This window comes from Tachyglossus aculeatus, chromosome 19 (assembly GCF_015852505.1).
Source record: "Tachyglossus aculeatus isolate mTacAcu1 chromosome 19, mTacAcu1.pri, whole genome shotgun sequence".
In the NCBI taxonomy this organism is placed as follows: domain Eukaryota; kingdom Metazoa; phylum Chordata; class Mammalia; order Monotremata; family Tachyglossidae; genus Tachyglossus; species Tachyglossus aculeatus.
In genome coordinates this window covers 33,441,138-33,513,226 of record NC_052084.1, presented here as the reverse complement: position 1 = coordinate 33,513,226, position 72,089 = coordinate 33,441,138, and the positions used below count along the sequence as shown (strand labels likewise).

At 42.5% G+C, this 72,089-nt stretch overlaps 1 protein-coding gene across 1 annotated transcript; it reads left to right on the top strand.

Annotated features, from left to right (window-relative positions):
• The first annotated feature begins 27,502 nt into the window (after window positions 1-27,502).
• Window positions 27,503-68,713, top strand: MAP3K7 (mitogen-activated protein kinase kinase kinase 7). The gene is made up of 17 exons (XM_038760786.1): window positions 27,503-27,647; window positions 34,842-34,952; window positions 36,121-36,186; window positions 37,465-37,510; window positions 38,449-38,587; window positions 39,742-39,866; window positions 41,540-41,668; window positions 43,402-43,532; window positions 45,201-45,282; window positions 46,146-46,285; window positions 46,782-46,908; window positions 49,592-49,672; window positions 56,022-56,089; window positions 62,445-62,550; window positions 65,035-65,096; window positions 65,905-66,020; window positions 67,390-68,713. Exons 1-17 carry the CDS (start codon window positions 27,579-27,581, stop codon window positions 67,568-67,570), a joined length of 1,779 nt encoding a protein of 592 aa, XP_038616714.1. The 5' UTR covers window positions 27,503-27,578; the 3' UTR covers window positions 67,571-68,713.
• The last annotated feature ends 3,376 nt before the right edge of the window (window positions 68,714-72,089 follow it).

Sequence of the window (72,089 nt, the reverse complement as noted above, 5' to 3'; positions counted from 1 at the left end):
CTAATTCCCATTGATTTGGTCATCTTCACAGCATGAGATAACAAGCACAGAACGTTAAGTGACTTGTCCAAGGTCATACAGCAGGTACATGGGGAACCCAGGATTAGAACCCAGGTCCCTCCAATCTCAGGCTTTTTCTACTAGGCCACACTTCTCCTTTGGTCTCTTGTAGCAGACCTGATTGTACCTCACATCTAATTGGATCCTGGGAAGACACTCTTTATTGCCGTTCACAGTGTAGCACTTCAACACCAACTTTATAACACCCTAGGCCGGTATTTCACTTCACCTCCAAGGCCAAATTCTCCAAGAATTGCACAACACAACTCACATCTTGTGCCTGGGAGTGTCTCGAGACTGCACCTGGGTCTCTCCCGTCAGTCACTTAAAATGGAATTGTCAAAGAATCACAGCTGGAAAAGCAGGCCTTTCAGATGTTCAGCAAGGAGCTCCCACAGATATTGGCTCTGTGTTATACCTTTGAACTGGTACTGGGAGAATCACAAACATCAGTGAAATTCACCGTAGAGCATGATACAACAAACCTGCCGTCAAACCCAAAGGGAATTCTCCCAGAAGGGCATAGTCCGGTGCATTAAGGCGCTCAGCTCAGTAAGAGTTCTTTATCTCATTCTGTAGACAAGGTACTGAGAAATGTTCCACATCACCGGCTTTCACAGAAGAGCCCTCTACAGCACTGCAGCAAAATGTGTCCGTCTTTCCCTTTTCAATCAACCAAGATGGAATTTTCAAAGAAGCATACGGAAGAACTTACAGCTCGCTTCTGGGGTTGTGGAGCCCAGACTTCACGGAGATATTGATTCTGTATTGTTTCTAGGGAAACGGTCCTGAGAAATCTCAGACATCATTGGCTTTCAGACTATATCACACTCTACAACAAGTTTCACAAGAAACCACAGCGTATTTCCCTTTACAATCAATCAAGATGGTATTCTCAAAGAAGCACAGCTCATATCTTTGACCCTATGGATGTGTAGCAAGGCGCTCTCTCGGATATTAGTTAATCCTGGTGTTCTGGTAGCCACGGTACCAAGAATGTTCAAACATCATTGGCTTTCGCTGTGGAACGAATTCTGTCAACATGATTGATGGGTGATTATTGACCCCCCTTTTGATAGATTGGTTGACAGCTTTAGAGGAGTGAAGGGTGACTCAGAAAACCCACCAGATCGTGGCCTAATGTGGATAGAGACGGGAAGCAGTGTAAGTCAGTGGAAAGAGCACAGGCTCAGGAGTCAGAGGTCATGGGTTCTAATACCAGCTCCACCGCTTGTCAGCTTTGTGACTTTGGGCAAGTCACTTAACTTCTCTGTGCCTCAGTTACCTCATCTGTAAAATGGGGATTAAGACTGAGAGCCCCACGTGGGACAACCTGATCACCTTGTATCCTCCCCGGTGCTTAAAACAGTGCTTTGCACAAGGTAAGTGCTTAACAAATGCTATTATTATTATTATCATTATTATTATTATTGAGCATGGCCCTGGGAGGCAGTAGGACTGTGTCTAACCCCACCTCTGTCATTTGTCCTCTTTGTGACCTTATTCCTCATTTCATAGATGAGTTAACTGAGGCACAGTGAAGTGACTTGCCCAAAGTCACATAGCTGACAAGTGGTGGATGTTGCTTCATGTGGCTAGATACAAGCTAACCAGTTTGGATACAGCCCCGTGTCCCAAATGGGGTTTACTGTCTTAATCTCCGTTTTGCAGATGAGTAAACTGAGGCACAGAGAAGTCAAGTGATTCAAGGTCTCAGAGTAAGCAATGGATAGAGCTGGGAGTAGAACTCAGGTCTCGTGGTTCCGTCGGGCTAGGAACACAACTCTCCCAACTTTGGTGCACTCTACCCAACTCTATTGTATTGCACTCTCCCAAGACCTTAGTACTGTGCTCTGCACACAATGGGCACTCAAATTCATTCATTCAATTGTATTTATTGAGCGCTTACTGTGTGCACAGCACCGTACTAAGCGCTTGGGAAGTACAAATCAGCAATATATACAGTCCCAACCCAACAACGGCTCACAGTCTAGAAATACCATCGATCTATTGATTAGTTGCAATGATATAATTCAACACCCATATGCAAAACATGGCAAATTCTGGTATCTCAGACGTGCCTATGTATCATCACCCATGCACAGAGCCCTTTCACTCTCTGGACTCAGGTAGATAAAAGAGAAATTAGAGGGAATCCCAAAATTTGATGGGGGAAAAGAGGTAACTTTTTAATAAAATGTTTTAATGTTTTAAAGTGAGAAAAGAGGATTGGTATTACATTTGCATACATATCATCATCATCATCATCATCAATCGTATTTATTGAGCGCTTACTATGTGCAGAGCACTGTACTAAGCGCTGGGGAAGTACAAATTGGCAACAAATAGAGACAGTCCCTACCCGACAGTGGGCTCACAGTCTAAAAGGGGGAGACAGAGAACAAAACCAAACATACTAACAAAATAAAATAAATAGAATAGATATGTACAAATAAAATAGAGTAAAAAATATGTACAAACATATATACATATATACAGGTGCTGTGGGGAAGGGAAGGAGGTAAGATGGGGGGGATGGAAAGGGGGACGAGGGGGGGAGGAAGGAAGGGGCTCAGTCTGGGAAGGCCTCCAGGAGGAGGCATACATATATGCTTATATATGTACAATAGTACAGTGCTCTGCACATAGTAAGCGCTCAATAAATACGATTGATGACATGTACAAGATAGCACTCAGAAGGATATGTGTGATGGTGGGGTTCTTTAAGTAGAAAGGAGGTAGAAATAATCAAATTGGGCCTATTTCTAATACTTTTTTTGAAAATAGTATTAAGTGCTTACTGTCTGTCAAACTACTGTTCTAAGTACTAGAATAGGTACAACGTAATTAAGTCGGACATACAGTCTAAGTAGAAGGGAGAACAAGTATATAATCCCCATTTTACAGGTTAAGACTGCCCAAAATCACATGATGCACAACTGGCAGAGCCAGGATTAGAATCCAGGTCTTCTTAGTCCCAGGACCATGCTCTTTTCATTAGGCCATGCTGCTCTACCTGTCCTTCATTTCTTAAAAAGCTGCTCTTGGCATTTCAGAAGTGTCAAAAGTTTGTATTTATGCAATTTGTTAGTAGGAAAAATAACCGGATGGCGACTCCAGACCAAAAACAAACAAAAGTCAAACTTTAACCACTCTTAGTGAACAAAATGTTCTGCTTTGCCTAAAACAGAGCGGTCATTTTCACCCTTTAAAGGAATTTTCACTGTGTGAATTTGAATGATGGATAAGATAGGCTTTGGGAAATGTCTTTTGTTTTTAATGAAGGCAGAGAGAAGGAGATTTGTGAAATGGATTTTGTTTCATTGTTTCTTCTTCTGAAGAATATTTATTAGTTAAACCTTTCTTTGACTAAAACAGCATGGCACTAATTGCCACATAAAGAGTGACCCCTCTCAGAGATGACTTTGCTTGAAGACCTGTCTATGAGATTCATGGCTTTGCAGCCATTCTTGGAGGTTGTAAAAGTTAGCAGGGTATAAAAATCCTTTTTTCCCCCCCCACTATTTCATACTTGAATGCTCAGTTTCAAGGAAGAAATGCTTTCCAAATGTGCCAACTCAGGAAGCGAGACGGCTCTTTTCCTTAATGGGAAGAGAGAAGGAGAGACATTTGAGAATTGAACGTGGCTTCATTGCTTCTTTTAAAGAAGGATATTTGTAAGCAAAATTGTTTTCCTTTGCTTAATTGCTACATGGTGAGAACAGCCTCAAAAAATGCCTTTGTCAGATGACCTGTAAATTGAATTTATGAATTTGCACAGGTTCTTAAAGGTTTTTATTAGTGTATCTGAGCATACAGATCATTGAATGTTATCTTTCTAAATAGAAATGTGATTTTATAGGGCTCACCTTCTAAATTAAAATGTGCTCATTTTGTAGTTTTCCTACTTATCTACATGGAAAGATATTTCCCATGTGTTTTATCCTTGTCAAATGAATGCGATATCTTGAAATTCTTTTTCAAGGTCTTGAAGATTTTGATACTAGAGAAACCACTCTAAATAAAGATGATGATGTTTTGGGGGCAACAGATGTACTGTGAAGATTCAGAAGATTTTGAGATTGACTGTGTGCAGGCCTGATGCTGGCTCTGTGGACAATTTATACTACATTATACAAATATCTTAATTTTAAATTGAATTATTAAATATTTCCACCAAGTGCTATTTATTTCTAATTCTTCATAAAGCCATTTTTAGTTTCATTTTTCTCCTTGAAGAGCCAAGGTGCAAAAGCAACACAATGAGAATCTCCATCTATACAAAGTTAGGTGAGTGATCTGTTTCGAACTGTGCATAACTGAGGATGTCTGAATAATAAAGGCTTTACATTACTTGAATGTATAACTTATTTTCTCTCCACCTCTGAATATTCATAGTTAAGCATTTCTTAGCCTTTGTTTCATTTTTTTCCCCTCAATAAAAGACCATCGTGTAAAAAAATATACATATAAAAATGTGAGGAGAATTTGAGCAAGAAGAAAGGCCTGAGATTTGTTCAAAACAAGGGGAATTGGCTAATTAAAGGGCATTTGTGTGCTAGTTGCTGTTTAAGTTACAGGAAGAGAGACCTCCAAAATGTCTCTCACCAGCCCTGCTATGTAAGGAACTGATACTTATACACATCTGCAGTACATATATGGCCATATATGTGCGTCTATGGTGAACTTCTATATGCTTATACTGATACCTATGCACACAAAGAGCCTGAAAGATCCTGAAAGATCCAGAGTAGACACACACAAAGACCCATCCAGACACAAGAGGAGATTGTGAGAGGACTCTCCCGTTAATTTTTGAAGGTGAGATCCTGTCTAAGCATGTATGATTGAAAAAAGACTGATGAATGATCAATGAACTCCCTTTTAACAAAATGGTAGATAAGTCACCCTTGCATTGGATTTGCAACCTCTATACACCCCACCCTCAGCCCCACAGCACTTATGTGCCTCTCCATAATTTATTTGTATTAATGTCTTCTCCCCCACCCCCTAAATTGTAAGCTCATTGTGGGCAGAGAACATGTCTACCAACTCATATTGTACTCTCCCAAGTGCTTAGTACAGTACTCTGTACACAGTAGGCACTCAATAAATACAATTGATTGATTCACCTGTCCACATGTTTTGTTGTCTGTCTCCCCCCCTAGACTGTGAGCCTGTTGTTGGGTAGGGGCCGTCTCTATGTGTTGCCAACTTGTACTTCCCAGGAGCTTAGTACAGTGCTCTGCACACAGTAAGCGCTCAATAAATATGATTTAATGAATGAATGAATTACTACACCACAGGGCCTGTTCTACAGGATCTATCTTTGTTCCCAAACCTGCATCATTAATTTTTTGATAATTTGAGGCTCTGGGCAAAGGATAGGTAATGTAACCCCAAGGGAATTTTCATGGCCCTTGGTTAATTAATTCATTAATGAAGAGTCAATTGGTAGAGGCAGGATTAGGATCCAGGCCCTCTGAATCCATGCTCTTTCCAGTAGCCCCTGTTGCTTCTCACTTGCCACTAAGTCAATTCTGTGGGGTCCAATTAGTGACTGAACATCAGCAAGTAGGGCCTAAATGGAAGCTTCTGTACACCATATTACTAATGTAGTTCAGGGATTTCTCATGATCAAAATGTATCCTAGCTACTGACTTTTTACATAAGTTTCTGGGGAATGAAACCAGATTTGTTCCTGTTTAAATGAGGCTATGAGAACCCTATAAATATAATTGGTTTGAGTCTCTAAACTTTTTCATTTAAACCACCCCTAGAACAATCGTTGAAGTTAAATTGGATTATTATATGGGTAAATAGATGGTTTTCCTTCATGAGAGCACCTTAATACTTGACAGCTGATCTTCTAGAGTAAAAGCTTGTAAAAAAACCAGGACACAGAGAGGTACAGTGGAGAACAGAAACAGGCCCAGTGTGAGACAATCTAGTTAATGCAACAAGGATATGGCTTTTCTGGTAAACGGGTACAGACAGTAAGTTGATCATTCATTCAATCCTATTTACTGAGTGCTTACTGTATGCAAAGCACTGCACTAAGTGCTTGGGAGAGCACAATATAAAAGAAACATTCCTGCCCACAGCAAGCTCACAGTCTAGAGGGGGAGACAGACATTATTAATAATAATAATGATGCCAATTATTAAGCACTTACTATGTGCAAAGCACTGGGGACATTACAAGGTGATCAGGTTGTCCCACAGGGGGCTCACAGTCTTAATCCCCATTTTACAGATGAGGTAACTGAGGCCCCGAGAAGTGAAGTGACTTGCCCAAAGTCACACAGCTGAAAATTGGCAGAGCCGGGATTTGAACCCATGACCTCCGACTCCAAAGCCCAGGCTCTTCCCACTGAGCCACACTACTTCTAGCAGAGGACTTATCCCTGCATCATTCCCAACACCCTCCTGTCCATTGCAGGCCCAGGAACTAGAATAGGAATAATAATAATAATGATAATAACTATTGTATTTTTAAGCACTTACTCTGTGCCAGGCTCTGTTCTAAGGGCTGGGGTAAACACAAGGTAAAGGGGTTGAACACAGTCCCTGTCCCACATGAGGCTCCCGGTCTTAATCCCCATTTTACAGATGAGGGAACCGAGGCACAGAGAAGTGAAGTGACTTGCCCAAGGTCACACAGCAGACACGTGGCAGAGCTGGGATTCGAACCCATGACCTTTCTAACTCCCAGACCAGTGCTCTATCCACCAGGACATGCTGCTTTTCAGGACCGAGTAGTGGGGGAGACAGATCCACAACCTGAAACAATTCACCAAATCAACCAAGTTCCCACTGGGTTGCCTAGCCTGCCTCCACCACATGTCTGCTGTGTGACCTTGGGCAAGTCACTTCACTTCTCGGAGCCTCAGTTCCCTCATCTGTAAAATGGGGATGATGACTGTGAGCCCCACGTGGGACAGTCTGATCACCTTGTATCCCCCCAGCGCTTAGAACAGTAAGCGCTTAATAAATGCCATCATTATTATTATTATCAGTCTGCTCTATTTTGAGGATCCCTATACGTGCATCCCAACCAATTTCAATCCACCTCAGATCCCTCTTCACCAAACTGGTACGTCTTGGTTTGATCTCCTGGGCCGACGGGGTTGGGTGTGAGATCTGTTGGAGAGGTGGTGTGTAAAAGCAGGAGGAGAGAAGAGGAGAGCCTCCGTCTCTCCCCTGAAAACACCTGCTGATTTCTCCTTTCTGCTCCACTCCCTCAGGGGCCACTCTCATCCCCACCCAGTGTTTCTGGGGCTTCAACGCATTCAATCAATCAATCGTATTTATTGAGCATTTACTGTGTGCAGAGCACTGTACTAAGCACTTGGGAAGTACAAGTTGGCAACATATAGAGACAGTCCCTACCCAACAGTGGGCTCACAGTCTAGAAGGGGGAGACAGAGAACAAAACCAAACATACCAACAAAATAAAATAAATAGAATAGACATGTACAAGTAAAATCAATCAATCAATAAATAGAGTAATAAATATGTACAAATATATACAGGTGCTGTGGGGAAGGGAAGGAGGTAAGATGGGGGGGGGATGGAGAGGGGGACGAGGGGGAGAGGAATTGGACACAACTGGAAAGCCCAACTTCATTGCCCGCTACTTAATTCAAGAGGGCAAGAACGACCCCGTGAGTAACTCGTGGTGCTGACGGCTGCGAGCCAGGGTTCCCCTCGACCGCTTTCATCCCAATAATCAAAAGCACTTATCAAACACCCACTTTACATCGGGGTGGCTAGGTTGGGTGCTGTATAACGCTGTAGGTCCTGGCCTTCAAACTTACAGTCCTCCCAGCCTGAGGAATCTGGGATACTTCATTCACAATGTGCTGGGAGCTTGTGGAAAAAAGGGACTATTGAAATAGTGAGCCTCCTCTCTAGACACCACACAAGTTCTCTGTGACACTGTAAGCTTCTCCTGCAGAGTTTTAAATCCTTTTCAGGAGTTTTTTGTAGTCTCTTTAAATGTGGGACAGTTTCATACCCGTCAGACACCCGAAGCCCAGAAAGATCAAGTTCCATCTTCTGTCCGAGGTATTTAGACACTAACTTGAAGCTAATGATAAGGAAATGAACTTGGCAAATGTAAATGGATAAATAAATTAATTACAGATAAATACAGAGATGTACTTGTGTGCTTTGGGATGCGAGGGAGGATGAATGAAGGAGCAAATAAGGGTGCCGCGGAAGGGAGCGGGAGGAGAGGAGAGGAGGGCAGTCAGGGAAGGCTTCTTGGAGGAGATGTGCCTTCAGTATGGTTCTTCAAGTGGGGGAGAGCAATTATCTATCTGATATGAGGAGGAAGTCTGTTCTGGGCCAGAGGTAGGATTTGGGCAAGAGATCAGCAGCAAGATAGATGAGATCGAAGTACAGTGAGATTGAACCTGCATTAATCCCTTCAGCCAATTCATATTCTTCACTAGGTGCAGTCCACTCAATAAATACACAGATTGACAAAAATAAAATAAAATAAAACCTCACTAACACTAGCATTCTCTTCTAATACAGAGAACAGTTATACCTACTTACGATGGCATAATAAATCGCATTTATCATTGGGTGTTGTGGCTTCTATTAAATTTTAGTATTTTTCTGGGATAAGGCCAAAGTTTTAATCAATAATCCATCTTTAAGGATAAAGATTGATTACTTAAAGGTAAAAAAAAAAAGGTATAGGGATGCTTATACACAACTGCGGATAAGTAGACTTTGGCTTTAAAAATAAAGCACACTATAATGGCATGGTTTTTTAGAATGAACTACAGAAAGAAAAAAGGAAAAAGAAAAAAAAATAACAGGGGTCCTGCAGAGAACCAGAAATTGTATAAGCTATAATAGGGAGAAAATAATTGTTACATTTATGATTATTTCAATTATGGATTATAGAGATGATTGCACTGCATCGCACTCTTCAGTTTAAAGACAGCATGATGTGTTTTATAAAGCTTTAGGATAACACAACCATTATCAATAGCGCCGGGGATATAATTGGCTACCTCTAAAGTTAAAGAGGCATTTTACAATCCAAACTCTGAGTCCTGGCTGTAGTTACGGAAAAATCAGCCCTTTGTTCGTCCACCGGTTACGCTTTTAAAATTTTCCAGAATACTTTGTATAGAGCTTCCAACTAGAACAAAGAGACAGTCCCACCAGGAAAGTAAAAGGACCAGAAGGTTTCGAGGAAAATATTAAGGCTGCGAGCCTCAAGTGGGACAGGGACTGTGTCCAGCCTAATTTGCTTGTATCCACCCCAGCACTTAGAACAGTGCTTGGTACATAGTGAGTGCTTAACAAATACCACAATTATTATTATCCTCTGGTGGATGTTTGCATATTGATGCAAGAAATGCTACTAGATTGCACACTTCTTGTGTGCAGGGATTGTGTCTACCAACTATACTGTATTATACTCTTCCGCGTGCTTGGCACAGTCCCGAGTGCAGTACAATGTGAACACAATAAAAAGCAGCAGAGCACTTGCTGAGTGCTAGGAGTACATACAGATAAATATAAAATGTGATCTCTGCCCTCATAGAGAGAGGCAGTAGATTAATTGATGAGCAATCTTCATCTCAAAGACAGACTATATACTTAAAAGAGAATGAGCGGGGAGATAAAATAGATCCAAGAATTTTCTCCCTTAATTCATTAAGGGCTTAATTAACTTGTGGGTTTGGGGATGGAGAAAGGGAAAGGGTCGCCTGATTTTTACTTAAGAACCGAAAGAGAGAAAAGAGGAATAAAAAAAAAAAAAAAGTCTCGAAATGTGGTTCTACGGCTGTGCAACTGCATATCTGAATATCTGATTTAGTGCCTGTGCAGTCAAATGCCCTGGAGCGTAGTTATCTGAGTGACTCCTGGTGTGTGCGTGTGTGTTTGTGTGTGTTTTAGCAATATACAACCATAGCTAGCGCAGCCCAGGAATATATTGAAGCGACTAAGTATCAAATTAAAGATTATTCTTATTGGTGTGGTATCCACTCCAGCAAGAAATTGAACCAGGGGATTTGATAGCCAAAAGCAGCAGGACCATTTCCTGAGACATTATTAATTATTAGCAAGCCAGATTCTCCCAGTCTCAAATCTCCCTGTAAATCCAGAGCTCCTATTGATTTAAATTATTATCATTATTTGCTAAATGCCTGCAGTGTGTCTGGGGCTGTGCAAGGAAGAGAAGATGATTCAATTCCCGCCCAAGGTCTTTCCATCTAGGTGACGGAGATATAATTTAAACCAAAAAAAACTTTTGTTTTTTCTCTTGCAAGCCACAGTCTGGTCCGAGGCTAACAGGAGGCCCTCTTCTCCCTATTCTGCTTCTATACTGGCATTTACCATAACTCCAAGAGCCTAGAAATGGTGCGGAATAACCACTCTTACCTCACCACCCAGGGGCCTGCTGGCCTCGTCAATCACGATTTCTCCAGAGGGACCACTTGACACCTGTCCACAGGAGAAGCAGCGTGGCTCAGTGGAAAGAGCCCGGGCTTTGGAGGCAGAGGTCACGGGTTCAAATCCCGGCTTCACCAATTGTCAGCTGTGTGACTTTGGGCAAGTCACTTAACTTCTCTGGGCCTCAGTTCCCTCATCTGTAAAATGGGAATTAAGACTGTGAGCCCCACGTGGGACAACTCGATCACCTTGTATCCCCCCAGCGCTTAGAACCGTGCTTTGCACATAATAATAATAATAATAATAATAATGGCATTTATTAAGCACTTACTATGTGCAAAGCACTGTTCTAAGTGCTGGGGAGGTTACAAGGTGATCAGGTTGTCCCACGTGGGGCTCCCAGTCTTAATCCCCATTTTACAGATGAGGTAACTGAGGCCCAGAGAAGTGAAGTGACTTGTCCAAAGTCACACAGCTGACAATTGGTGGAGGCAGGATTCGAACCCATGACCTCTGACTCCAAAGCCAGGGCTCTTTCCACTGAGCCACGAGTAAGCACTTAAATATCATCATTATTATTATTATTATTATGTTTTGTTGTCTGTCTCCCCCTTCTAGAGTGTGAGCCCGTTGTTGGGTAGGGACTGTCTCTATATGTTTGCAACTTGGACTTCCCAAGCGCTTAGTACAGTGCTCTGCACACAGTAAGAGCTCAATTGAATGAATGAATGAATATTGGATGGGTCTTGGCCAACATGGAAGTATAACTGTGGTATTTGTTAAGCGCTTACTATGTGTCAAGTAATAATAATGTGTTTGTCAAGCACTGTAATAAGTGCTGGGGCAGATACAAGATGATCACCTTGGATATAGTCCCTGTCCCATATGTGGCCCACAGCATTAATCCCCCTTTTACAGATGAGGTAAATGAGGCACAGAGAAGCAGTGTGGCCTAATGGATAGAGCACGGGCCCAGGAGTCAGAAGGACGTGGGTTCTAATTCCGAGCCCACTGATGCGTAGGGATTGTCTCTGTTGCTGAATTGTACTCTGCACACAGTAAGCGCTCAATAAATATGAATGAATGAATTAATGAATTACTCCATCAACTGGAGTCACATTTAGCTACCGGTGGATGTAGGAATATAGGAATTTGTATTGAAAGATGTCAGTCATGGTGAGATAATAATAGTAATGAGGGTATTTGTTAAGCGCTTACTAGTCACTTAACTTCTCTGTGCCTCAGTTGCCTCATCTGTAAAATGGGGATGAAGACTGTGAGCCCCCCGTGGGACAACCTGATTACCTTGTGACCTCCCCAGCGCTTAGAACAGTGCTTTGCACATAGTAAGCGCTTAATAAATGCCATCATTATTATTATTATTATGTGCAATGCACTGTTCTTAGCACTGGGGAGATTACAAGGTGATCAGGTTGTCCCACGGGGGGCTCACAGTTTTAGTCTCCATTTTACAGATGAGGTAACAGGCACAAAGAAGTTAAGTGACTTGCCCAAAGTCACAAAGCTGATAGTTGGTAGAGCCGGGATTTGAACCCATGACCTCTGACTTCAAAGCCCATGCTCTTTCCACTGAGCCACGCAGAGATCTACAAACCATCAATCCCCCACTTCATTAATACCCACTGAAACAATGCTTACCGCAACGTGACTTTTCTGTAACAAAAGGTTATCCCAAAACACTACTGCTACATTATTAGCCACACTATTTCAAAGGTGATTCAGTGCAGCCTAGTGGAAAGAACACAGGCCTCAGAGTCAGAGGACCTGGGTTCGAATCCCAGTTCTGCCACTTATTTTCTGTGTGACCTTGGGCAAGTCACTTCACTTCTCTGTGCCTCAGTTCCCTCATCTGCAAAATGGGGATTCAATACCTGCTCTCCCTCCAATGTAGACTGAGCACCACGCAGGATCCAATTATCTTGTATCTATCCCAGTGCTTAGCCCATAGTAAGCACTTAAATACCAGAATTATGAACTACCTTACAGTCCTCTAGCCTGTAAGCTCCTTGGGGGCAGGGAGCATGTCTACCAACTTATACTGAACTCTCTCAAGCGCTTAGTACAGTGCTCTATACTCAATAAGCACTCAAAAAATACAATTGATGGATTAGCTGAAGAGGTAAGCAGTTTGTCTCCTGACATCAGAAGATAACAGGTTATTTGACCACATGTTACTCATTAAAATACTGAGGTATTCAGGCCGGTTGTTTGAATAAAATACGTTCAAGGGGAACTATGTATACAAAGGTCTCTCTATAAAGCGTTAAGAATACAAACTGCTCCATTGAATCTCATAATTAAAAGCAATCTTAAAAAAAAAAAGGAAAAGGCACTGAGAAGGATTAATTGGAAGAGGTTAAAAAGAACATTTTAAGTTCCCTGCAAGTTACTTCTGGGCTGAAAGAATCTGGTTCATTTTAAATGGTTTATTCTTTTCTCAACTAGAATTGGGACAAAAACAGCTAAAAGTAAGCGTTTTATAAGAAGAACCATAGTGCCATCTTAAGGAGAAAAAAGTTTTTACTTTTCCCCCTAACCACCCAGAGTGAATGACAGGGTTATTTCCCTCGGTAGAGTTGGCTAGGAAGCAAGAAAAATAAATAAAAACACCGGTGCAGAGGACAAAAAAAAATGTTGATCTGGGTGAATCATCTTATTAATGCACTTTATCCTTCCCTTCTCCTTCCCCCCACCTAAGTAGTATTTAATTGCCTTTTAAACAACCTAATATATGCATATCAAAATCTCAGGGAAGACCGCTTTTAGACCTTGAGCACCGCAGTGTGTCTTTTTGAGAAATTATGTTTTTAATTTTGTAAATGAGTCCAGAGGTCAGGCAGTGAAAACACACTAATATGTGTAGAACTAAGTGACCTTACGAAAATATAGGTTTCCTTGCAGACTTTCCTAATAAGTGCTGTGAATGCTTGCTTCTTTTGTTTGAGCGGCTGAACCAGAGAAAAATTCAGTCGGCATGAAAAACGCAATACAGATTTTATTTCTTGGGAATTGTTAGAGTTGGGGTCCGTCCCCCCACCCCATTATATCAGCATTTGTGCACAAACGGAATGTGCATAACCAATAATTTGTAGCATGGCAAAACCTCCCAACACTTTCTTGGCTCGGTGACAGGGCTTGGGATTCCTAAAAGCAAAAAGATAAGCAAAGTTGAGAAAGGCACACCAAAGGCTGACCTCTCTGCCGTGGCTCTGAAAATAATAAAAAAGAATACCACTGTTTGCATGTCCATAGCTGGGCAATGGGTGTGAAGGTGAGGAAGACATTGGGACATTTTATTTGGCGGGTGGCTGTTGAAAACAAATCTTCAGCTGCCAACCCTTTCCGCATCATGTGCGTGCAGAGAGATTTCCCTGTGCTGCACTGATTGTTATATGTGCTAGCTTCATTGTCCGAAGCGGTTCTCATTTCTCTCTCTCTGTACCATGATTTTCCAGAAGTCTGCTCTCAGAGACAGTCGCCCTTTTTCTGATCATTTTTTTAAATGGTATTTGTTAAGCACTAACTCTGTTAGGCACTATTCAAAGCCCTGGGATGGATACAAGCTAATCAGGTTGGACAGTCCCTGTCCCGTATGGGGTTCACAGTCTTAATCCCCATTTTACAGATGAGGTAGCAGGCACAGAGAAGTGATGTGACTTGCCCAAGGTCACACAGCAGAAGTGGCGGAACCAGGATTAGAACCTAGGTCCTTCTGACCCCCAGGCCTGTGCTGTATCCACTAGCCTGGCCTGCTTGCTTCTTCCATCGCTGTCATGATCCATCACCTGTGGGCTCCCTTCCTCTTACCTCTAGGACTCCTGTTTCTTCTAAATCTCTCCCTCTTCTTTCCCTGTTTACTCTCTTCTGCAATTACCCATTCCCCTCTGTGTCCCAAACCCTGTGCCTCTATTCCTTTCTCTTCCCATCATCAATCGCATTTATTTATTTATTCCCAGAGACCCACCCCCCAGTGACAACAACAAAAAGAAGATCTCGAGATCCCTGACGTATAGATCACAGCCATGTAAAACACAGCTTTTCTGCTCGTGGTAAGTACAATAATAATAGTATGTTAAGCACTTACTATGTGCTAAACACTACCCATTGGGGAGGTACAAGATAAATAGGTTAGACACAGACCCTGTCCCACAGAGGCTCCCAGTGTAAGGCAGAGGGTAAACTCCCTGTTTTACAGATGGGGAAACTGAGGCACAGAAAAAGCTAAGGTGACACTGTCAGGCAAGTGGCGGAGCCAGGAATAGAACCCAGGTCCTCCAACTCCTGGACCCACGTCTGTTCCACTAGCTCACTCAGTTGACTACAGCTGTGGGAATTTTTACCATGCCGCAGCCTCAGTAAGGTGGCATTTACATAGCTTCCAAGTTTAACATGCTAGCCACTAAATGATGTTCAATATTTGACTCTCATAATCACTGCCAACTCTCCAAGGCCTTTCTGAGAAAATGGCCTAATGCAGAAAATTTCGTACAAACCAGTCAAATTACCAGGCACGATTAAAAGGAACACAGCCAAGGATTAAATCTAGAACCCCGTTTTAGGAATCGAGAGGGGTTTGGCTTACTTGGCCTTCTTCCTCCTTTGCCATTCAAGTTTCAACTCACCCCATCCTTGGGCAATCCTTAGCATCGAACCCCAGGATGGGCAACCACTCTTCGTACCGGTCACCACACGATGCTGCCAGTGGTGTTGGGAGACCAAGGAGAAAGAGTGGATAGCTCAGTGCAGACTATTGCCACGACTGCAAAAACCAGTCAGTGGTACTTGTTGAGTGCTTACTGGTGCAAAGGACTATGCTAAGCGCTTGGAAGAGTACAGTACAACTCAAATGCCCATCCCTGCTGGAGTAGCACCTAACTTTGCCCTTTTAACCGTCCACACCTGGGCAGTCAGTGCTTACCCCAAATGGCAAGGAGTCTAGCATATCTTGCGGATTCTCAAAATAACCCCATTGGGTACGATCTCTCCGTCAGCAGCAGTCTTTGAACCCGAGAGCAGCACTACCTAATTCCAGCTTCCATCTCCGTGACAATCCTGAAATGCAACTTTCCGGTTCTCAGAAATCGTCTTGGTTGCCGCCAGGATTCTCTAATTCGTCTTGGCTTGTCGGATAAATATTATTTCGTTTTATAAAGGTGAGTTGAGGCTTTGGGAATAATATGTTCTGTTTTTTAAGGAAGATCAATCTGGGTCCTATTAAGGCCGATAATGAGCCGGTTAGATAAACAAACGAATCCATCCTGAGCAGGACAGTTGAGGTAAGCTATATTCGAATGAAATTGAAACCAACTGGGAGGAGTGGTTTTGTCAGTTTTAATAAACTTGGAGATTCTTTAATCTTCCACTGATAAGGTTTTTCGTTTACTAAAGAAATTTTGTATTGACGAATACGCTCTTGGTTTACCTGGATATTTAGGACTGTTGAGGTGAACTCTCATTTGGATCGATCAGGGATTTTTTAATAGAAATAATCTTAAAATGAGATGTGCCTTTGGGCTCTTTTATGGTATAGCTTTGGATCTCATTCTCAAAAGTAGTAGTAGTAATAGTAGTAACGTGAAATAGTGTGCACTGGGATAGCAGAACTATCAAGGGCAGGTTATTTTGGAGGCATTAAGAATGCTTAGTGTCAAAAATATCATAAACTGAATAATGATGATGTTTGCTTCTTTTCTTCTGCAAAGTGCTCATCAAGCATTAATTAATTAATGCTAATTAGCCAAGCAGTGCAATCTTCAATACAGTATCTTCACCAGTGACCCGCTGAATGTGTTTAAATTATGTTAAGACATTAATGAACCGCCTATGTCATATCCTGTAAATGACTAGATCCCTAACTTTCTACCAAAATCCCCAAGGGCTCCAGTAACCCCTCCACCTTGGGAAAAGAGGGATGACGGAAACAGGATCCCAAACGTTGGGTTGTTCCATCAATCGGCTCAATTCAGGTTCTCAGCAATTCTCCAAGGCTGGGGTCGGGTCAGGGGAGCGGAACACTGAATTAACCGCAATGGCTGGGCAAGAACAAGTTTGAAGAAGTTTGTGTTTGAAGACTCCACAGTCTCAGCATTATATCGGGAAGGAGCTGATTTCATCAATAGGCAAAGTAGAGCTGGTCGAATTCTGAATCTGAGCCGTGAAGACCAGAGAACTCACCGACTGTCATTAGTGCATTCATCACTCCAGGCTCCTTTTTTTTTTTCTTTTTAAATGACATTTGTTCAGCGCTTACTGTGTGCCGGGCACTATACTCAGTGCTGGGGTAAATATGAACTAGTCAGGTTGAACACAGTCCCTGCCCCACATGGAGCTCAAAATCTTAGTCCCCGTTCTACGGATGGGGGAACTGAGGCCCAGAGAAGTGAAGTGACTTGTCCAAAGTCACACAGCAGACAAGTAGTGGAGCTGGGATTAGAACCCAGTTCCTCTAACTCCCAGGCCTGGGCTCTAGCCACTTGGTCACACTGCTTCCCATAAGATAAGATTCCTAAATCTTATGTCTCCAAATGGCCCTATGTAATCATGATTCTGTTAATGAAGCATTTACTATGTGCTTCCAAGATGATCAGATCGGACACAGTGCCTATCCCACAAAGGGCTCATGATCTTATCCTCTAATAATAATAATAATGAAAGCATTTATTAAGCATGTACTAGGTGCAAAGCACTGTTCTAAGCATTGGGGAGGTTACAACATGATGAGGTTGCCCCACTGGGGGCTCACAGCCTTAATCCCCATTTTACAGATGAGGGAACTGAGGCCCAGAGAAGTTAAGTGACTTGCCCAAAGTCACACAGCTGACAAGTGGCGGAGCCGGGATTTGAACCCATGCCCTCTGACTCCAAAGCCCGTGCTCTTTCCACTGAGCCATGCTGCTTCCCTGCTATCCTCTGGGCGGGGAATATAGTTAACAACTCTGTCATACTGTACTCTCCCAAGTGCTTAGTACAGCCCTCTACACACAAGTGCTCAATAAATACCAGTGATTTATGGTCAAATCTCTTCCAAGAGGCCTTCCCCAATTAAGCCCTCTTTTCCCCAGTCCCCTCCCTCTCCCTTCCATGTCACTTATGCATTTGGATCCGTGACCTTTGGGCATTCGATATTCAGCTCACCCTCAACCCCACAGCACTTTTGTTCATCTCTTTAAATTATACATTTAAATGATTTTCAAGTCCCTTTCCTTATTCAAGCTGACAGCTCATTGTGGACAAGGAATATATCAGCCAGCTCTGTTGCATTGTACTCTCACAAGCGGTTAGTACAGTGCTCAATGAATACCATTGATGGATGATGATTGATTTTACAGATGAGGAGAATGAGGCACAGAGCAGTTAAGGGACTTGTCTAAGGTCACAAAAAGCAGGCAGAGTGGCAGGGTTGGGACTGAACTCAGGTTTACTGATTCCACTGTTGCACATTGCCACCAAACAACCAGTCAATGGTATTTACTGAGTGCTTACTATGAGCAGACCACTGTACTAAGCACTTGGGAGAGCACAACAGCATTAGAAGACACATTCCCTGCCAGTAACAAGCAAGCAGCATAAGCCCACTAGACAGCCCAAGGCTATAAAGGTGCCTAGGGATTTTTTTTTACGGTATTTGTTAAGCCCTTACACTTTACTAAGTGCTGGGGTAGATACAGGTTAATCAGGTTAGACATGGTCCATGTTCTACGTGGGGCTCACAGTCTAAATCCCCATTTTGGAGATGAGGTAACTGAGGCACAGTGAAATGACTTGCCCGAGGTCACACAGCAGACACGTGGCAGAGCCAGGACTAGAACCCAGGACCTTCTATGAAGCCTCTGCTCTATCCACTATGCCAAACTGCATCAAAATGTACCTTGGGAAAATGGAGGGGGCTTATTGGTTAAAGGTTTTGTTTGACACCACAGTCATGGAGGAGGAGACAAGGTTGTCCAGGGAAGCATCGCCAGAAATGGTGGTGGGGTGTGTGTGTGTGTGTGTGTAGGTTGTCTAGCCATACCCTAGACAACCTGCAGTTGGAAATGAAGTCCCTGTAGCAAATTGTAAAACCAAGAAAAGACTGCACAGAGCCAACATTAGTGGGGAGAAAGATAAAGACTCCTGACAGATGAATCCAGGCAGGACTTTATGTTAGGTTTTTGGAAGAAACTGATACCTCTGAAAATTCAGTCAGTCATATCTGAGTGCTTACTGCGTGCAAAGCACTGTACTAAGGGCTTGGGAGAGTAAAATGCAACAATAAACAAATGTATTCCCTTCCTATGAAGTTAGAAGAAAGACTGATAGTTTATCAGGCTAACAGAACACCTGCTGTTAGACCAGCTAGGACTCTAAAGTGCTTAGAACAGTGCTTGGGTCATATTAGTCACTTAAAGACCATCATTATTGGTATTATTATTAAAGCCGAAGGCCCCAGGGAAATGGGATGCAGCATGACTTGATCAGCTCTCTTCCAAATCGGGGGCAAACTCAAACATATTCTGATCCTTATAAGCTTCCTCACTGGTTGGAGACCCTTTTTCAAAGGATTAATCCGACCAAGATTACTGCACACCAGGTGCGTTAGTCTCCGAGCTTACATCAAGGTTCCAAATTGCGAAAACCATATGGCACCCACAAAAAGTGGACTGTGGGGATTAGTGGTAAAGAAACCAGAAAAACATTTGTAGTCTCAAATATCTGAAGTTCCAACATAGACATTTAAATCAACAGCCAGAGAGGAAAAAATGGAGATTAAACCAAAATCAGAATGCTTACTCCTAGATACACAAACTTCAGTACACAACCAGACTAGCATAAACACACAAACACTCCTCCTTAATCATATTGAAAAAGTTTGGAACATAACTACTCACAAGTCAACACTTAGAGCCATCCGTCCAGCAAAGCTTCTGATGTGTGATTCAACAAACAGGAAGCCTCCCTCCTCCTGGATTTAAAGACTTTGTGTTAATTGCTGATTGTCCCTCATTCCCAGAAGATTCCACCCAATTCAGGTTCCAGGCAGCAGGTGTGGCAAGAATACATTTCCTCTTTCAAATCAATCAGTGGTGGTTTAATTGAAAAACTCCAAAAACATTCTTTAAACACACATGACTAGCATTCAACCAACGCGCCTTTTTAAAAGGTAGATATTTAAGTACTGGTATCCAAAAAGTTGAGAGATGTGGCCACATATTTGCAGTGAGAAATGTAAATTTCACTCTAATCCACTTTGCTTTCCGAAGGCATGTCACTGCCTTCCCCATCAATCTAGTTTATTTATTCAATGATATTTACTGAGTGTTTACTGTGTGCAAAGCACTGTACTAAGTGCTAGTTCCTTCAGAGCCCAACCTTTGGGCATGACGGAGAAGCCTGGCTCCTTCATTAGCACCGGGGGCAAGACTTCAATGTGCTTTCAGCTGTTTGAAGGATTTTGTGAAATCAATTAGTATTCTACCGGAAAGTAACCCATCTGCCTTGAATACTTTAATTATCATAGGGCCAATTTGCCTCAAGAGCTCTTAGCCTTTCCAAGGTTGGGATTGGTATTGTGGTTTTTTTTTTGGAACGCAGTTTTGCCCTCCAAGCAGATTCATAAGCTGCTGAAGAGCTGAGACACTGAACGGGAAATTGAGTCCGAGGGAGTATAATATTATCAGGTTCAGGTGCTACAAATCCTTCATTCTGACTGAAACTTCAGGAGAGCTCTATCTATTGAAAGAGTGAAGAGTCAGTAGCACCAGTTTGTATGTCAAATTAAAATTTGTGTTTCTCTCAGGCTACATGCAATGAACCATCCTTAATTATTCTCATAAATAAAACTAATTTAACTCTGAATTTTCTCTTGAGTAAGATCACCCAGGAACATTGATTCCGTACATCGGTCAGTGTTTGAAATAGAACCACAGAATCATGGGAGATGAATGATCTCTGAGACATATCATTCATTTGTATTTATTGAACACTTACTGTGTGCACAGCACTGTACTAAGCGCTTGGGAAGTACAAGTCGGCAACCTACAGAGACGGTCCCGACCCAACAACAGGCTCACAGTCTAGAAGGGGGAGACAGACAACAAAACAAAACATGTGGACAGGTGTCAAGTCATCAGAATAAATAGAAATAAAGCTAGATGCAGCGTGGCTCAGTGGAAAAGAGCCCGGGCTTTGGAGTCAGAGGTCATGGGTTCAAATCCCGGCTCTGCCACTTGTCAGCTGTGTGACTCTGGGCAAGTCACCTAACTTCTCTGTGCCTCAGTTACCTCATCTGTAAAATGGGGATGAAGACTGTGAGCCCCCCCATGGGACAACCTGATCACCTTGTAACCTCCCCAGCGCTTAGAACAGTGCTTTGCACATAGTAAGCGCTTAATAAATGCCATCATTATTATTATTATTATTAACAAAATAAATAGAATAGTAAATATGTACAAGTAAAAAAGAGTAATAAATCTGTACAAACATATATACAGGTGTCGTGGGGAGGGGAAGGAGGTAGGGCGGGGGGATGGAGAGGAGGAGAGGAAAAAGGGGGCTCAGTCTAGGAAGGCCTCCTGGAGGAGGTGAGCTCTTCATAGCATTGTTTCTTTGCCAGAAAGAATGGGGAGGACCCTTTTGATTTCTTAAAGATAGTCGTTCTGGTTTTCTCTAGTCTGCAAGCTCCTGGCAGGAAGGATTTGTGTCCACCTACTCTATTATATTGTACTCTTCCAAGTGCTTAGTAAAGTGCTCTGCACGTCAATAAGCCCTTAATAAATATCATTGAATGATTGGGAGTCAGAGGTCGTGAGTTCTAATCCCATCTCTACCACTTGTCTGCTGTGTGACTTTGGGCAAGTCACTTAACTTCTCTTTGCCTCAGTTACCTCATCTGTAAAATGGGGATTAAAACTGTGAGCCCCACGAGGGACAAACTGATTACCTTGTATCTACCCCAGTGCTTAGAACAGTGATTGACATATAGTAGCCCGCTGTTGGGTAGGGACCGTCTCTATATGTTGCCAACTTGTACTTCCCAAGCGCTTAGTATAGTGCTCTGCACACAGTAAGCGCTCAATAAATACGATTGAGTGAATGAATGAATATAGTAAGCACTTAACAAATGCCATTATTATTATTATTAATTATTATTTTTACATACATGTTGAGTATAAATGTGCTAAATGTGCCCCGTGTCCCCTCTACACTGTAAGCTCATTGAGGGCTGGGAATGTGTCTGCTATATTGTACTCTTCCAAGCGCTTAGTACAGTGCGCTGCACACAGTAAGCACTCCGTACAACTGACTGGCCATAGGTAGCTAATGGGCTGAAATGACTAATGTGTTATGAATTAATCAATCAATCAATCAGTCATATTTATTGAGTGCTTACTGTGTGCAGAGCACTGTACTAAGTGCTTGGGAAGTACAAGTTGGCAATATATAGAGACAGTCCCTACCCAACAGTGGGCTCACAGTCTAAAAGGGGGAGACAGAGAACAAAACCATACTAATAAAATAAAATAAATAGAATAGATAAAATAGAGTAAAATAAATAAATAAATAAATAGAGTAATAAATATGTGCAAACATATATACATATATACAGGTGCTGTGGGGAAGGGAAGGAGGTAAGGTGAGGGGGATGGAGAGGGGGACGAGAGGGAGAGGAAGGAAGGGGCTCAGTCTGGGAAGGCCTCCTGGAGGAGGTGAGCTCTCAGTAGGGCCTTGAAGGAAGGAAGAGAGCGAGCTTGGCGGATGGGCAAAAGGAGGGCATTCCAGGCTCGGCGGATGACGTGGGCCGGGGGTCGATGGCGGGACAGGCGAGAACGAGGCACGGGATGGGATAATCAGGGATGGCTTCCTCAAGAACAAAGAAGTAGCATGGCCTTGTGAAAAGAGAACAGAACTGGGAGTCAGGAGACCTGGGTTCGAATTCGGGCCTGCCACTTGCCTGCTCTGTGAATTTAAGTAAGTCACTTATCCGTGCCTTGGTTTCCTCATCTGTAAATTGGGCTTCAAACTGTTCTTCCTCCTCCGAGAGCCCCAAGAGGGATAGGGTCTGTTTCTGACTGATTGATCTGCATTTAACACAGTGGTTGGCACATAGTAACTACGGTCTTTGTTAAGCATTTTCTAATAGCAATTCTGTGTCACCACAACTCACTCCCTTTGCTCTTTTCCCCCTCTCCCCTCCCACAGCACTTATATATATATATATTTCTACTTTTTTATAATGATGCTTGTTTCCTTGTATTGATGTCTGTCTTTCTCTCTCCCCCCCACCCCACCCTGCCAAGACTGTAAGCCTGTTGCGGGCAGGGATTGCTTTTCTTTATTGCTGAATTGTACTTTCCAAGTGCTTAGTACAGTGCTCTGCACACAGGACTCAATAAATATGATTGAATAAATGAATGAACAATGGCTGTGTGATTTGGGGCAAGTCGCTTGACTTCTCTCTGCCTCAGTTACATCTCTGTAAAATGGGGATGAAGACTGTGAGCCCCACGGGGGACAGGGATCGTATCTAACCCCATTAACTTGGATCCACCGCGGTGCTTAGTACAGTGCTTGGCACAGCGTAAGGGCTGAACAAATGCCACCATTATTAATAGTAATGGGAGGCGTTTTAGGACTGTTTTGAAGAAGGGCAAGCATGTGAATTAGGCATTAGAGAGGGATGCTGAAGGAAAGATGTTCCCTCCTTCTAGACTGTAACCCCTGTGTGGGCAGAGATTGTCTCTTTATTGCTGAATTGTACTTTCCAAGCGTTTAGAACAGTTCACTGCATACAGTAGGCGCTCAATAAATACGACTGAATGAATGAATAATAGCTGCATGACTCTGGGCAAGTTGCTTGACTTCTCTGGGCCTTAGTTACCTCCTCTGTAAAGTGGGGATGAAGACTGTGAGCCCCACGAGGGACAAGGACTGTGTCCAACCCCATTTACTTGGATCCACCGCAGTGCTTAGTACAGTGCTTGGCACAGAGTAAGGGCTGAACAAATGCCACTGTTATTAATAGTAATGGGAGGTGGTTTAGGACTGTTTTGAAGAAGGGCACAGGGGCAAGAATGTGAATTAGGCGTTAGAGAGGGGGGCAGTGCCCGGGGATGCTGAAGGAAAGATGCTTCCCCCTTCTAGACTGGAAACCCTGTGTGGGCAGGGATTGTCTCGTTCTTTATTCCTGAATTGTACTTTCCAAGTGTTCAGTACAGTTCACTGCATACTGTAGGTGCTCAATAAATGGGATTGAATGAATTAATGAAAGGACGGGAAGCGTTGCCGCCGGACAGAACCGCAACAGGCCCTTCTCGACTGTGAGCCCGTTGTTGGGTAGGGATTGTCTTTATCTGTTGCCGAATTGTCCTTTCCAAGCGCTTAGTACAGTGCTCTGCACACAGTCAGCGCTCAGTAAATGCGAATGAATAAATGAATTGGAGAAGGAGCGTGGCTCAGTGGAAAGAGCCCGGGCTTGGGAGTCAGAGGTCGTGGGTTCTAATCTGCACTTTACTACTTGTCTGCTGTGTGACCTTAGGCAAGTCACTTCCCTTCTCTGGGCCTCGGTTCCTTCATCTGTAAAATGGGATGAAGACTGTGAGCCCCACGTGGGACAACCTGATCACCTTGTATCCCCACTAGTGCTTAGAACAGTGCTTGGCACATAGTAAGTGCTTAACACATACATTATTATTATTATTATTATTATTACTATTATTATTATTATTATTCTCTGGGCTTCAGTTCCCTCATCTTTCATATGGAGATGAAGACTGTGAGCCCCCCGTGGGACAACCTGATCACCTTGTATTCCCCCCCAGCGCTTAGAACAGTCCTTGGCACATAGTAAGTGCTTAATAAATGCCATTATTATTAGTAGTAGTTGTAGTAAGTGCTTAACAAATACACTATTATTATCATTATTATTATTCTCTGGGCTTCAGTTCCCTCATCTGTCAAATAGGGCTGAAGACTGTGAGCCCCCCATGGGACAACATCATCACCTTGTATCCCCCCCCCCCCAGCGCTTAGAACAGTGCTTGGCACATAGTAAGTGCTTAATAAATTCCATTATTATTATTAGTAGTAGTAGTAGTAGTAAGCGCTTAACAAATACATTATTAATATCATTGTTATTATTCTCTGGGCCTCAGTTCCCTCATCTGTCAAATGGGGCTGAAGACTGTGAGCCCCCCGTGGGACAACCTGATCACCTTGTATTCCCCGCCCCCAGCATTTAGAACAGTGCTTCGTACGTAGTATGCGCTTAACAAATGCTATTATTATTATTATTATTATTATTATTATTATGAATGAGTGGCCCCCTTCTAGGCTGTGAGCCTGCTGTTGGGTAGGGATTGTCTCTAGATGTTGCCAACTTGTACTTCCCAAGTGCTTAGTACAGTGCTTTGCACACAGTAAGTGCTTAATAAATACATATGTATATATGTTTGTACGATTGAATGAATGAGTATATATTTATATATGTTTGTACATATTTATTACTCTATTTATTTATTTTATTTGTAAATATTCATTCTATTTATTTATTTATTCTATTTATTTTATATTTTGTTAATATGTGTTGTTTTGTTGTCTGTCTCCCCCTTCTAAACTGTGAGCCTGCTGTTGGGTAGGGACCGTCTCTATACGTTGCCAACTTGTACTTCCCAAGCGCTTAGTACAGTGCTCTGCACACAGTAAGTGCTCAATATATACGATTGAATGAATGAATGAATGCTCTGCACACAGTAAGCGCTCAATAAGACCTAGCTTTATTTCTATTTATTCTGATGACTTGACACCTGTCCACATGTGTTGTTTTGTTGTCTGTCTCTCCCTTCTAGACTGTGAGCCTGCTGTTTGGGTAGGGACCGTCTCTAGATGTTGCCAACTTGGACTTCCCAAGCACTTAGTACAGTGCCCTGCACACAGTAAGCGCTCAGTAAATACGATTGAATGAATGAATGAATTACTCTATTTATTTTACTTGTACATATTTATTCTATTTATTTTATTTTGTTGATATGTTTTGTTCTGTTGTCCGTCTCCCCCTTCTAGACTGTGAGCCTGCTGTTGGGTAGGGACCCTCTCTATATGTTGCCAACTTGGACCCCCAAGTGCTTAGTACAGTGCTCTGCACACAGTAAGCGCTCAGTAAATACGATTGAATGAATGAGTCTATTTATTTATTTTACTTGTACATACTTATTCTTTTTATTTTATTTTGTTAATATGTTTTGTTTTGTTGTCCATCTCCCCCTTCTAGACTGTGAGCCCGCTGTTGGGTAGGGACTGTCTCTGTATGTCGCCAACTTGGACTTCCCAAGTGCTTAGTACAGTGCTCTGCACACAGTAAGCGCTCAGTAAATATGATTGAATGAATGAGTCTGTTTATTTATTTTACTTGTACATACTTATTCTTTTTATTTTGTTTTGTTCATATGTTTTGTTTTGTTGTCCGTCTCCCCCTTCTAGACTGCGAGCCCACTGTTGGATAGGGACTGTCTCTGTATGTTGCCAACTTGTACTTCCCAAGCGCTTAGTACAGTGCTCTGCACACAGTAAGCGCTCAATAAATACGAGTGAATGAATGAGTGAATGAATGAATGAGTGAATGAATGAGTGAATTAGTGAGTGAATCAATCAATCAATCGTACTTATTGAGTGCTTACTGTGTGCAGAGCACTGTACTAAGCGCTTGGGAAGTACAAGTCGGCAACACATAGAGACAGTCCCTAACCAACAGCGGGCTCACAGCCTAGAAGTGAATGAATGAGTGAATGAGTGAATGAATAAGTGAGTGAATGAGTGAATGAATAAGTGAGTGAATGAGTGAGTGAATGAGTGAATGAATAGTGAGTGAGTGAATGAGTGAATGAATGAATGAGTGAATGAGTGAGTGAATGAGTGAGTGAATGAATGAATGAGTGAGTGAATGAATGAGTGAATGAGTGAGTGAATGGGTAAATGAATGAGTGAATCATCATCATCATCATCATCAATCGTATTTATTGAGCGCTTACTATGTGCAGAGCACTGTACTAAGCGCTTGGGAAGTACAAGTTGGCAACATATAGAGACAGTCCCTACCCAACAGTGGGCTCACAGAACAAAACCAAACATACTAACAAAATAAAATAAATAGAATAGATATGTACAAGTAAAATAAATAAATAAATAGAGTAGTAAATATGTACAAACATATATACATATATACAGGTGTTGTGGGGAAGGGAAGGAGGTAAGATGGGGGGATGGAGAGGGGGATGAGGGGGAATGAATGAATGAGTGAGGGAGTGAGGGAGTGAATGAGTGAGTGAATGAATGAGTGAATGAATGAGTGAGTGAGTGAATGAGTGAGTAAATGAATGAGTGAGGGAGTGAGTGAATGAGTGAATGAATGAATGAATGAGTGAGTGAATGAATGAATGAGTGCGTGAATGAGTGAATGAATGAGTGAATGAATGAGTGAGTGAGTGAATGAGTGAGTAAATGAATGAGTGAGGGAGTGAATGAGTGAGTGAGTGAGTGAATGAATGAATGAGTGAGTGAATGAATGAATGAGTGAATAAATGAATGAGTGAGTGAATGAATGAGTGAGAGAGTGAATGAATGAATGAGTGCGTGAGTGAATGAGTGAGTGCGTGACTGACTGACTGAATGAATGACTGACTGAATGACTAATCAACGAGCCCCTTGTCGCTTCCCCGCCGGGCGCCGCGAGTGGGCGCTCCTCGACGACGCAGCGCAAGATCTCGCGAGCCCCGCGGCCGCCCAGCGCCCTCGGCCCGCCCAAGCGTCGCGAGAACCGCGGGCTCCGGAGTCGTGGCGGCCCGGCCGAGCCCTCCCCCCCGCCCCCGCCCCCCCCCGCGGCTTCCGGCTCCGGACCGGAAGCGGAAGTGGGGGGGGGGGGGGCCGGGGGGCCGGAAGCCGCCGGAGCCGCCGGCCGCCGTCGTCGGGGCTCCGTCGGGGCGGAGCGGCGGGGCGGCGGCGGCGGGGGGGGAGAGGGAGATCATGTCCGCCGCCTCCTCCTCGGCCTCCTCAGCCTCCTCCGCCTCCTCCTCGGCCTCCTCCGCCCCCGCCCCCGCCGGAGACATGATCGACACCCCCTCCCAGGTCCTCAACTTCGAAGAGATCGACTACAAAGAGATCGAGGTGGAAGAGGTGAGGCCCCCCCCCCCCCGGAATAATAACAGTAATAATCATTTTTATTAATTGCATATTATCATTATCGTCGTCGTTATGGGATTTATGAAGCGCTTCCTACTACTACTACTAATGATCAGTTAATCAATCGTATTGATTGAGCGCTTAATAAAGGGAAGGAGGTATAATAATAACAGTGATGATCACTTTTGTTAAGCGCCTACTATCATCATCATCGTCATTATGGGATTTATGAAGCGCTTACTACTAATAATAATGATCAATTAATCATATTTATTGAGCTCTTAATAAAGGGAAGGAGGTATGATAATAACAGTAATGACCATTTTCGTTAAGCACTTACTATCATCATCGTCATTATAGGATTTGAGAAGCGCTTACGACTACTATCAATCAATCGTATTTATTGAGCGCTTACTATGTGCAGAGCACTGTACTAAGCGCTTGGGAAGTACAAATTGGCATCACATAGAGACAGTCCCTACCCAACAGTGGGCTCACAGTCTAAAAGGGGGAGACAGAGAACAGAACCATCATCATTATGGGATTTATGAAGCGCTTACTACTAATAATAATGATCAATTAATCGTATTTATTGAGCTCTTAATAAAGGGAAGGAGGTATGATAATAACAGTAATGACCATTTTCGTTAAGCACTTACTATCATCATCGTCATTATAGGATTTGAGAAGCGCTTACTACTACTACTGATAATGATCCATCAATCAATCGTATTTATTGAGCGCCTACTGTGTGCAGAGCACTGGACTAAGCGCTTGGGAAGGACAAGTTGGCAACATAGAGAGACAGTCCCTACTCAACAGTGGGCTCACAGTCTAAAAGGGGGAGACAGAGAACAAAACCAAACATACTAACAAAATAAAATAAATAGAATAGATATCTACAAACAGAGTAATCATTATCATCAATCGTATTTATTGAGCGCCTACTGTGTGCAGAGCACTGGACTAAGCGCTGGGGAAGCATAAGTTGGCAACGTATAGAGACAGTCCCTACCCAACAGTGGGCTCACAGTCTAAAAGGGGGAGACAGAGAACAAAACCAAATATACTAACAAAGTAAAATAAATAGAATAGATATGAACAAGTAAAATAAATAAATAAATAGAGTAGTAAATATGTACAAACATATATACAGGTGCTGTGGGGAAGGGAAGGAGGTATAATAATAACAGTAATGATCATTTTCGTTAAGCGCTTACTATCGTCATCATCATTATGGGATTTATGAAGCGCTTACTATTAATAATAATGATCAATTAATCGTATTTATTGAGCTCTTCATAAAGGGAAGGAGGTATGATAATAACAGTAATGATCATTTTCGTTAAGCACTGACTATCATCATCATCATTATAGGATTTGAGAAGCGCTTACTACTACTACTGATAATGATCCCTCAATCAATCATATTTATTGAGCGCCTACTGTGTGCAGAGCACTGGACTAAGCGCTTGGGAAGGACAAGTTGGCAACCTAGAGAGACGGTCCCTACCCAACAGCGGGCTCACAGTCTAAAAGGGGGAGACAGAGAACAAAACCAAATATACTAACAAAGTAAAATAAATAGAATAGATATGAACAAGTAAAATAAATAAATAAATAGAGTAGTAAATATGTACAAACATATATACAGGTGCTGTGGGGAAGGGAAGGAGGTATAATAATAACAGTGATGATCATTTTCGTTAAGCGCTTACTATCATCATCATCATTATGGGATTTATGAAGCGCTTACTACTAATAATAATGATCAATTAATCGTATTTATTGAGCTCTTAATAAAGGGAAGGAGGTATGATAATAACAGTAATGATCATTTTCGTTAAGCACTTACTATCATCATCGTCATTATAGGATTTGAGAAGCGCTTACGACTACTACTGATAATGATCCCTCAATCAATCATATTTATTGAGCGCCTACTGTGTGCAGAGCACTGGACTAAGCGCTTGGGAAGGACAAGTTGGCAACATCTAGAGACAGTCCCTACCCAACAGCGGGCTCACAGTCTAAAAGGGGGAGACAGAGAACAAAACCAAACATACTAACAAAATAAAATAAATAGAATAGATATCTACAAATAGAGTAATCATTATCATCAATCGTATTTATTGAGCGCTTACTGTGTGCAGAGCACTGGACTAAGCGCTTGGGAAGTACAAGTTGGCAACATCGAGAGACGGTCCCTACCCATCAGCGGGCTCACAGTCTAAAAGGGGGAGACAGAGAACAAAACCAAACATACTGACAAAGTAAAATAAATAGAATAGATATGTGCTAGTAAAATAAGTAAATAAATAAATAGAGTAGTAAATATGTACAAACATATATACACATGTACAGGTGCTGTGGGGAAGGGAAGGAGGTATAATAACAGTAATGATCATTTTCGTTAAGCGCTTACTATCATCATCATCATTATGGGATTTATGAAGCGCTTACTACTACTACTAATAATGATCAATTAATCAATCTTTTTTATTGAGCACTTAATAAAGGGAAGGAGATATAATAATAACAGTAATGATCACTTTTGTTAAGCGTCTACTGTCATTATCATCGTCATTATGGGATTTATGAAGCGCTTACTACTACTAATAATGATCAATCAATCAATCGTATTTATTGAGTGCTTACTGTGTGCAGAGCACTGTACTAAGCGCTTGGGAAGTACAAGTTGGCAACATCTAGAGACAGTCCCTACCCATCAGTGGGCTCACAGTCTAAAAGGGGGAGACAGAGAACAAAACCAAACATACTAACAAAATAAAATAAATAGAATAGATATGTACAAGTAAAATAAATAAATAGAGTAATAAATATGTACAAACATATATACATATATACAGGTGCTGTGGGGAAGGGAAGGAGGTATAATAATAACAGTAATGATCATTTTTGTTAAGCGCTTACTATCATCATCATCATCATGGAATTTTTGAAGCGCTTACTACTAATAATAATAATGATCAATCAATCAATCAATCGTATTTATTGAGCACTTACTGTGTGCAGAGCACTGGACTAAGCGCTTGGGAAGTACAAGTTGGCAACATATAGAGACAGTCCCTACCCAACAGGGGACTCACAGTATGTGCAAAGCACTGCTCTAAGCGCTGGAGATATTCTCAATCAATCCATTGTATTTATTTATTTTACTTGTACATATCTATTCTATTTATTTTATTTTGTTAGTATGTCTGGTTTTGTTCTCTGTCTCCCCCTTTTAGACTGTGAGCCCGCTGTTGGGTAGGGACCGTCTCTAGGTGTTGCTGACTTGTACTTCCCAAGCACTTAGTACAGTGCTCTGCACACAGTAAGCGCTCAATAAATACGATTGATTGATTGATTGAGGGCTTACTGTGTGCAGAGTGCTTACAATCATTACCATTATCATTATGGTATTTAAGCGCTTATGATCATCATCATCATCATCATTATGGTATTTTCTAAGCGCTTTCAATCATTATCATCATTATTATCATCATCATTGTCATTATGGCATTTGTTAAGTGCTTACAATCATTACGATTATCATTATGGTATTTGTTAAGCGCTTACTATCATTGCCATTATCATTATGGTATTTGTTAAGCACTTACTACCATCATCATCATCATTATGATATTTGCTAAGCGCTTGCAATTGTTATCATCATTATTATCATTATCATCATCATTGTCCTTATGGTATTTAAGAGCTTACAATCATTACCATTATCATTATGGTATTTGTTAAAGCGCTTACTGTCATTATCATCATCATTATGGTATTTGCTAAGCGCTTGCAATCTTTATTATCATTATTATCATTATCATCATCATTGTCATTATGGTATTTGTTAAGCGCTTACAATCATTACCATTATCATTATGGTATTTGTTAAACGCTTACTATCATTATCATCATCATCATGGTATTTGTTTAGCGCTTACTACCATCATCATCATTATAGTATTTCTTAAGTGCTTACAATCATTGTCATTATTATCATTATCATCATCATTGTCATTATGATATTTGTTAAGTGCTTACAATCATTACCATCATCATTATCATTATGGTATTTGTTAAGCACTTACTATCATTATCATCATCATTATGGTATTTGCTAAGTGCTTACCACCATCATCATCATTATGGTATTTGCTAAGCGCTTGCAGTCATTATCATCATTATCATTATCGTCATCATTGCCATTATAGTATTTGTTAAGCGCTTACAATCATTATCATTATTATCATTATCATCATCATTGCCATTATGGTATTTGTTAAGCGCTTACAATCATTACCATCATCATTATCATTATGGTATTTGTTAAGCGCTTGCTGTCATTATCATCATCATTATGGTATTTGTTAAGCGTTTACTACCATGATCATCATTATGGTATTTGTTAAGTGCTTACAATCATTGTCATCATTATTGTCATTATCATCATCATTGTCATGGTATTTAAGTGCTTTCAATCATTATCATTGTGGTATTTGTTAAGTGCTTACAATCATTACCATCATCATTATCATTATGGTATTTGTTAAGCGCTTACTAGCATTATCATCATTAGCGTGGTATTTGTTAAGCGCTTACTATCGTTATCATTATGGTATTTAAGTGCTTGCTATCATCGTTATCATTATGGTGTTTGTTAGGCGCGTACTATCATTATCATCATTATTGTATTTAAGCGCTTACTATCATTATCATCATCGTTATCATCATTATGGTATTTGTTAAACGCTTACTATCATCATTATCATTATGGAATTTGTTAAGCGCTTACTATCACTATCATCGTCATCATCATCATCATGGTATTTAAGCGCTATTATCATCATCATTATGGTATTTGTTAAGCTCTGTCATTATCATCATCGTTATCATCATCATCATTATGGTATTCGTTAAGCCCTTACTATGCTCTACGATCCATCTTATTGGTGATTGGGGTTTATGTTGGTAGGAATGAGCTTAAAGATCCTAGAACCCATCGCTGTCTATTAACATCGTGTGTGATCCGAGATTCCATTATAAACTTTCAGTCATCCTTGAAACAAATTCGGGATCGTATTTTGTAAGTAGTAATTATGCTCTTGGTTGAAAAGGGTTTGCAGAATTATTTGGTTCAGGAGAAAGTGAGGAGGTCTGTTTTACCTTCAGAGAGATTGTGAGAAAGCTCAACTAAGGGTTGGTAGGTAAACGATCTCGCTCAGAAACTGTCTTTACCCCTGGCCTCTCTGTCAGCTCCAGGGTTATTGAAGATCCATCCAATAATCAATCAACCAGCGGTACTGGAGGCAGGATCCCAGCCCTGAGCACCATGTTTTAATCATAAAGCTTTAGTTCAGGAGCCCCTTAATGCCTCTGTTGGCCTCTCTAAATTGTGTTTTCCATTACGGTCTCCTGACACGTGTGTCTTCTGCTGAGGTGGCCATGGACACGGCCTTCCCAAATGCCCAGTTCAGCATGGGTCGGAGTAACTAAAGACGTATCCAAATTGGCCTTTTCTCTAGCTCTCTCAGACTCCGTTTTAAGTCAGATCTAACACTTTAAAATCAGATCTCCTGTAGGACGAAATGAAAGTGTTTTCCAGCGCAGGCCTTAAAATGGTTAAATGAAACATGCAAGCCTTCCAGGTGGCTGCTGTATGGAAAAATAGCCGCCAGGCTGAAAGGACACAAGTTTATGATCGCTCGTTGTGGGCAGGGAGTGTGTCGGTTATATTGCTGTGTTGCACTCTCCCAACAAGCACTTAATATAGTGCCCCCCACAGAGTACACACTCAATAAATGAGATTGATTGATTGATTAGCATTACAGTAAACTTTCTGAACATCTTGGGAGAGCTGAAGGTCTGATTCTGTTTTATCGTTGGGTCATATTCTCCCACCAAACGAAACTACCACCAGTCCATCCCCTTTGGGCCAGAATTAGAACTGTTGCCCTAATATTGACACCTCGAAAACCCACCGTGCTCCTTATCACCTGGGATAGAAACTCATCAGTCCCTTGTAACATTATTTAACATCAAACACCGTGGGATTTTTTTTTTCATTCAGTGCCAATGGGGAATGCCCAGTATTCAGATTGCCTAGGTTTCCACTTATTTGGTTTCATTCATTCAGTTGTATTTATTGAGCGCTTACGGTGGGCAGAGCACTGTACTAAGCGCTTGGGAAAGTACAATGCAGCCGTAAAGAGTGAAAGTTTTAACTTTCCATCTGTTGGGTTTTTCCTCTTCCGTTGACATCTGTTTCCACTCATTTTTCTGCAGCTGGAAATATTGAAGATATTCCTTAGAAATAGTCCAACTCCAGTCACGTTCTCCTGTATCTAAGCTTCTTTTAAATCAAACTGCTGTCACTTCAAGCCATTTTGCCGTGGTTAGTCTTGCACCAGACAGGTATCCTCTCATTGGATTGTCTGGTGCAGATCTCTGTTCTTACTTACTCATTTCTCGCCTAGGGAAAAATCTTGCATTTTTTCCAGTTACCAGCTTCTTTTGACACTTAGCTAGCAAATATGTAGTGTTTTTTTTAAAAAAACACCTCTCCCCTGGATCTAATTGAAGGTCTACTTTTTAAAATTGTGTGTGGTTATCCAAGTAAGTGCGGTTGCTTTCCTAATTGGTAATAATTATACCATGATACTGAGTCTGCACCAGGATAGTTCAAATCTACTAGACTGTAAGACTGTTAAAGACAGGGATCATATCTAAACTCTTGTATTCTCCCAATCACTTAGCACAGTGCTGTGCACAGAGTAGGCACCCCCTTGGGTCCCTCCCGTTTTACCCTCTACATGAAGAAGAGACGGTCTGAGGGAGGAAGTTTGCTTCAGGGTGGGTGGAAGCAAATAAAGTAGGGTAGTGGGCCTTGGAAGAGATCCAGTTGAGGAGAGTGACCTGCCTGTATACAGATGTGTCCTGCTGAGGCAGAGAATATCCTAGGATTCCAAGTCCCTTGTTCCGGGCACTCTGGGAATCTCACATTTCTTCCCTCCACAGCAACAGTTCCAATAAGTAAAAAAAAAAAAAAGGCTGATTTTGTGGTGTAGGCCAGCCTTGCAAATCCAGCAGTAAGAACTTACCCGGGGCCAAGAATTGTTCTCCGGTTTTCCAAGCTGGCTTCATTTGTGCCGACCACAGTGTTCTCTTTCCTCCTAGGTTGTCGGAAGGGGTGCTTTCGGGGTGGTCTGCAAAGCCAAATGGAGAGCTAAAGATGTGGCCATCAAACAAATAGAAAGCGAATCCGAGAGGAAAGCCTTCATTGTAGAGGTGAGTTTCCCAGTGCCGTGACTCTGTCCCTCAGAGGGTGATAATGAAGGCATCGGAGTCATCCCGCTAGTAGATCAGCTCGATCGTCAAATCATCCAGCAGGGCAGAGCAGTAAACGCAGCAGGGAGTTACTTTTTCTCAACTAACAATTCATAGCAGGAGACTGACTGTACTGTACTAGGATAAGTGGCCTGTCTTAATGCTTACCTGGAAAATGAGCATTCATAATGATAATAATAGTAATTCTGGTATTTAAGTGCTTACTATGTGCCAAGCACTCTACAAAAAAGCACTAGGGTAGATACAAGATAATCAGGTCCCAAGTGGGGTGTACAGGAGAAGGAACAGAAATTGGACCCCATTTTTGCGGGTGTAGGAACTCCGGCACAGAGAAGTTAAGTGACTTGCCCAAGGTCACACAGCAGGTAAGTGATGGAGCTGAAATTAGAGCCCAGGCCCTCTTACTTCCAGGCTCATGCTCTTTCCACGAAGCCACGCTGTTCTCTGAACAAATTAATAACTTGACTGCATTTCATCTCCCTTAAATTTGGTTTTAAGATAGGTAGAAAAGGGTATCCTTTTGCTTGATCAATACAAACCTAGGCAATTTTAGATCACTCCATCTTTTACCCCAATTCCGCAAAAAAGGAAATCAGTTTTAATGTGAGGTTCGCTAGTTTGGAGGAAACGAATTCATTTCAGTTTTTGGCTTGGTAGTTTAGGAAGAAACTAGGAGCGTTTTCCTTATCCTCTGCATCTTTTTGGGTTGCTTCTTAGATTCCGAGTCACCGCTAATCACTTTGTAGGTATATGAATGCACATCTTCCCCAGAGCGTGCCCGTTCATTGCATTTGTAACGACTGACGTAGATGGGACAAGAAAAGCTCAAGTATTGTGTCGTTTCAGATCCAGTCTAACTTTGCTAGCTATATTTTGAAAGTCGTTGCTTGTCTTATCAAGCCTCTGTTGGACTCAGCTACCTTTCATCACCAATTCCATGTAGAGTCCCTCTTTCTGTAGCTTTTTAAACTTTTCATTAGCAGATTTCTTATTTTTGCTTTTGGAAGGTTGTGAATTAATATCCTGTTTTAGTTTGTATTTTCATTAAGTATAATTTGAATTGAATGCCTCCCGGACTATTTTTCACTGGGCATTTCATTTGTTTCAGCTTCGACAGTTATCCCGTGTGAATCATCCTAACATCGTGAAGTTATATGGTGCTTGCTTGAATCCAGTAAGTGATTAACTTTTCCGAACAGTGTGTAAAATGAACAGTACTTATTGAGTCCCTCAATTCCTCCAGAAGTGGTGAACAACTGTAGGTTATTTCCCAGCGTTATGAGTCAACTTTCAAAGCCTCGCTTGGAAAACCCATGTTTAGCTGGGAAAACCTGACTTATTTTAGTATATACAGAATTATCCTGCTCATAGCCTCTCTACCCCGACCCCCAGTTGTCACATCAGTACATTTGTGCCCCCTAAATACTTCAGTACTCTAAATACTTCGGTTCCTTATTACCTAAGAACCAATTATGGACATAGCTCCAGTTCCTTCATCTTCCTTTCTGTAATTTATTTTATTGTCTTGCCTTCCCTGCCAGGTTGTAAACTGTTTGAGGGTTGCCAACATGCCTTGTCACAGTATTGTATTCTTCCAAGCCCTTGGGCCAGTGTTCTGCACTAGTAGCTACAAAATAAATGCTACTGACTGATTAAAATAAATCTCATTTTAAGAAATGCCTCCGTGTAATATTTGTTGAACAGTGAATGAAGGAAACCGAAATAATCTCTTTCAGTGATTGAATTTGAAAATATTCAACTCCCAAGTCAGGACCAAAATTGAGTAGGGATGTGTTCATATTTGTATTACATATTTTATATTTATGTGTGTGTGTGTTTTTAGAGATACTAAGTTGTTTATTGGGTTTTTTTTAAAAAAAATATGACACCATGAGACTGTTTTGCTGAACTGCTTAGTTTTGTTTCTAGAGTTCAAGCTTGTTTTGCCCCAGCTGCGTAGTGATTTCACTCATAAACAAAGTGATGTAGTGATTGCTTTGAAAACTCTTCAGATCCCCTTGATTCTTGGAAAAGAGATGAAAATGGGCATCTTTTTGCAGTGTGTGCCTTTGCCATTTTCTGTCTTACCTGGGAGAAAGTTCCTTACTCCATCTTTCCCTTCCTCCTCCCAGTCAGCTTTGGAATGATTTCTGACCGGGAAAATGCATGTTTATATTAGCATACGTTTAGGGCAGCAATCCTAGCTATTCATTCTATTGAACTTTCTCAACCGTTTACTCTAGTGTTGTGCACACAGTAAGCATACCGATTTATTTATGTGTAGGTTGTTGAGGCCCTTCTTTTAGAAATGTAATTGGCATTGTGTTCCTCAGGAAGATTAGCTCAGGGTTTAATTCATTGTCCAGTACGATTGAGATGAATCCTATATTGCCCGTGAATTCTGAACTCTCTTGCTTTAAAAATCACGTTTCTCATGTGTTTCATCCTGAAGGTATGTCTCGTTATGGAGTATGCTGAAGGAGGCTCTCTCTACAATGGTGAGTATCATGAAAACTAATGTTCGTTTGGAAGAGGAAAATCCAGTATTTACACTGAGAAGCTTTTTTCTCTTAATGTTTCATTTGACACCATTAATTGTTGAAACTTAGTTGGCATTATATGCTACTGTTGCGTGAGAGGCGACTTTTAAAAATTCTACAGGGTGGTTGTGCTTTGCCTTTCCCTTTTGATGAAATCTCTGTTTCTTCCTTGGCACTTTCAGATTGCTTAGGAGTAAGGGTTTAACTTGGTAGAAATCCATGCCCCAGTATTTAACTCTCAAGCATTTCATGATGTGCAACAGTTTCTCTCATCCAGAATATATTACAGCCCTGGTCTGCTAAGGGCTCTCATTGCCACTTTGGGGAAGGTGCTTTCATTTCAGATCGCCATAACCGACCTAGCAGTTACTGTGCCAGTCTCCTTGGCTTTTGGCTTTCTTCTTTTAAACCTAAATACAGCAGAATACTCTATCTGTAGCACCCTCCTCCTTCCATCTCTTCTCCTTTCCTTCTCCCGCCCCGCCAAACACCATCTATTCTAATCATCCTTTCTCTCTCTTCTCCACTGGACTTCATTCTGCACAGTTTGGGTGGTTATGGGTGCCACGAAATTCTTATTAATCACCTCTTACTCCGTCACGCTGGCAGCATTGGAGCTGCCCCCCGTCGTCCTCATCAGAGGACACCCCCTATGCAGAAATAAAAATGAGTCCTGTTTACTGCGGGCTCCCCAGCGTGACAGGAAATTTGTTAGCACTCTCCTAGACTAATCAGTACCTTCAGAGCAGGAAGAGAAATGTCATTAAAGGTTATAGTGGGGAATCGGGGGAAAAATAAGTGACCACCCAAAAGGTGCGGAGGTCCTTGTTCTGTCTCTTTGGTGTACGTTGTAATATACAATAAAGTTCTTTTTAGTTTGTGCCTTTATTTTCCAGTGCTCCATGGTGCCGAGCCCTTACCGTACTACACTGCCGCCCACGCGATGAGTTGGTGTTTGCAGTGCTCCCAGGGAGTGGCCTATCTTCACAGCATGCAGCCCAAAGCCCTCATCCACCGAGACCTCAAACCGCCCAAGTACGTTTCCTTCCCGCCGCCGTCCTCTCCCTTTGCCTGAAAGTCACCGTTAATAGAAAATGCACTTTTCTTATCTTTCTGGCCGGTTCTTCCGAGTACTTTACAGCCCCCCCCTAATATTTTTTATTTATCAGCTACAACCATTGAGCCGGTGAGCCCCACGTGGGACAAGGGATTGGGTCCAACCCGATTTGCTGTATCCACCCCAGCACTTAGTACAGTGCCTGGCACATAGTAAGCCTTAAACAAATACCATAATTATTATTATTGCTATTGAGAATAATAATAATAATTATTGGTACTTACTGTGTGCAGAGCACTCTACTAAACACTGGGAGAGTACAAGACAGAGTTAACAGACATGTTCTCTCCTACAATGGTATGGTATTTTTGCCTGGAGGGGTGGGTACTTATTGGGTACCCTTCTCCAGGAGCAATTCCCCCAACCTCCACCTGCCCCATTCACTGAAGGAAAATGACAGTCATGACCCATTGCAAGGCTCTTGTTGCACAAACTGAAACCTTCGAGAATACTCTGGTGGTTAGAGTGCCTCACTTAAATGCTTACCAGGCTGAGAAAAAGGCTACCCTTTTAAGTGTCCATTGTGTGGACGTGCCCTTTTGAGCTCAAATACAATTACTTCTCTATCATCAGCCTAATTAAGGTTTGAAATATTAAGTGATTGTGAATGGGAAACTGGTAACTAAAAGACAAGCACGTGGCCTAGTGATAATAATGATGGCGTTTGTTAGCGCTTACTATGTTCAAAGCACTGTTCTGAGTGCTAGTGGATAGAGCACAGACCTGGAATTCAGAAGGACCTGGTTTCTGATCCCTACTCCACTACTTGTTTGCTCTGTGACCTCGGACAAGTGCATTCACTTCTCTGTACCTCAGTTACTTCATCTGTAAAATGAGGATTAAAACTCTGAACCCTGTGTGGAACAGGGGCTGTGTCCAATCCAATTACATTTTATCTACCCCAGTGCTTAATACGGTGCCTGGTGTATTCTAAGCACTTAACACATATCATTATTATTACTATAACTTCCCAGAAGTCAGTCGTTCCGATTCTATGTAGTGAACTGTCTCCTTCCTCTCCTCGACCCCAAATGATCGCGTCTACAACCGTTATTTTTCATTGTATTAACAGCCTGCTACTGGTAGCCGGAGGGACAGTCCTAAAAATCTGTGACTTTGGCACTGCATGTGACATACAGACACACATGACCAATAACAAGGGAAGTGCTGCGTGGATGGCACCCGAAGTGTTTGAAGGTAAAATCCCCAGAGGCCGTTGGGACGGGGAGGGTGGGTGTCGGGTTCGAGGGCAGACCCAGCCTCCACTCAGTCACTAGCGACACCTCAGACCCCTTGCAAGGCAGACTCCCCCCTCAAATAGGGAAAGCCCGTCAGGAGAGACGGCTTTAAGTATGGAGGACCATCACCATCTCAAACAGCAACATGGGCTGCCGGTGAAGAAAATGTAGCAGAGCCCCCACTCCGGGTCTGTTTAACGTGAGCCCCGAGCCATCAGGACTGTGAAGCCACATGACTGGGGTGGAGAGTTCTGATGTGTTTTTTACTGCTTTGATCACGATGACTTGCAAACGTCTCCAGACCACTGGATTATTCCACTTCCGGCTCCACTGCAGTTCCCTTTTAGACAGTTTGGAAGCAAAGCACAGTCTCTCTTCCAGTGAAAATCTCCCCCCGAACAGCTAAAGATCCGGATTCCCCTGACAGAGGCAGGAAATCAATCAGTCGCCCTCCTGCTGTATGCAAAGAAGTGTCATAAGAGCTTGGGTGAAACTGTGGAGGTAAAAAAAAAAAAAAGTTCCCTGCCTTCAGGGAGCTTACACTTTAACAGCAGACAGTGAAGAAGACAATCAGCCAGTCGGTTTATATTTCTCCAAATTGGGTTGGTTTAATGTACACATTGGAGAATCAAAGCGCAGGTTGATGGTTTCCAGCGATTCCCTTAAGATTTGCCCTCAGCACAGGTAACCCAGATGAGCACCGGGATAATTTACTGCTGCCAAATCCCATTACTAAGCACTGCTCATTAGGCACAGTTGTCACTCTGGTAATTTGTGCCCCGGTTTACACTGCATCCTCGGTACTTTTAATCATACCGATTCAGTTGCATGCAGATTTTGCATAATTCAGTCACTCCCCATAGAGCCTTTTAGTCGTTACTGCAAATCAACAGCGTTCCACTGTAAATGAATTACCTTTCTTTATTCAAGAGCCTTAATTGTCAGGTCTGCAAGTTATCAGAGGGAGCATATTAAAAAGGTGGCCTGCCTTCGGAAGTTGAAAAGGAAATAGCCCAACGCTAAATTGGAGGTATACATCACTTCCATGGCAAAACTACCGGCCATGGTAGAGACGTTCCGTGCTAAATGAGAAACTAGCTTCAGTAAGCACAGAAGGGGCTATGAAAGTGTCTGACGATTCACGTTACTGCAGAGGCAGTCCTGGCATTTTAAAAATGAGTCAGAACCCTCCAGCGAGGAAGCGGTACTGTCAGTTGCTAAAGAATTGAGTAGGGCTTCCCTGTGCCCTGTAAGTTGTATTTTTACCATGGAAAAGTAGCATTAACTCTGTGCCTTCTCACTGACAGTGTTAAGCTGGTCTTTAATTTGGAGAAAATGTTCAGCTCGACAGGATTGCGTGCCGCCAAGGTATTTTGAACACGTGGAGATCTTTCTAGCATTCTAGGGGTGACGCTCCTGCACTCCCTTCCCCAAACCCCGTATTCCTGAACTTAGCCACTCTGCAGAAAGATGGGAGAGTCCAGTTCAACGTTAGGCCGATCTCTGGTTCGTCAGTCTCAGGTCTCCCCCTTTCCCACCCTTGAGCTGGCTGGGTGCCTTGGAAAAACTTGGTGTGGCCGGTACTTGTTGTGGGGGAAAAGACTTCAAAACTGTGCTGGTGACTTTTTCCAGGTAGCAATTACAGTGAAAAATGTGACGTGTTCAGTTGGGGTATTATCCTTTGGGAAGTGATAACCCGCAGGAAACCCTTTGATGAGATTGGTGGTCCAGCTTTCCGCATAATGTGGGCAGTTCATAATGGTGAGTGAAATACGGAATTCCACATTTACCTAAGGTCGAAGAATGTGTATGTGTTGGGCCGGCGGGAGAGAGAGAAAGACACATGCCTGCCCGTCTCCCCCACCCCCAAACCACTTCAACATCCTAACTTTCCTTTTTTTGTAAATTAATCAGTAACTAAGGGGGAGGCAAAGGTTGAGAAGCAACATGGCTTAGTTGATAGAGCATGGGCGTGGGGCTCAGAAGGACCTGGGTTCTAATCCCGTCTCCGCCACCTGTCTGCTGTGTGACCTTGGGCAAGTCACCTCACTTCTCTGTGCCTGGGCCTCAGTTACCTCATCTATAAAATGGGGATTGACTGAGCCCCACATAGGACAGTGACTGCGTCCAACCTGGTGATCTTACACGTACCCAGAGCTTAGGTCAGTGCCTGAGCCATAGTAACAGATACCATTATTAACAAATACCATTTTAATAAAATAAATTTTAAAAAACGTCGAGAGAAGAGGGGCAAATGTGTGTGATGAGTAAGGTAGCTAATTTACTATTCTCCCTCTTATTTCACCTGGGAGCCCCATGTGGGGCAGGGATTATGTCTGGTGTGGTTATTTTGTACCTACCCCAATGCTTAGAGCAGTGCTTGGCACAGAGTAAGCACTTAACAAATACCACAATCATTATTATTTTCCCATGGGTTGCCTTAAAAAGATGCCGCTCTTATTCATAGTGCACAAATTTGATATTGGGATAAAAGGAATAGAAATCGTAAAATCTTTTAATTGAACAAAATGTGGACAAGATTCAAATTTTGTCTTGTTAGTACCGAGCCAATGTGCAGTGAGCAGACTTCCACAATTACTTGCCCTCAAATATTTTTGAAGCCAATTGTACTTTTTTTAGTAGTAGTAATAACAGTGTTTATTGAGCACCTCCTGAATTCAATGTACTATATATTTTATGTGCTTGGGAAGTACAACAGAAGCATGAGATTTTTTTGAATTGAATTTGTAAATGCAAGGAACCAAATACTAATGAAATTCTCCAGCACGTGCACTGCTTTACAAGCGTGATACTTAAAGAATTTGATTCCAGAGCATCTTTCATTTTTTTTTTAGTGGATATCTATCTTACAGTCACGTGAAAGTATTGTAATCGTACCACACACTTACTATTATCACAACATCATCAGATGAAAATCGAATGTATCCTCTGCATTTAAACAGATGTAGGTTTCCTTCCCCTCCGGATTACATTGTTAACGTTAACAAGAAAGAAAACTTCACTGCGAAAACAAATTGTCTGTATGTTGCGGGTAATAATAATTCCTCGAATGAATATAGCATTTTTATTTTTTCCAAAGAACTTTCTCGTCAGTCAGTCAGTGGTATTTATTGAGCACTTAACTGCGTGCAGAGTACTCTTCTAAGCGCCTAAAAAAGTATAACACAACAGAGTTGATAGGCTTGCTCCCCTGCCCAATATCGGTGATCTGATTTTACCCGCCTAGTATCCCAGTGAGTTAGGGAGAATCAGGCTAGTGGCAAAGCTAGGACAGCAGCCCAGATCTCTGAATTCCCAGAACCCTGATCTTCCCATTAGGATCACACTACCCTTTTGTGAATGACCATTTGCTAAATCATAAAGTCTATAAATCATAATTCAAAATGCATTCTAGATCATCCCAGGAAGGACTGTGCAAGTTTCTTCTAGGATGTAAACTAAAATTGCCTCTGATTACTTCTTTTTAATTCTAGGTACTCGACCACCGCTGATCAAAAATTTACCAAAACCTATTGAGAGTTTAATGACTCGGTGTTGGTCTAAGGATCCTTCGCAACGACCTTCCATGGAGGAAATTGTGAAAATAATGACACATTTGATGCGGGTATAATTTAAGACCTGAGAGTCTAAATTTATGGAGAAATGTATTCTTTCATTTACCCAATGTAATCGATATTTTTGACTGGAAGTTAGACTTAGAGTATTTTGTAAGCGAATATTAGTCTTTATACAGTCATATTTTTGTTGTCTTTATTCAAAACTTGATCCATCGGATCAGTTGGTACCGTTTTTTTGATCCTTCGTATTTGTGACATTTCTCTTAAACAAAAATTCAAGCGCCACATTTGGAAACCAAAATTCAAGTACTTCTATTTTTATTACATCCCCCCGTCAACCCCCAAGCAGTACTTCTTTGCAAATGTTGTTATTTTTGCAGTATAATATTAAAACAATTATTTCCCATCAAGCACTGGTCCAATTCTCCCAATCCATCCATTATTCCCAGATAAATTAGACCCTTTTCCAAACTCTTTTTGGTCACATTTCCTATATTTACTAAGGGGCTCCTGAAAGAATTCAGAGGAGCCCCAGGAAGAATTTATGTGCTGACCATTGGAGAATAGAACTCCCCAGGTTTTCCCTCTGAGACTTTGAACTGTTGGTGTAGCTATCCAGAAAAACTTCAGAGCTTCCCACATGATTGCCTGATTGCCTTTCCTTACTCCAGATCGTACCACCTAATATGTTATCTAGACACGCGAGTGTGTGTGTTGTATATTTATAATCAATCAACGTTATTTATAGAGCACTGTACTGAGCACTTGGGAAAATATATAATAGATTTTGGTAGGTCATCCTTGCTCACAAGGAGCTTATATATAGATCTTTGTAACTTTTTCTGATTATAATAGGCAGGCTAAGCCCCAGTTCCTCCAGGAACTGTCCCTGAGTCATAAATAGACTACTTATAATGATCAAGGCTGATCTGTTTTATTTTAAAGAAACTGATATTGACTCAGTACTGAAAATATCAGCTGTTTGTCAGTTTTCCGAGCTTCTCTGGAACAGCAGCCAATTAACCAGATTTTCTGAAATGTGTATTTCCATATCTATGTGTGTTTCTAAATAAGAAGCAGCATGGCTCAGTGGAAAGAGCACGGGCTTTGGAGTCAGAGGTCAAGGGTTCAAATCCCGGCTCCAACAATTGTCAGCTGTGGGACTTTGGGCAAGTCACTTCACTTCTCTGTGCCTGTTCCCTCATCTGTAAAATGGGGATTAAGACTGTGAGCCCCCCGTGGGACAACCTGATCACCTTGTAACATCCCCAGCGCTTAGAACAGTGCTTTGCACATAGTAAGCGCTTGATAAATACCATTATTATTATTAGAGAGAGAGAGATTTCTTTAAGGCAACCACTTAAACTTTCATCAAACTATTTTGCCTGCATCTGTAGTGAAAGGTGTTTTTGTTAAACCCCATATTTTCAAAGGGAAAAATAAGATTCTTAGTATTCTATTTAAAGATCTGGAAAATGTATTTTGAGTGATCTTCCTAAATATAATAGCAAAATCGTTTTTGATATAAGAAGCTATCAGTTCTTAGTACTCGCACACCTCCCAAGGGAATATTTAGGACCCCAGTGGGGTTTAATTCTTCAGGGAAGGGGCCATAGCCTTCATTAACTTCCAGATGCTTTTGTGGCCCATATGTAGTAGGCTTTTCATCGTGCTAAAAATGCTAAGAGTTTTAAAATTTTATGTGTATTTTCCAGTACTTTCCAGGAGCAGATGAGCCTCTGCAGTATCCTTATCAATATTCAGATGAAGGACAAAGCAATTCTGCCACCAGCACAGGTGAACACCATGCTAGACCACCAAACTACAAAAATAACTTGATTCCTTAAAACTCAGTAAATTGTAATCAACAACCAATGGGAAGGATCCACATTTGCATTTATTTTCTTTCCTTTCCCATCATTGACAGTGGTTTGAATTAACAGGTGCATCACTGCTTTTAGCAGAGGATTTGAAATTCATGTTAAAGCAAAGACGTGGGGACTGTAAATCTTATATTTATTTGTGGTCTCTTTTTCCAAATGACTGTGACTCTCAGCTTGATTGTGCATTGAGTAGTGCATGTAATCGTTCCGTATATTCCAAGGAAAAACCTGTACCCCAGGACTGTTACTGTGTGGACTAGTGGGTGGAGCATGGCCCTGAGAGTCAGAAGGTCCTGGGTTCTAACCCCAGCTCTGCCACTTGTCTGCTGCGTAACCTTGGGCAAGTCATTTAACTTCTCTGTGCCTCAGTGACCTCATCTGTAAAATGGGGATTAAGACTGTGAGCCCCATGTGGGCCATGGACTGTGTCCAACCTGATTAGCTATTATCTAACCCAGCGCTTAGAACGGTGTGTGGCGCAGAGGGCTTAACGAATACCACAACTCTCATTATTATTATTATTTTAAATGGCTCCTCAGCCTTGGCGAAATCACATAATCCACCCTCACTCCCACGCACCCATGGGCTGGATGCTTAGAGCACCGACTGTGAGCCCGTTGTTGGGTGGGGATTGTCCCTATCTGTTGCAGAATTGTACTTTCCAAGCACCTACTACAGTGCTCTGCACACAATAAGCGCTCAATAAATACGATGGAATGAATGAAAGAATTAATGAACTGAGCACGTTAACCGTTTCAAATACTTCGGGTTTCCTAGGCTCATTCATGGACATCACATCTACAAATACAAGTAACAAAAGTGACACGAACTTGGAGCAAGTCCCAGCCACGAATGATACCATTAAGCGTTTAGAATCAAAGTTGGCACAAACGATGAAGAACCAGGCGAAGCAGCAGGTAACCCTCGAGTCTGCAGTCGTGCATTAATGCTAATCCTGCTTGCAACAAAAGTTCATTACCGCCAAACTACATTAGACTGCATTTTAAGTATGGTTATTGTTATGTGGAAGTCCTTTTACAGAACTTACCTTCTTTCATTGTATAGCCTCAAGTCGCCTTTTATCTGAAACAACTGAGCAAACTTGTGTGCGTATGCGAGATGATTATACTTCTGATATTCAGTTACAATTGGGCTCCATCTCTAATCCCTTTAAATTACTCTCCTCTTTGTCTTATCTGTTAGAACCCTGGTGTATTAACTTCCAGGACAAGAGTTCAAACCATCTTCGACTGGCTTATCCAGAGAGCTTGCCATTGGTTTTCCTTTGGTTTGAGAGTCATTCTTTGTATCATACTTTAATGCTCTGGTGACTGTGTGGTCCTTGTACCCCGAGTCCGCCGAACAGAACTTCCCCACGTCGGCCACTGACGCAGCCTTCTAAAATTTTAACAGAGCGACACTGGGCGCTTAAGCTTGGGAGCATCTCGTGGGAGCAGCGTGGAGAGCCTGCCCCCGTCGGAGAGCAAGCGGATGAGCGCAGACATGTCTGAAATAGAAGCGAGAATAGCCACGACCACAGGTAAAATGGGGCAGGGGAGGCAGGGTGAGGGCTCTGACGGTGGAAAGAAGTATTATGTGCATTTAACCCGGTGGCTGTCGGATTTCGGTGTGGTGGTGGCTGCTTTCTTCCAATCATAAATGTCGGGTGTCTGGATCTGAAATTAGGTTTCCAGAAACAGGAGCAAGATGAAAATGAAGCTTTTTATGTTGTTTTCAGCAGCAGATGTAATTACGGCTACACTTGTCCGAAAGTAGGTCCCCCCGGAACATAGAGAAAGTTTTTGAAGTCTAATTTGGGCATGTGTGCACTTCCAAGAGTTGGTCTGGGGTGCATACTAGAATATAGTATGCACAGAGCAAAAACTCCCATCATATTGCAAGAGCTGAAAGTGACTGAAATTTTCACTGGAAACAGAGAATGTTGGTTAAGTGAGATGTCTGGCAATAGATGGGCCTCGGAGGATCTTTCCTGTAGTCAGAGCGATAGAAGAATCTTCCGTGAACCTGACTGAGCATGTATGGTTTTCCTTGCAGGGTGGATGCTAATCTGGTTAGTGGTATGTGCATTTCCTTCTCTACACACACAGGAACGTGTGTGATTGTATTTACCGTTTTGAGCCACAGCCTGGATTCACTATCATTTTACCAAATTGAATTCAGGAAAGTGTGGTTCTTATGTCACAGTTTCTGGCCTGGAAATTGAAAGGAATGAAGTAAATCTGAGGGAACCAAAATCTTGGCTTTTGTCTTTCATGATCCAAGAGTTAGCGGGGCCAAAATCCCCCTGGGTTTGATTCGATTCAGGAAGCAGAGATTGACCTCATTCACTGTTTTCCATCGGAGTGAGAACTTTGGGACCAAATTTTACCTTCTTCCAAAACGTGATAACGGACAGTGGTGGCTAGTGCAGAAAGTAAGAACTGCCTTAGCAGTGTAGACGGAGCACACTGTGTTTACGTGGAGCCAGTTTCCCCTTCCCTGAGAAGCTCAGGTTTTTTAGTGTTTCTACTTGGCACAGGTGGGCCTGGTTCCTTGTTTTCCCCCGAGACTACACGGGGATCAACCAAGAGTACATTTCATCGTGATCTTTCAGGATTGTGCTGAAATCTGCCCATTCAGACCTGGCTTCTTGGGCCTTGGGTTTCACCACGCTCGCTACTGACCTCCTTGCCTGATACCCTGTAGACCAGCAATGCTGGGGGCTCTGTGCTTTCCCCTCAGCCCTCACTGCATGCATGTCTGCCCCAAGCCCTGCGCTTGTATGGGCTCAGAATCGAGGCCTGGAGGGTCTGAAACATGAACTATTAATTAAGTAGGCATTCAGGCATGAGGCCGCAGGCTGGAAGCAGTGGTGGTTCGCGGCCCCGTTACGATGCATGCTCTCCCGGGAGGTGATGATTGGCCCTGACTGGCTTGGGGCAGGGGGGACTCCCCTTTGCAGATCTGATCAAGAGGAGTTTTCTATGAGAAAAATCCTCTCCCAAATCGAGTCCCTTCAGGAAGACCCACAGCTACCTCAGCTGAAAAGGTCTTTGAAGTTCTTTATTATCATCTGTTTTCCTCTAAGATGCTTTCCAGGGGTTGTGAACGTACTCCTGTTCGAAGGAAACTGTGCAGAATACCAAAAGTTCTACTTAGGATTTTAACTTTATTTTTGTAGGGATGTTTTTTCAGGGTCATTGGATGGTGTTAGGGGAAATGGGGGCAGGAGCGGAAGAGAACAATAAAATGCTTTTCCCTGCAACAGTGTATCTGTGCCTTACTTAGATTACTGTGTTTAAGCACAGAGGTAATATTTCACTTGGGTAAAAATAATGGATTTAATTGGTCTTTATCCTCCTGGGATGGATGTTTTTGAATTTACACTAGTAAGCTCTGTGAGGAACCTTGATGGCATGCCGTTGTTTTACCAGCTAATGGGTTTGAAAACCTTAGAGACAACACTTAGTCCAGCTAATGCTGTATATATTTGAATTTCATTTCACATCTTTGTGGTGTACAATGTTGTACGGTTGTACAATGTTTGACAGTCCTCGATCCTACTATATGTTCCCCATGCCAAACTAACATACTCTTCGTGAACTAGAATTTGATTTATTTAGAACTTTGAAAGTGTCATAATATTCTGGGGTAATTTGTATTTTCCTAGAGCCCATCGTCACATAAAAGCAAGTTTCCTGACTTTTTAGAAGGGCCCGTCACATGAGTAGAAGTGATCCCTTTTTTATCATTTTCAGGAATAAGTTGCCTCATTCACTTATTGAGTTGTGCTTTACAAGGTTGATGGGGCTACTGCAAATTTGAGTTGCATCATTTTTGTATAACAAGACCGTGATTGTCAGGTTTTCCAATCCGGGATTCCTGATGCCCACGTATTTATCAGGCATAGAGTTTCAGCAATCATGTTTCTCTGTTTTCATGCTGCTTTGTCTGTCTTTGACCTTTGATTTTTTTTTTTTCGCTTCGGCTACCTACAGCTAACATGTGAAACGTTTTTGTACTTACGAGTTGTGGTTTTGCTTGTTAATCTCTGCTCTTCCGTTATAAGCATGAATGAAAAGTTAGTTTTATTCTGCATGGACTGTGTTGCATGAAACGTGTCTTAACATAGTCATAAGAAAAGTGTTGTGTTTCGTGGTTGATCGTTTTCTGCGTTACCAGCTGTGGTTGTTTGCATGTGTATTGTATGTGTATTTTTGCAGCCTATTCCAAGCCTAAACGGGGCCATCGTAAAACTGCTTCATTTGGCAACATTCTGGATGTCCCTGAGATCGTCGTATCAGGTATCACAAACTAACTCAGCTGGTCAAATGAGCTAAGAAGCTGGAATAATGACCACAATATTTCACACAAAATGCTCCTTGCTTCCTTGCTCCAATTCTCTCCAGCAGTTCCTCGGCCCAAATGGCGGGGCAAGCACAAAAACAGTGTTGGCTCAACCAGATGGTAGTAAACGATCAATTGGGCGTGGGAAATGTTTCCAGATCTCAAGGCTGTGAAAGGAAGTTTCTCGCCCACTGAAAATGCCCTGGAGAAAGAGGAAACACCTTTTCTGTCTTCACAACCCACAGCCTTTTCCTTCTCCGTTTTTGCTACCTTGGTCCTGCTACCCTGGTTAACATCCATCCATAGTCTTTCTGTGGGTAGCTACTGTTGTGGGTGAAACCAAGTAGGGATCTTACAAGTCATTTTGCTCCAGTATCCATATTTATTAAAACCCCCATTGTGGTTACCAGCACTGTTGTAGGTGCTTGGAAAACATACCGAAGAAATAAAAAGTGCATTCCCTGCTCTTGAGGAGTTTATAGTCCCAAAGGAGAGACATAAATTGAATATGCAGTAGCTGTGAGAATATAAATAATGGAACCAAGGAAATGCATGAATCAGCAACAAATCAATGAGTCGATCCAAACATGAGCGTTGAGGATTCTGTTGCTCAAAGCAACGGTCAAATTAAAAGTAGAAATTGTGTTTTCTCTTTGATGCACGTCTCTCTAAAGCATCCTGCCTGTTTTTCTCGCTGTTAAAATCGGTGTGCTCCTTTTGTTTGAGAAAAGAAAGAGTGTACTGCATCTTTTTTTTTCTAGAGTAGAAATGGAGGAAACATTCCCATTCTGAAATCAGAAAATTAAGATTAAAATATAATCTCCCCCCCCCCCCAAAGTAACCCAAATTTGCCATGGAACATCTAAATAAAGTATATTTAGAAATATGATAATCATTCCATTCTAAGAATTTCCCCTTCCACTTCGGGATTAATTTTGATGGATTTCCCAGAAAGTTTTATAAATTGGCCAAGAAAAATACTTCATAATCTTTTCTAAGTGGCATTTAGTAGCTTTGGAATCCATATGAGGATTGATTAAAAACAAACATTTTGCCTTTGAGCCTGAGTAGACACAGTATCATCTGCAGGGTTCCATTTCCGAGATTAGTGTTGTTTTTTCTTTGGAACTGAGCAAAATACGGAGTGAAATACCATTCTTATTCCAAGATCATTCAAAGAAACATCAGCCGTCATCATGGACTAAGATGCATTCGTTTGCTCACGGTAAATAGGTCATAAATAAAATCATTTGGTTTTTTTTCCTCAGCGAATTCAGCAAAGGTCACCCCCTTCCCAACCCGCACCCCCCGCAAGAAAAAATCCCTCCAACTTCTTTACAGTAGCCTCGGTGGGTTCAGAAATGGTCTCCTTCACCCAAACTTCAAATCCTGCGGGTATTTGGGAGTTAGGAAGGAAGCCTCACCGGCATCAGAGAGCCGTGTCTTAAGCCCCAGAGTGCTTTTCCATTAGCCCCAGAATCTTATGAAATTTCACAGCCAGAGTCATTCACCGACTGGACCTCCATCCTGTAATGGGAAAATACTGGTAGTAGAACTGCAGGATGGTCAACAGTGATAAAAGGCCTGCTCGCAGGTGGATTCTTTCCCAGAGAGCTGGCTTAGACACACCTGCCCTGCCCTTTCCCCTCTCTCTTCCCATAAGCACAGCCAAAATGGCTGGAATTATTCAAGCTCTCAGAGGAGTAGGTGCTCAATATGAAATTCCCATATCTGTTATATTTGTTTGCCATCACACTAGCCATAAATGATATCCCCACATCTATAAATAAGAGATAGGTACAACTTTCCATTGAAATGTTGGAGGCATTCCTATAAGGAAGTAGTGTGCTGTAATGGAAAGAGCATGTTCTGGGATTCAGAGGGCCATTCATTCATTCAGTCGTATTTATTGAGCTCTTACTGTGTGCAGAGCACTGTACTTAGCGCTTGGGGAAGTACAAGTTGGCAACATATAGAGATGGTCCCTACCCAACAGTGGGCTCACAGTCTAGAAGACTGTCACTTTCCTCATCTGTGAAATGGGGATTCAGTATCTTTTCCCCCTCCTTAGATTGAGCCCCATGGGTCTAACCTGATTATCTTCTGCTCTACCCCACTGCTTGGCACAGAGTAAGAACTTAGCCAGTTCCGCAGGTCTTCAATAGAAAAGACATAGCATTTTTATGCCCACTGTAGAATTGTTTTCCTATTTCTGTAGATTTCAGTTTTCCCTTTTTCCCGTCAAAGATAGAGGGGTCTTCTCAGGGACTCAAGAAAGTCAGAAAGCTAGTTTTTTTCTGCCCCGGCCCGTGAAACAGAAGCTTCAGTTAGTCCACTCAAGATAACTCATCAGTGCCTGAGCGATCCTCCATTCCCTGGGATGAGTTCATTTTAAACCACAAGTTACCCAGATTGAAGGGAACAGCCACAAGCAAGATTCCCCAGTTTGCCAGCGTAAACTTCTAGGTTACGATGGGGACTGTATCACTCGATCAGTGGCATTTATTTGGCACGTACACATCCCACTGGATAGAGTGGCTGTTCAGGTGGGATTCTGTAAAACCTGGGCGTTAGTCCCGCGCCTGGCAGAGATTCGCTGAGCAAACTTGGCTGAGAAACTAAATTTTGTCTCAGGTTCCACATGTGGACAGCCATCCGTAACAGCAGTTGTTTTCAAACCCGGAGATCCCCCGAGGAATGATGCTTATGTGAGCCAGCGGACCATTTGTCCCTAATTGACGGGGAAAATCCCAGTATGTGGAACTTATCTGTCTTCCCATTCAGTTGATTCTAGCTGTCAGCAAAATCTCAGGCAGGAGCTGCAGTCCTGGGGTAGGGGACACTATTTTCTTCTCGGTCTACCCTCCCTTGGCTCTGAATTCACACCCTCACACACTTACTGAAATAAATACACACACACACACATATACACACACACACCCCGCCAAGAATACACAGAGGCTATAATTTCAGACAGCCAGAGTACAGTGTGTCCTGGGTATGTTAAACATTTTTGGGCACCCTCTCTATCTTATGGGAGAAAAAGCATTATATTCTAAGCTTCACTTTGCCTCGTAGATTATTAGTGGACATATCCTAAATGTGTCCCTTAAAAAGCATAAGTAACTAGATTGTGAAGTTTCTTAAACATATTTGAATAGCCCTCATGTTTCTGTAATATTCTAAGGTAGTTCAGTAATACAAACATCCAGCCTCTGTAAAAATGTCTTTTGTTTCCAAGCATTTGAAATTATTCTGTTATCCCTATAGCTGGAGGACCCTGAGTTACTGTAGGTTAAGGAAAACCAGTATTTTCCTTTCCTTATTTTTATTTCTAGGACTGAAATAAATGATGAGTCACGCCTGCCTATTGAAGGAGCATCTTCATTCTGATATTTGTTCAGGGAGATCATAGTATCGAGTGAAAGTCTCACTAGTCATTCTGGCTGCATGCCTCAACAAGCTGTTTTAACGAGGTGTTCTGAATAATTATGCCAGAAATGTGAATCTTCGAGATGCATGATTTATTTTTGTGGAGGGTTGTGAGTGCATGTGCTCTCAACTTTATTTCAGCCTGAGTTAAAATGTTCTTGGTAATTCGTAAGTTTTTATTATGGAATTTTGTTAATCATGGTATTTAAGCCCTCACTACGTATCAGGTGCTGGGTAGATACAAGTTCATCAGGTTGGATAGGGTTCCTGCCCTCCGTGATGCTCACATTCTAAGTAGGAAGGAGAACAGATACTGAATCCCCATTGTACAGTCGAGGAACCGGAGCCACAAAGAAATGATCTGCCAAAGTTCACACAGCAGGCACCTTTTAAAGCTGGGATTAGAACCCAGTTCTTCCGTGTCCCAGGTCTGTGCTCTTTCCACTAGGCCACACTGCTCCTCATCCTTTGCGTCCCTGTTTCACAAGCCCTAGGATAAAATGGGACGCGTATCTTAAGTACCGAATGGTTTGCCTATTTATTTTCAACACACACGCATATAACACCCTTCACATTATCGCGGAATGGCAGGGTAACAGGTGAGCAGCACCAGCGGGTTCCATAGTCGTTCCTAAGTGGTTCTTCCTCTTTCCCCTTCTTCCTTTGTGGTTTCTGGGTGATTTTTAAGGTTTCAGATGACTTCAAAACTAAGGTTTCATTTTTTTCACCGTTTTATTCATCCCGTCTGGGGGGCCCCCACAACTCCAGTCTTCTGCCACTTCCAAACCAGTAACTAGTTGTAGGTGAATTATCAACAGCAGCATTTCTTGAGCTGCCACTTGGTACGTTGCACTGTAGTAGGCACTTGGGAAATCCAGAGCGATTCATTCCCTGCCCACAAGAAGCTCACACTTATGTCACCGCTACGTTAGGTCTAGAGATCCCAAGTACCCCGGTGCCCCCTGCTTTGGCACTCCTTGATGTTGCTTTAAGAGGTACATTCTTTGAGGTTCAAACTTAATCTTCTCTAAAAAAGAGAAACCTCACGCTCAGTCCAGATTTCTTGAGAGCACCCTGAGCCGTGTTCATTCGAGTAAGCAGGAGATTGGTTATTTTACATTCCTCTTTCTGAAGCATGACTTGGAGCTTGGAGCAACCAGTATTTGTTGATTGCAAACCCCCTCTTGCTTTGCATGAACTATTTGCCAGGTGAATTTTCCCGGTTAATTCTAATTAAGATGCATCACCCAATTCAGCCGGTTTGGCTTCGTGCTGCTAACTTGGAGATTTCTCAGTTAAAAGTATCCACTCATCATCATCTATCAACTGTACTTCTGCCACACTCTAAAAATATTAATTTCGACTCCCTCACCCTCATAGTACTTTCTTTTGTTTGGCCGATATTTTGTATATGGGGTATTTTGTATCTTTCACTTGGTTTTTCTACTGTGGTCTAATGGCTTAATGACCCACGGATGGGATTCCTTATATTTGCAAACATGGCTCCTCTGAAATGAGAATTCCAGATATTTTTACCAGATCATTTCATCCAGGCTAATTTTAGAACGGTGCCTAAAATTGTTGTGTCAGTCATGGTAGGAATAAGCAGTTTTTCACAAGGACATGGTGTTAATGGTCTCTGAGTCTGTGATTCAAATGAGAGGGTGATTCAGTGAAAATTGTCCTAGGGGAAGATACCCTAAAATAGCTGGATGTGAAAAATGTCAGTGTTTTTGAGTAACACTGCTGATTGGATTAAAATCAGATTCCAGGCCCAAACGGGTGGGGGAAATTCATTTGCATGTTAGGAAAGGCACCGAATCGAATTTCTGTAAGATCATGAGGTTACAACTGTTAGAGTGAATGTTTGGAGTGCCCGCCAGTAGTGGGAAAGTTACGTAATGCCGCTTGGAAAGTCAAAGAATGCCGAGCATTGTGTCAGCTGTCACACAGGGCATTTTAGCGTTTCCTTTTGGACAGCTGATGGCCCGGGGGAGATAACCAGATAAACAGTCCGGGGCATTAGACCGAAGTGCGGAGGGAAATTACGTTGCAAAATTTTCAGGCGGCTTTGTTAAAGATTTCCCTTTGTGGGGCACCTGCAGCCATCAGCGTTAACGTTTCCGCGGTGCATCTAGCTGTCAGCGGTTTGACCATTTCTAGCAGGCGGATAGAAGGAGAAGGAATAATTCCAGCTTTCTGGTTCCATCGACAGCGAGGGGTGCAACTTTGGAAACCGTGGGAGGGTAGTTGAACTCGACCCATTGAACAACTGAGGAGTAATCACCAGCTCCATCCGGGGGTTGTGGGATTGGCTTGAAGAGTGGTCATAATTAGGAGACCAAGTGCACCTTTCTCCAGTTCTTTACATCACATCTAAATTAGTTGAACCAACCCAAGCAGTGGATCTCAGAGGGAGGGGTACACTCCCTCCAACCCAAGAAATTCCAGATAAAGCCGATCGTGTCTTCCAACGAGCTCACTGCCTTACTCCTGAAACCCCATCACGTCAGGCCCTCGAAATAGATGCCGTCATCAGCCCCAGCCCCCGAGCTTTAATCCTTTCCAAACACATGACAGAAGATGGTGGAAGAGAAGGCAGCAGCTATTAATGTGGTAGGAGCGGTTATTGTCTTGGGGTCTACTTTCTGGAGCAGGCCAGCATTTTTTGGACACTGCAGCTGTCTCTTCCTCTCCTCGTCTTAGCTCTCCCTCTTTTTCTTTCCCTCCTCCCTTTCTCTTTCTCTCCTTCTTTTTCCCCACATCCTCTGTATGAATCCCCCAAAACCCAAATTGGGCGCAGCAGATGTTTGTGTTCCCTGTTCCTGCTTTGCCTGTGAGCGGACTTCAGCATTTTGTTTTCCTCCTCTCCAGCAGGCAACGGGCAGCCGAGGCGAAGATCTGTTCAGGACCTCAGTGTGGCTGGAACCGAACCCAATCAGGTAAACCTTTTTCATTCCAGCTCTTTGTCTTGCAAAAATAATGAAGGAGAGAGAAGGCCAAGCTTCTCCAGCGACTTCTGCCAAACTAGTTTTTAACCGCAAGCAACTTGGTGCCCACCTCGTAATGTTGACTTAGAAAGGATTGCGCTGCTAAGCTGCTTGCTCTTTCTTTTAAATGCTCAAGGTTTAATGCCTGAAAGCATCCGGTGGCAGATCATATGCCTTGAGTGATCGCTTGGGAATCTCTGGTGAAAATCCAAATATACAGAGAGAAATGAATACGATAGCCCTGTAGCATTTAAAAACTGTTGTTGCTTGGTCTGCCACTTTGTAAATCATTTTTTCCCCCAGTTTTCATCCCTGTCACCCTGCAGTGTGCGCGCCCCCCTGCTTTTTTGCAAATGAAGGACTCATAGCTCAAGAAGGTTGTGATTTTCCCAGTAACGAGACATTAGTGTCCTCGTGGGAAGTAACCTCTAAGACCATACAGTTAAACTGTTCCCATATGAATGCATATTCTAAGAAAGGACCGAACAGTTAAACAGATCCTCTACCACTCTATAATAATTATTAAGTACCTTCTACATGCTGTTCACTGTGCCAGTAAGATCCGACACAGTCCCTGTATCACATGGGGTTCACACCCACTTCTTTCCTTCTGTTTGATTAACTCACCTCGCATCTATGATCCTTTGTCTTGCCTCTTCTCCCACGGTGTCCCTTGATTCTTCCCTCCTGAGTCTTCCTTTTTTATCATCACACATTCCAACTTGAAGCACACAGTTGCATTGGTTGAATGCCAATTCTGTAGTTTCGCCAGAGAAAGCTACGATGTCTGCGTGTAGCCCGTACAGAAAAGTTGCCCTCAGGATTCTCTCTTCTGTATCGGAAGCAGTAACTCATTTTACCTTTTTAGCTCTGGTCCGTGGGATTCGGAAGCTTTAGAAAGAAATGTAGATGTGGCAACACCGTGCCAAGTTTGTAAAATACCTTTTTATCATTTTATGAGGGGCAGTTTATGAATAAGGCATAGGAAATAGAACTATAAGTTGGAAATCGTTCCACTGCCTAGTTCATGCAAAATATATTTATGTTAATGTTGCTTATTTGAAACACTTTGCTAGTTCAATTAGAATAAATTGTTTATAGCAGCATTCCTTCTAGGATGATAAATCATCATTTCGTTTTTATGAGGCACCAGGAGTTTCAAAAGTACTCGGCCATATTTAATGAGGATCCCAAAGCTTTGAGGTTTAATCCTTGTAAACACTTTGGGGATAGTTAAGGCAGATACCCTCTGGCTCCATTTGACGATGAGAAACATTAAAATACCTGGAGATTAAAGAGAGAACAGACCCGAACTTCAGAGGTCTAATCTTCCACCCTGGCCAGCAGTGAAACTTTGATTATGTAGTGAAATCGTAGCCGTTAAAATTCCATGGGACACGAAAGTGGGATGAATTTAAATTTTGATGTATCTTGACTCCATCCAATTAGCTGTTCATCATTTATGCAGTTGGAGTTACGAGAGCTCTGGGCTTTTTCACTTTTTTCCATTTGTTTCCATTGTTTTTCATCTCCGTAAGTACCCGTAGTATGAAAAAGTCACATTTCGTAGCAAAGAGCTGGATGTCTACTTTGAGTTCTGAGTGGAATTGGTACTGGAATTGGTGCTCTCATCATCATCAATCGTATTTATTGAGCGCTTACTGTGTGCAGAGCACTGTACTAAGCGCTTACCCTTGCTATTCCATTTATAATCCCACCTTTCTCGCTCCAGTCATTGTACTCTGGCCGCTAATGGCCATCCAGTTCGTACCCACCGACCACTTACGTAAAAGCTTCTTTAGCTAAGGAACGGATTTCTTCCAGACCTGCCACGGTATCCTCAAATAACATCTTCACTGTTTGAAATGCTCAGTCGTTTCCGTTTTGTAATGGGTGCTTCTGAATTCATTTGGTGCTTTTAAAGTAAAAACAAGGTACTCTGAGAGGGGGAACAAAAAGTCTGGCAAGTTTAATCATTAGAAAAAAATGCAGTCAATTTTGCTCTAGAATGACCCTTTCAAAATGGTGCACCCCATTGATTATAAAAAGATTGCATCAAGTGGGCTACCTAGAAATTGGCTCGTTAAGTGTTTCAAGCTCTTGCTCCTTAGTCGCCGTTCTAGGTGATGAAGAGGATGAGCAATCCATCTCAGAATTCTAAAAAATATGGCTTTTCATTTTTTAATGAGATTTTTAAATCAGCAGTGTCCAAATGCCGGATTATCTTGTATCTATCTCACCACGTAGTACAGTGTTTGGCACGTAGTAAGTGCTTAACAAACGCCACACTTATTATTTGTAGCAGTAGTGGTAGTAGTATTAAGGTTGAGTCCAAGCTCTTTAAGAATGGACTGGGAAAAATTGGAAACCCTTTCCTACTTGCTATACCGTGTCCTTTCCAGGTTTCCCCATCTGGGTTAAAAGAACGCTTGCCACTTCCAGGACTCACACTTTGGTTAGGACTGACGAAAGAAATGAGGGTGGTTGTGCAGCATAAATGACGCAGGACAAAAGAAAGAGAAAGGCATTTTTCAGGGGTTTCCTCTAAGGGTACAAAGAAGCATCAGTTTAGCAAGATCGGGCTCTCGTTAGTTGCGTATTTTAGTGTGTTTGGTCCTGGCTGCCAATCTTCTTGGTTACTGAAAGAGTCTTCAGGGTTGCAGAGCAGGTCCCCAATCTTCTGGTATTTTCAAGCTAAAACCAGTCTTCAACTGAAGGTAAATCTGTGGAAGAGGCTAGGGTCTTAGCTGTGATCCACTTAGAATTGGCAGCTTGACGGTATGTCATGCATTCCCTGGAGGTTCTCTGCATCAGAAAACGCCCAGCGTATTCAAGTAGTGAGTTTTTTTCTGACCAGCCAGTAAAACTACACTAGTCTTTACAGATTCTGCCCTGTTAAAACGTTCATTGTCAACATGTATTGAGCAACACACTAAAGCAGTGTTTCATGCCTCGGGATGTTGTGTTTATGTGTCTTTATTTAGCAAGTTCCCTGGAGGATTCCTTTTATTTTAAACCGCTTCTATTTTAAACAAAGGTCCTGCCTTATGAAAATGTTTACCCAATCTTTCGGGTGAGATTGAAAAGTAAGGCTGTTACCGGCGGTATCTTTAAAAATATCTCCCGATCACTTTTACAGAAACAGGGCAACAGGCCCGCTCGCATTCCAGCTCTGATAATTATCTCCCTTCATGAAGAGCTGCTGCGATTTAAATTGGACTGAAACCACAACAAAAGGCAGGGTTTTGCCACTATAGAAAATTGTAGTCCTCCCGCACTTGGAGTCTCTCAAATTCTGGTCGCAGCATTTTAAACCAGAGAGCTGGGGACAGTTCAGAGGAAGACAGTCAGGGCCATCAGGGGGATGGAGCAGATCCCATAGAGGGAGGGGCTGAGAAGATCAGGGCTCCCGATCAATTAGTCAGTCATACTTATTGAGCGCTTACTCTGTGCAGAGCACTGTACTAAGCGCTTGGGAGAGTAGTCTGGAAAGAAGCAGCCCCAGATGGGACATGGTTGAAGATTAGAAAATGACGGTGGTAGAAATGATGGTCACGGCACACGAAGTATCCTTATTCCTCAAATCCCACACCCAAAGACAAAGGGGCCCCCCCACCCCGCTGCAGCTTGAAGGTGGTAAGCAAAAAGAAACTCTTCTCCACACAGTGCGTAGTAAGCATTCAGAGTGTGTCACCGTGGAAATTGCACACACCAAAAACCTGTAAAGGTTTTCGAAAATGGGGGGTAATTCATAATGGGTTTTCTGGGGACCAAGTCAGGACTGTTGAGAGGAAAAGTTAGGGTTGTTCGAAGGTCTGTTCCTAAATATTAAGGTAGCTGGCAAAGAAGGCAACCTGTACACGGTTTCTCAAAATGCCCCGAGGCCACTGTCAGAGACGGAATATCAGGCTGAATGGACCATTGATCTGTCCCAGGATTGGCACTACTCATGGTCTGATATTCTTGTAGTGTCATTTCTCCTTTGGCATGGGAGTCATGTTCTTGAAGAACCAACCTGTGGCTAAAGAGAGGTCATGTTCAACTTACAACATGTCACACACACACAGGCGTTTCCAAGCTTTTTCCCGACAGGTGTACATGGTCAGAAGAATATTCTAGGCAAAGCATTTGTTGAAAACCTACATTCTGGGGACAACTGACTACGTATGATGTTCTTTCCTATCCAAAACTTTTTTTGCTCTATTAAACACTTACTCTGCAGCAAGTCAGATTTTCTCTATCCTTTAAGCCATTCAGGCTTTCTACTAAAGTGGAATCAATTTGGAAAGTCGTTTAAAATGTTTGAAAAGTTTGCAAATAACAGGTAGCCTGCAGTGGGAGGGAATGCGGAAGTCACCCATACTGGAGCTGAAAAGCTCTCACTTGCTGCCGATAGATTACCTAAAAAGGCACTATTGCAGCTGTTAGTGAAGGCAAGAAATTCAAGCACAAACCAAAGGGTTTTTCCAATAAGAGGCTATAGATAACCCTTTTTTGGGTTATCTTTTGGAATATTCTTAGAATCGTGTGGCATTTTATGAGTTTTAAGTTTTATCTCCTTATTTGCGATTTTTCTACAACTCTTATAACTTCCATAGAGAAGCAGCGTGGCTTAGTGGAAAGAACACAGGCTTGGGAGTCAGAGGTCATGGGTTCTAATCCTGGCTCTGCCACTTATCAGCTGTGTGACTTTGGGCAAGTCACTTCACTCGTCTGTGCCACAGTTGCCTCATCCGTAAAATGGAGATTAAGACTGTGAGCCCCACGTGGGACACCTGTCGGGATAAAGCATGGAAACGCCTGTGTGTGTGTGTGTGATATCAGCCATGTTGTAAATTGAGCGTGACCTCTCTTTAGCCACAGGTTCTATAAGAATGTGACTCCCATGCCAGAGGAGAAATGACAGTATAAGATTCTGTCCTTTATGGATTGGGGTTTAGTCAGATTATAGCCTCTTCTGTCATTTTAAATTAGCATGACCAAATTGAAAGCTTGGAGACGCAATTTCAATCTCACTCCCAAGGCGCATTGGTTCAAGAAATTGGGAGGTGGCAACTCTGCGTGGGTGAATGATTGAGAGGAAGTTGAAACTAGAGCTATTCTGACAGTGGACTTGACCATCATAATTACCAAACCTGGTCATTACCCTGTCACTTGGTGGTTCGCAAGTTAGGCAATGGAGTCATTAAGTTAATCATTCTGATTACGTTCGTTGGTATTTTCACGTACATTTCCTTTAAGTTTTTTTTTAATGTATCTCGTTTCTAAAGAATTTACCATGAACACTCTTCTGGCCTATTTCTCCTCTTCAAAAGAACCAATTGACATATGGCATAAAATCACATTAACCTCTGGAAATCTGTTTGGCTTCTGCCTGCTCAACACAGGGACATTTAGAGCCTCTGCCCCAGACGTCCGGGAGAGACATTACCAACTGCAGTCAAAACAGTACCAAAACCCTCCTTCAGTAAAGCCGTCCGCCATTTAGAGAGGTTTCAATGAAAATCATTGCTGAAGTTGTCCACCGAGTTTCTGGCGTGAAAAACCCAACCTCTGTGGCCAGTTACACTGTCATCTGTAAATTGCCTAACCTTTGACTGACAAACCATTCTTATCACCACAAAACTTGAAGATTCAAACAGTTGCTTTCGGACAATCGGACAAAAAGAAGCAGTTTAACCGAATGGCGGGCTGCAGATAGGCCCCAAATAATGGTAGTATATTTTAAACCCTTACTACCCATCAAGCAGTGTACTAAGCACCGGGGCAGATACAAGATAATCAGGTCAGGCACTGTCTCCGCATCTGTAAAATCTCCTCCCTCTTCTGATTTTTATGATTACTAGCAATCAGTTTTCCCAATCCTGTACCAATTCTGTTTGGACAATTTAGGGTCCTCAAAAATATACCTTTCTCTTGGCTTGACTTTGTCCATCTTTTTAAGCTTCCTCTCTCCAAAGTAACGAGTTGGGCAAGTCACTTCCGTGTGCCTCAGTTACGTCAACTGAAATGGGGATTAAGGCCGTGAGCCCTTTGTGAAACGTGGATTGGGTCCGACCTGATTAACTCTTATCTACCCCAGCACTTAATACAGTGCCTGGCACGTAGTAAGCACTTAACAAATCCCACTTAATTTTGTTAAAAATATAAGATTCCATAATTTTCAGGGGGGCATCAGGAGTACAGTTGGTGCCTCTTGAGCGAAACCACCTAAAACCCCGCCTTCATCTAGTCTGCCAGACCTGATTTTCTACGGCAGATATGATCGGAAATCCCCTTCATCGCCAACCTCGCTCTTTTTATCTAGGTGAGCAGTAGATCATCGAGCCCCAGCGTCAGAATGATCACCACCTCAGGACCAACGTCGGAGAAGCCAGCCCGCAGCCACCCGTGGACACCCGATGATTCTGCAGGTGGCCCGCTTGTTTCTCTGGTCTCGACTCAGAGTGTCCAGGGAGGAAGTCAAGGTTTCTCTTCCAGAAGTGATACTTGAGTGAACAGAGCGTGGAATTAAGGGAAGAGTAGTTAGTTAAGCGATCTAAGAAGGTATCAGGTTAGAGCCCTGTGTGGGCCAGATGTGGCTAAGGGATCCTTCCCCCTCCTGCTAAATTCGTGTGGGCTCAGATGCCGTCCATCCGGCCGCTTCCAGTCTCCCGAAAGAGTGCGGGCCTGGGAATCAGAGGATGTGGGTTCTAATCTCAGCTCTGCCACTGGCCTTCCGTGTGAGCTTGGGCAACCCACTTCACTTCTCCGGGCCTCCGTTTCCTCATCTGTAAAATAGGGATTCAATACCCATTTTCCCTCCCCCTTGGAGTGTGAGCCCCGTGTGGGGCAGGGACTCTGATCCGGTTATTTGAAACCTCCGCAGTGTGTAGTACCTTGATTAATTAATTAATTAACAATGGCATTTATTAAGCGCTTACTATGTGCAAAGCACTGTTCTAAGCGCTGGGGAGGTTACAAGGTGATCAGATTGTCCCACGGGGGGCTCACAGTCTTCATCCCATTTTACAGATGAGGGAACTGGGGCCCAGAGAAGTGAAGCGACTTGCCCAAAGTCACACAGCTGACAATTGGCAGAGCCGGGCTGCATATTAGCATATAGTAAGCACTTAGCAAATATTAATAGTAATTTCAGGCTGTGGGGAGATGATAAAAGTTCACTTGCTCAGTGGCCAGGCTACAGCTGTCCTGGACAGTGAGTGCCCGGGAAAACTCAGCAGAGGACTAGACCTATTCCCTGCCCACAAGGAGTTTACACACGACCCAGCAGCCTTTTGGGGTTTAGCAGGGAGGAGCGTGACACCATCATTACCTATGTTGGACAAGATTCCGGGAAAAATCCAGCCCATTGGGGGTATGGGCCCAGCAGTCAATAAAGCTCTAAAACTGGCCACACAAACATTAAGAGCTTCTCCCCCCCAGTTTTTGTTTCCATAATTTGAAGATGGAGTTGCAGATAGTAAGCCTATAATTTGCAGAAAGTTTTCAGTTAGACCCAAAGTGCAGCCTTCCTGTTTCAGGCAGGGAATGTCCTTTTATAGCTCATACTCTTCCTGATGGGAGAAGAGAGCTGGCAGCAACTAATTTTCTGAATATGAGCTAAAGCAAGATCTTCTAATAGTTATTCTAAAGATTTCTACGTTTTTAATGTCTGATTGAAGGAATCAACTAATTGTGCAATTAAGGGAGGAGATTTAGTTATAAGCAATGTACGTGGTCTGGATTAGGCATGTTCTTCATTGCCTTTTCTTTGAGACAATTAAATGATACCCAAGAATATGTCCCAGGAAGTCAGGACATCTTGTAGGGGCTTGGCTCTTCTGCCAGGATATTCATTCTTTCCCCTGAATGGTCCATTGTAGCCCTAAATAGTTCTGTGGGAGGCATTGGGTTGGTGGGATTTTGGTAGTGTTTTATTGCTTTACCTTTTGATTCCCCCCACACTCAGCTCTCCCAGGCCGTTAATTCATTCAGTCGTATTTATTGAGTGCTTACTGTGCACAGTGCACCCTACTAAGTGTTTGGGAGAGGATAATATGTCGATAAACAGACACATTCTCCGCCCACAACGTTAATGATTGCTTGACAACCATTGAAGCAGTGGAAGGCTCCCTCCCGCTGCCAGAGAAACATTGAACATATGCTTGCGGTGTTTCCTTAATTGGGAGAAAATGTGTTTGCAAGTGTGGTCATCGCCAACTAGGATTAGACCGATCTTTTCAGTGTTTGGCCATTGGGCACAGGTACTATTCATATTGGAGTACAGCTAATTGACATGCTTGGGCCCCATGACTTTATTGACAATTATTCCTGCCTTTTCTGTTCCCATGAGTGTCACGCAAAGACAACTCTATGTTTAGCAGTGGGTGTGCTCACTGGTTTCAGTGACTTTAAATTTAGTGGGGGCAAAACCCGTGCAGTTCTGGACCGTAGTTCCTAGCCCAGCCTGCCTCCGGATTTTCCATTCCGTCTTTCACTTTCTTCCCGATGCTTAGGTAGCGCTGGAAAGAACTGAACCCCAGGCTTATCTAGTCACTTTGTTCCCTCTTTCACCTGTAAGGAGTGGAGGAAATTCAGGTTTGCTTCAGCTCCTTGGCTCATCGGTCAGTTTCAGTAAGACTAGTCAGAGACTAAGTCAGCAGCAGGGACTCGGACCAGAGGGTACGTTACCGGGCGAATTTACCCCCACTGTTCGTTATGCGGCGTTTCCATGCATCGCACAGTCACTAGTGTGGGTGATCCCATTCATTAGGGGTAATGCAACACCCAGTTTTTGTTTGCTTAGCTTGTTTCTAATCTAAGGATGGAAGAGCATGGTTCCATTGCTGTTGTGGGCTTTCTGTATATAATTGCTCTCAGCCAAAAGGGAAAAAAAAAAAATGTTTCAATTTCAGATACAAATGGATCCGATAACTCTATCCCAATGGCCTATCTCACCCTGGATCATCAGTTGCAGGTGACAGTTTTATTCTCACCCATTGCGAAAGTACCCTGTTTGTATTTTCTTTTTTTTTTTTACCATTGTAAGAATCAGTTCTCATTTTTCTCTTCAGCAGTGGCAGTGATGTCTTATAGCTGTTGTGTGTTGAGTTCCATTTATATTAGTCCTTAACTTTTATTCAAACGATACAATTGTCTGGTTTAATGCGAATGGTCAAAGATAACGGAACAAGAATGAAGGCGTCTGCTTTTTAAGGGCAGCCAAACTTGTAGTCTGGAGTGAGAAACGATCTGGTAGAGGTGATAGAATTTAGATTGTGCAAATTGTAGTCATCTTGTCCCAGAAGGGAATGCTTAGCTTTTTACTCAAACCATTTATTCTCTTCCCTTTTTGAGCAGTCGGAGCTCTGTGATGAGCCTGTCTTCTGGGTTCTCGGTGTGTTTTTACTTTAGTCTCACTCCGCTCCCTGACTGAATTAAAGGTGACTCAGTATCCAGATCATAAAAAGGGTCAGTTGGCTCTAAACCTCATCTTTTGGGGTGAGGTGAGTAATTTGACAAGCATAAATCGAATGCCCAAAGAGATCTGTTGATCATTGCTCTTTGTGGCAAAGGAAACGATAAAGCAACAAATGTAAATTTCAGTCACGAGTCAGCTTTGGACACCATTTACTAAACGTTTCCAGGACGTGGTTTCACACCTGTTTCTAAAAGCTTTCTTGTTTATGCCATCCTAGCAAAGATGTATTTATTAGTTACATTCTAGCAGGCTGGATTTTGAGATTGGATTTGATCCGCTTTTAACACGTCTGATTTATTTTCAGCCTCTTGCACCATGCCCAAACTCCAAAGAATCTATGGCTGTGTTTGAACAGCACTGTAAAATGGCACAAGAATATATGAAAGTGCAGACAGAAATCGCCCTACTGTTGCAGAGAAAGTAAGTCGTTATCATCTTTGTTAGTTTTCCAGCCCACAGGTTTCTTGTAAGTGTGTCATCTCAGACTCTCATTTTGGGTCAGAAGCTACTCACACTATTTCGTGGTAGCCCAAAGATTTATGTTCAAACGTTTTTAGCCTCTCTTACCAGTGTTATTAGAGAAAAGTGAGTTGAGCATTGGACTTTCAAGAGAAGGTATTTCCGGATTTCAAAAATAGGCTGATTTGGGAACTACAATCTGAAGTATGAATTGGGAGCATTTAGGACTGGGAGGTTTTATACACCCACTCTCTCCAGTTTCCTCTGCCTCACTTTCTCTCTGTCTCTGTCTCCCATGTCTCTCCCTCTCTGACTCATTGTCTCCCTTGCCTCTCCCTCTCTGTCAATCTCTTCCCCCCCGCCCACCATATTAGGAGAAACGAAACTAAATACCCGGCGTCTGAAACACTTGTCCTGGGTTTCACTCTTCTTCAATTTTGTGATCTTTTTTTAATGAACAGTTTTTATTGGAGACCTACCAGGGAGTCTTTCAATCTAAAAGTGTATGAGATTTATATTTAATACACGTTAAGAAGGAAAAGGAACGGGAAAATAATTCCTTAGCTGGAACAAATTATTTTTAACCCAGATACATTAGGACAGGCATAAATTCATATATAACGCTTCAAAGAGAAGGATGTTGTTTCCTTCCTAATTAAGTCGTATGCTTTAAAGAATAAAAGGGTTTGTGTTGAACAGCGTCTGTTGAAGTGCAGTAATTTGTATTAGAGCTGGAATGGGTTTAGTTGCCTAGCATTGTGCATCAGATTGGGATTTTAATGGTAAAATCAAAGGTAGTAGACTCCCTTAACTACCGCCTCCCCGCCTTGCTTCCAAAGGCTGATCAGTGGGATGGCTCTAACCTGTAAAACTCCATGTGGACAGGAATTGTGTCCGCCTACCCTATTGTTTTATATTCTCCTAAGTGCTTAGTACAGTGCCCTGCACACACTAAATGCTTAAGAAATACTGCTGATTGATAAATACCATCGATTGTTCTCCCCTTCCTGGAGGAAGAGCATCACCAGATAGAACCCATGAAGATCCTGCCCAATTTTCAGTACCCATTGAAAGTATTTTTTATGAGGTTTGGTTTAGTGATTGCCTCCTAACTACTAACTCAAAAGCAGCTTTTCCTTTGGAAAAAATTAGCATTTATCTTAGGCTTTAAAACAGATGCAATCATCTTTAAGATGGCAGATTCTAAATTGTATTTGATTCCTGGACTGAACCACATGAATCAGATTTTATCTCTAGGCGCTAATAGCAGCCGTTAGAATGTTGTGGATGTTTAAACTCTGATATTTGTATTATGTGGCATTCCTTCTAGGCAAGAGCTAGTAGCAGAACTGGACCAGGATGAAAAAGATCAGCAAAACACATCTCGTCTGGTACAAGAGCATAAAAAGCTTTTAGATGAAAACAAAAGTCTTTCTACATACTTCCAGCAATGCAAAAAGCAGCTGGAGGTCATTAGAAGTCAACAGCAGAAGCGGCAAGGCACTTCCTGATTCCCCACACCTCTGAATTGAAAATTCTGCACGGAAAAAGAAACTCTCTTCTTAATCCCTACGTCGACAATCCATGAGTGTTACCTTTTTGGAGTGTTCCAAGGTTCCGGTGCCTAGATTTGTCTGCTGCGTATGGTACATCGTATATTTCCGCTGTTACGGCGGACACACAGTTCAGCAAACTCAGTGGACAGCCAGAGGTGTCCGTGACTTCAAAAAACAGCGGCAGTCACCAGATGTAGCGAACCGGGCCGTACGCGCGTTTCCGTTGTGACGGCTGACCTAGCGAAAACGAGAGAGCTCAAAAATGACGGCCTAAAGTGAGCTCTTCTTGGATTCCATCTTTGGGGGCCACCTCAGAGCAAAACGAACTGGGTTTGAGAATGGTTTTGTTCGTACTTCTCAACTCAAACTGAAAAGGCGTGTTTTGAGATAAAAGCGTGTATCCTACAAGTTAGCCAGGGAGTGTACTTTCTAGAGAGACTGGTGGGCGGGGGGGATTTTTTCAAAGGCATTTTTGGCCCCCCCAGAGGCTCAACAAAAAGCCTGGATCAATCAGACGCTATTTTCCCCAGCTGGGTGTTTTTGCCCTCATCACTTCTGACCTTCCCTCTGTGTCACAAGAGACTCGATTGCCTTCCTTACTTAGAAAAGAGAGAAGCCCTGCCTAATAAACATTGGGCAAGACCTTAATGGGGGCAGTGGGGGGCAAAACGTGGGGGCCTCTTGTTTAAAACGAAAAATAATAAATGTATTTTAAGCGTGTGATTGGAAGTGTGATTGTGTGTTAAGACTTTTAAAGCTTTTGTGCCTCTTGCATCCCTTAAATGAAATTAAAAGCAAATGGCTCATCCAGTTTGAATTATCATTCTCTCCTGCTTTTCACCAAGTAAAAGAACCACCAGTATCTATCCCCAGCACAGAATATTCGATTTGAATCAAAATACTGGGACCCGTGAAGTGATATTTTTCCCTTGCTCCCAAGGAAAATGCCAAAATATGGAGAGGCCGGGGAGGAGGTGAAAAGAAAGCTTTCTCCCCCCGATTATACCTGTAATTCAAACAATCTGTGTTCCAAGTAAGCCTCCTGTAGAAGCGTACTGTCTTTTTGATTGAAAAGTAAAAACTGCATTGCAACCCGTCAATGAAACACGGTGTCGGTACTTTCATTTGCCTTGAATTTGAAGACAGAAGTAATTTGGAGTTACTGCAATAATAAAAGATCATTGAAAACATATAGTTGGGGGCCAAAAGGGCTGTATTTTCTCAGCCGATCCCGAGTTCAAAACAGCCAAAAGCTTCTTGTGAAAAGGCTGTCTCAGCCCCAAGGTCTAATAGCATCGTCCTCTGTGTAGAGAAAATAGAGATGGAAAACTTGGGGGCTGTGTCATCAAAGTGCCAAAAAGATCATCAGAGATTGAGCGGGGATCATTTTCCTTGATTTCAGAGAAGCAGTTAGTCTAAGCCCATGCCAAATCCCCCGTCAGCCTCATGGTATATACAGTAAGTGTATAACTCTAATAAAAAATGAAGGACAATTTCTTCCCAAACAGTATCATTTCAGCTTCCTGATGAATCTGTTATTGGAAGCCTCTAGGAGTTAAAAACTTTTCTCTTGTTCTGTTTAAATAAAGGAGGGCTATCATTCCCAAATCTCACCAGATACTCTGATTAGCCAGCTGAAAAGTGATATTGGGATCAACTTAAGGGCACGCGTATTTATAGCAAAATGTGTAATTGGCAGAGAAAATAACATTAGTGTTGGAAATAGTGGATGTTCTGAAGCATCGCTGCTTGCAGACCTCAGTTGAGAGGCTGAAATGGGTTTCCAGACCCTGCCAGCTGTAAGAAGCTTCCTCCCCGTGGGTCCAAATATGACCGTCGCTAAGCACGAAAGCTCGTTGTGGGCAGGGAATGTCTGTTATATTGTGGTATTCGTTAGTGGTTACTATGTACCAGGCACTGTAGTAAGCGCCGGGGTGGATACAAGCAAATTGGGTCAGGTGCGGTCCCTGTCCCACGTGGGGCTCACAGTCTCTTGGACTCTCCCAAGTGCTTAGTACAGTGCTCCGCACACAGTAAGTGCTCAATAAATACGATTGACTGACTGAAGAGCCCCAGTCCTGCCTTTATGGGCCATGGCTGATCTTCCCCAGCCACCGTACTCTGCAAGAGTCTCATCTTTTAGATTATGGACAGAATCAAAATTGCAAGGTTTTGCGGAAGGGTAACATTAGCGTCTTGTCAGAATCCCCAATCCAAAGTGTTAAATAGAGCTGGTGCTTAAGTGGGTTTAAGTTTACATTAAATTCCTCTTATATGGAAGGCCGAACACGAGGAAAATTCAACTCCAATTCTCGGGTGTTCTGTGTAAACGTTCGGGTCCTCTGGAAAGGTACGGGCAGTTGGTGAAAATCCACTATTTAGATGGAAAATCCCCCACCCCTCCCCGCCACAACCACCGCAACTTTTCTGGGAGTTGCTGCCAAATAGTAACTGATGTTGAGTTTTCTGTACCCGTAGCATATGGAAACTGGGAGATTTTTCCATTAATGACCGAAAGCAGCTAGTCGGACCAGGAGGTGAGGTTAGCTGGGGCCTGAATAATCTACAAACCGGCTTGCCAACCCCTGGATGAGTGAAGTTTATTTTCCTCACCACCTAACTTTGTTGTTGTTGTTTTTTTAAATCTTTTGAAGGTGTTTTTTTTAAACCTTTTGAAGGTTTTTTTTTTTTTTAAAGCCTTTTGAAGTCCTTGCCCTAGATCCATTGTAGCAGCCTGGATAAGGCGTGGCTTGTACCTCAGTGAGATGGATAAATCAGCAGCGGCGTTGATGATTGAGCCAGACAGAATGAACACAATATTCATTCGCCTTAGAGTAGCAGCGGTGCGTGTTAAGGGGACTTGTGTGGCAGTTGTTTACAAATGTTATCCTTGTCTTTTGTCGGACTGTTTTGGAGTGTATACCCTGTTCACCTAACTCTCCCTTTGGTGTCAGGAAATAGAAACATCTTTTTTTATTTGTTTCTGGGCCAGCTTCTTTCTCCTCATTTTTGACCCCCTAGTGCCATTTGGAATATTTTCTGTAAGATATTGGATAAATAAAGTATACCTCTATATTCAGTGTGATTCTATTTTTTTCCCTCAGATATACATTTTAGTGGTTTTTTTTTTTTTAAGGAAAGTTGTAGACTGTAATTCATAATACGTAAAAAACAATGAATGATTTCATGTGAATCTGGAGCAAGCCAGTAGGCTTTCTGCCTGCATCAGTGTCTGTACATTGCCCGGGATCTAATAAAAGAAGTGCTGATAGATTATGAGCGGGCCCAATCAATCAATTAATCAATCGTATATTTATTGAGCGCTTACTGTGTGCAGAGCCCTGTACTAAGCGCTTGGGAAGTACAAGTCGGCAACACATAGAGACAGTCCCTACCCAACAGTGGGCTCACAGTCTAGAAGGGGGAGACAGAGAACAAAACCAAACATACTAACAAAATAAAATAAATAGAATAGATATGTTCTATTCTAATAAATGTTCTATTCTAATAAATAAAATGTTCTGTAGGTTCCACGCAGAGAAGCAGCGTGGCTCAGTGGAAAGAGCCCGGGCTTTGGAGTCAGGGGTCATGGGTTTGAATCCCGGCTCTGCCGATTGTCAGCTGTGTGACTTTGGGCAAGTCACTTAACTTCTCTGGGCCTCAGTTCCCTCATCTGTAAAATGGGGATTAAGACCGTGAGCCCCCCGTGGGACAACCTGATCTCCTTGTAATCTCCCCAGCGCTTAGTACAGTGCTTTGCACATAGTAAGCGCTTAATAAATGCCATTATTATTATGTACAAGTAAGATAAATAAATTGAGTAATAAATATGGACAAACATATATACATATATACCTTTTCTATGCCATTTCTTTTCTTTTCTATGCCCAACCTTTTCTATGCCATTTCCTGCTCCCCTCCCATCTCTTCCCTCCACCACCGAACCATTGCTAGGTAGGAGAATGCGGAGGCTGGAAAATCCTTCGCTAGTAACACTGCACAAACCTAAGCAATTGGAAAGTGTGAAAAGACTGCATGTCTGATGGACAAGAAATCGGAGTCCACTTCCAGGCTTACCAGTGGGGTGCACTGGCATCTCTTAGCCTCTCTACCTCAGTTTCCACACCTGTAAAATGGGGACATTCTCTTCTCCTTGCTTTCTTGAAGAGATGATGTGAAAATCCTTTTTTAGACTGTGAGCCCACTGTTGGGTTGGGACTGTCTCTATATGTTGCTAAATTGTACTTCCCAAGCGCTTAGTACAGTGCTCTGCACACAGTAAGTGCTCAATAAATACGGTTGATGATGATGATGTGCTATCTTTTGTCTCCCCCCACCTCCCCTTCCCTTCCCCTCCCCTGTACCCCCAGTCCATACGATCGTTGTGGGCAGGGAATGTCTGTTTATTGTATTGTGCTCTCCCAAGCACTTAGTACAGTGCTCTGCACACAGTAAGCGCTCACTAAATATGGTT

What these genes read in the sequence shown, in the direction of transcription:
- MAP3K7 (XM_038760786.1), top strand. Translation starts at nt 27,579, where the DNA reads ATGATCGACACCCCCTCCCAGGTCCTCAACTTCGAAGAGATCGACTAC. An exon ending in CAATTCTGCCACCAGCACAG is followed by an intron (nt 45,283 to 46,145) that starts GTGAACACCATG and finishes CGGGTTTCCTAG; the next exon opens with GCTCATTCATGGACATCACA. An exon ending in GAGAATAGCCACGACCACAG is followed by an intron (nt 46,909 to 49,591) that starts GTAAAATGGGGC and finishes GTATTTTTGCAG; the next exon opens with CCTATTCCAAGCCTAAACGG.